The sequence below is a fragment of the Lycium barbarum genome, chromosome 7, assembly GCF_019175385.1.
Source record: "Lycium barbarum isolate Lr01 chromosome 7, ASM1917538v2, whole genome shotgun sequence".
Taxonomy (NCBI): domain Eukaryota; kingdom Viridiplantae; phylum Streptophyta; class Magnoliopsida; order Solanales; family Solanaceae; genus Lycium; species Lycium barbarum.
The window spans coordinates 63,381,025-63,453,113 of NC_083343.1; the positions used below are offsets into that span (position 1 = coordinate 63,381,025).

The following is a 72,089-nucleotide window of genomic DNA, read 5'->3' on the forward strand; positions in this document are numbered from 1 at the left end:
GAGAAAAACAATTACGACTTGTGTGTTATAAGGACATAAATTTAATTTTTGTGAATATGGCTATGTGGTTGTGAAATCTTTAATGCTAAGACCTCGGGGAAGGCCGAGGATAAAAATTGGAATTTTGGAAATTAGTTTCGGGAATTACAAATCGGGACTTTTCAAGAAGTGGGCCCAAGAAATAAAAAGATTACAATTGAAGCCCAAGCAAGAGAAGGGGGCCCGCCAAGCCCATTTTTAAAAGGGTCATGTGCTATGCACATGACCCCAAATGGATATATACTAGGGAGCCTTAGCAATTCAAGAACAAAAAAAATCAAAGAACTCACAAAAAGGGGGTTTCGGCCGAAGTGCAAAGGAAAAGAAAGAAAATAATTCCAAGCTTCTTTGTGATCCAAAAATCTTGTTCTTCTCATAGTTGTGAAGTGCTCAAGACCCTCTTCAACGGGGTATAATTAGTTTGGCACAAGAACTACGTTTGCGACAAGTCGGAAAATCAAGAAAAGGTAAGAATTTTTCCCCTCTAATGTTATAGAATTGATATGAATGTGTTAAGGATTGGAAATAGACGAGAATCCCGTGATTTTGATATAAATAGAAAGCCGTGGGTGTGTGTGTATAGTGTGTATTGGCCGTGAGCCATAGAGAGGAAATTGATGTGAATTGATCTTGGTTAAGTTGGTATAATGTGTTGTTGTGACCTTTATGTCGTAAAAGATTAATTGATAAATGGAATTGGCGTTGAAAAGTGATTTTGGATATTATCGGAAAGTGTATACCCTTGGTATCATTATGTATATCATTGTATATTTAGGGTGCTAGAGACTTTAGATATGAACTTATAATGATGTTAATGAATTCGGAATGAAACGACGTGAGTTAGAATGTTCGTCGTGAACTTTTGATTGTTTTGAAGAATTATGGAACATAATGGATTTTGGTGTAATTTCGGGTATGGCTTGTATTGTAGTTAGGTTGTGATTATATAAGTTTGAATGTGGAAATGAATACAATTATGTAGATGTAGAATTGGAGTTTTGAAAGTTTGAATGGAAGTTGCCAACTTAGATAACAAAGTGGAATTTTGAAGCTAGAATGGCTTGATTGTTGTTTGTGTTGTTTGTTGATGTGTGGGCTGTTGTTGTTGTTGTATTTTGAGCCGAGCTACGCCTCGGGGATGTTAGATTTATAGGGGAAATGCTGCCAAAATTTCGGTAGGCAAATATGGAGTTAAAGGCATTTTTTGAGCCTAAGAATCTCAATTGGTAACTTTGACCATTTGCAGATTTTTGAAGAAACGGGGCGGGACTTTTGGAAGGGCTTACGACGTCTGTGAGGTATGTAAAGCTTCCCAATTCTTTATTTGGCATATCTTAGTGTATTAGTTGAATATGAGACCTTCCGGAGCATTTCTGCTCCTCGAAACCCGATCCACAGGAAAGTTACTATTCATTCAATTCGATTGAAGCCTAAAGGCTCCCTTTTGGCTAGAATGCCATTATTCGTCCGAAACCTATCGAAATGTGGTCGGGTAACCTAGAAATGATTATGTATGACCTTTGGCATATTACTGCTCGAAAAAGAATATGTTCGCCACCTCACTTCGACTCGAGGTGGGTCCGCTACCCCAAAATGCCCGATTTGCCCTTCGGGCCATCTTTGAGAATAGAGTTGAACGTACCACTTCTGATCTTTGGAACATCCTTCCACGGGGTATGTTTGGACTATTCGATGCACTAATCCAGGTTTTGAACTATATGGACCATTTTGGAATCGTTTTGCAAAATGAAACCTTATGTCGACTAAGTATTCGACTATTTTGTAATAGGATATGATTTATGAGTTTACTTTGTTTTGAAACACTATTTTGAAATACGATTTGCATTTGGTTGCTCACGACTCCGCTCGTGCCTTATTATACTTCGTTCACCGGTTCCCGGGCCGGTTTTGATTCGTGCGTTTTATGACAATTCGGCCGTATGCTGTGTTACGGTTCCCAAGGCTTCGCCATAGGGCCGGGTTCCGTTTGGAGTTATGCTGTGATATGGCTCGGGATGCGATACGCTCACCGATGATTATGATTATGTTCGGGGATGTACGGAGATTTGAAACCTTCTGGTGTTATGCTGTGTGTGGTGCGAGCGTCGGAGTGGCGACCACGTTCTTAAGCGTTTGCATGATTTTATTTGCATAAAATATATGTATATGATTCCGATACAGATTTTGACATACCAGTTTGTACCCCACTTTGACATTTGATTTGCTTTCGGTTTTGACCTATAATTCTGTACTCCGTGCTTTACATACTCAGTACATATTTCGTACTGACCCCCTTTCTTCGGGGGCTGCGTTTTATGCCCGCAGGTGCGGATATCGGTGATCCTCCGCAGTAGGCTTCACTTCTTGCTATTCCGGAGTTCTCCTATTTGATCCGGAGTCCACTTTTGGTACAGACTCTTTTTGCTTTGTATATACTTTGTATATTTGACAGTTTGGGTATGGCGGGGCCCTGTCTCGCCTTATGTTATGTTTTGAGTTCGTAGAGGCCTGTAGTCATCTTTGTGGGGCGAGGGTCCTATGTGTTTATGGTCTGATTTTGCTATCGGGTCTTAAAGCGGTCTGTTTGATATGATGGCCCCACATGGCCCTTTTGTATATATTTGTATTTTGACCGGCGATGTCTATTCCGCCGCTTTGTTTGAGTTTGATTTGATATGACCGCTTAAGACATATTTTCGATATAAATTATGTTTGATATAACTTCCTGAAAATTTTGAAATAAGTTCGGATTCGGAAATGAATATGCGATTTGGTCTGGGTACCCAGGTAGGGTGCCAGTCGCGGCCCACGGGGCTGGGTCGTGACAAATATAAAGATGGGGGCTCAACGTCTGGTAACAACAAAGTGGGATGGGCCTTTCTTTTATACCAAGTTAAAGAAATGGTCATTGGGTCTAACTCAACCCCAAAAGTTAGCTCGTGAGCAAAGAATTTCCCAAACCATATAAGGAGACCAATTAACCTCATCCCACCTGATGTGGGACTCAACAACTTCAATAACAAGAGGCACCATTTTCTCTAAGGGTACCAAAGTGAAGAAAATCATTGTTGGTTCCAAGGTCATTTTTTTTACTTCACTTCAGTAAGTAAACACAAACATAGTAGACTTGGGCACATTTTCTAGCATATAATACCTAGAGAATTTATGAGACTAGAAAGGACATAAAATTCAGTGATTTGACAATTAATTCTGGCTCTCTCATCCCCTTACTCCTTCAAAAGTTCCTTTAACACCTTTGAAATACAATTGTATTCTTAAATAATGCAAATAACTTAATTAGATAACAGTACATGAGCAGATTATCCTAGCCACACCATCTCCTTGACCATCTATTTACCAATCAATGTAAATTAACCAAGATGCATTCTCCAAGAGTCAAATATCTCAAAAGCTAAATTCTATAAGCTTTAAATGACATAATTGTCTTGTTCGATTAAAAAAATGACATCATTGTCTTAGTTATGTTAACATGAGTACTTGACCTGGAAAGTCCTCGAAATTTCCTTAGCTTAACATTTCACCAATTGAAGTTGACATTTCTACGTGGGAAAATTCTCTCTGCTCTCTCCTATTTCTTCCCACAACAGTAACAAGGCTACTCTGACCTGACTAATGAGTTTTTCCGGCCAGTGGCCACCGGAGGTCGCCCCAGGTAAGTCGGCAGCAACTCTCTCTCCTCTTCTCTCTTTATCTCTCTCTCATTCTCCTTTTTCTCTCTTTCCTTTTCTCCCGATGCACTACTTCTTCTCTTCTTTCTCTCTTCCTCTACTTCTTTCCACAACCACCGCAGACCTGTACCACCACTGTTAGGGTTTGTGTGGTATCTCTCTTCCTCCCTAGCCTTCTCTTTTCTTTTCCCTTTTTTTTTGGTTTTCTTGTGGTCCCGCAATACAGGTGGAAACTGAGCAGCAGGCATTCGCCGGGAATAGTAATTTTTGGTGAATAGTAATTCTGGCACGATGACTAGAAACAGTGTTTCGGCAGCAGCAGAAGCACTACTTAGTAACTAATTCAGGTTCTGTCCAGCCTAGAGTTGGTACCTCCGGCTACAGTTAGTTAATTTTTCTAGTGTTCCGTCATTTTAGCGAATTTATTCCATTATTGCTACCCCTATCGTTCTATTTTCTGCTTGTATAGTGTTGGTGCCACTTTAGCTCGACCTTTATTATAGTGGCTGCGGTGGATGATGGTAGGGTAAGGCCATGTCCTCGGGAGGGAGGAGGGGTGGGAGGTAGGAAGAGGGTTAAGGGCAGAAAGGGAGCCGCTAGGCTGAGAATTGGGTCCTGGAACATTGGCACCCTGACGGGGAAGTTTATAGAGCTAGCGAAGATTCTTGAGAAGAAGAAGATCGACATAACATGTGTCCAAGAGTATAGATGAGTGGGAGATAGGGCTCGGGGTGTACATGGGTTTAAGTTGTGGTTCTCAAGAGGCCCGAAGGGTAAGAACAGAGTCGGCATTCTGGTTGACAGAGAGCTCCGTGATCTGGTGGTAGGGGTCAGGAGGGTGAGTGGTAGGCTGATGACTATTAAGATAGTAGTTGGAGGGCATACTTTAAACGTGGTTAGTGCTTACGCACAGCAGGCGGGCTAGGATGAGGAGATCAAAAGGCTATTCTGGGAGGATTTGGATGAGGTTGTGTGGGGTTTTCCGCACTCAGAGAAGTTGTTTCTTGGTAGTGATTTCAATGGCACATCAGGATGTTGGCTAGGGGATAAGATGATGTGCATGGAGACTTCGGGTTTGGGGGATAGGAACGAGGGAGGTACTGCGCTGTTGGATTTCGCGAGAGCTTTCGATTTGGTGATAGCGAACTCTAGTTTCCAGAAGAGAGAAGAGCACTTGGTCACCTTTCGGAGTACGAGGGCCAAGACACAAATTGATTACCTACTCTCCCGAAAGTGCGGTAGACGTTTATACACGAACTGCAAGGTTATCCCAAGCGAGAACCTCACGACCCAACATAGGCTCTTGGTTATGGATTTGGAGATAAAAAGGAAGAGAAGAAAGAGGGTTGTATTGGGTCAGCCAAAGATTAGGCGGTACGCTTTGAACAAGGACAATGCCCAGGAGCTGGGGTAGCGGTTGAGGGCGTTGAGAGCCTGGAGGAGTAGCGGGGATGGGAGTACTATGTGTACTACGATGGCTGCTAACATCAGGAAAGCGGCAAGAGAGGTGCTAGGGGTCTCAAAGGGTTACTCTAGCAGATACAAGGTAAATTGGAAGCTAAGAAAGCAGCGTATCTAAAGCTAGTAGAGAGCACAGACGAAGATAAGAAGAGGACTAATAGGGAGCAGTATAAGAAGGCAAGGAAAAAGGAGAAGTTAGCAGTTATGGCTGCTAAGACTGCTACTTTTGGACGCTTGTATGAATAATTAGGGGGGAAAAAGAGGGGATAAGAATTTGTACAGGCTAGCCAAAGCGGAGGAGTGGAAGGCTCGGGACCTGGATCGAGTGAAGTGTATCAAAGACGAGGGAGGGGAAATTTTGGTGGAGGATGCCCTTATTAGACGAAGATGGCATTCCTACTTTCATAAACTCTTGAACGAAGTGAGGGACCGGAACATCGTTTTAGGTGAATTGGAACTCTCAGAGAGTCGTTGCAATTTTGGATACTGTAGGCGGGTCAAGGTTGAAGAGGTCGATAGGGTTATGCGGAAGATGAGCAGGGGGAGAGCGACCCGGTCAGATGAAATACCGGTAGATTTTGGAAGAATATGGGTAGGGGAGGCTTGGAGTGGCTTACACGGTTGTTGAATGTTATTTTTAGGATGACGGAGATGACGGAAGAGTGGAGATGGAGCACCATGATCCCATTGTATAAAAACAAGAGGGATATCCAGAACTGCAACAACTATAGGGGCATCAAGTTGTTGAGCCATACGACGAAAGTTTGGGACAGAGTAGTAGAAGCGAGGATGAGGAAGAAAGTATCTATTTTGGAGAACCAGTTTGGATTCATGCCGGGTCGTTCGACTACAGAAGCCATTCACCTTGTGAGGAGGTTGGTAGAGCACAATATAGGGATAAGAAGACTGACTTGCACATAGTGTTTGTTGACCTTGAGAAGGCTTACGACAAAGTCCCAAGAGAGGTGCTGTGGAGATGTCTGGAAGCTAGAGGTGTTCCTGTAGCATAAATTAGAGAGATTAAGGAAATGTATGATGGAGCCAAGACCCTGGTGAGGACGGTTGGAGGTGACTCAGAACACTTTCCAGTCACGATGGGCCTGCACCAGGGGTTTGCGCTTAGCCCGTTTCTGTTTGCTGTGGCAATGGACGCTCTGACAAGCTATATTGAAGGAGAGGTACCGTGGTGCATATTATTTGCAAATGACATTGTGCTTATTGATGAGTCGCGGAGCGGTGTTAACGCGAGACTGGAGGTTTGGCGACAGACTTTAGAGTCGAAGGGTTTCAAGTTGAGAAGGACTAAGACTGAGTACTTAGAGTGCAAGTTCAGTGATTTGAGTCAGGTAAAGGATGAGGACGTCCAGCTAGATACTCAAGTCATCACGAAAAAAGAAAGTTTCAAGTACCTGAGGTCGATCATCCAAGGGACTGGCGAGATTGACGATGATGTCACACATCGTATTGGAGCGGGATGGATGAAATGGAAGCTCGCATCGGGGGTGTTGTGCCATAAGAAGGTGCTGCCTATTCTAAAGGGAAAGTTCTACAAAGCGGTGGTTAGACTGACTATGTTGTATGGGACGGAATGCTAGCCAGTTAAGAAAGCTCATGACCAGAAAATGAAGGTAGCAGAGATGTGGATGCTAAGATGGATGTGCGAGCATACCAGGAGAGATATGATTCAGAATGAAGTGATTCGGGACAAGGTGGGTGTGGCCCCTATGGAGGATAAGATGCGGGAAGGGAGGTTGAGATGGTTCGGCTATGTGCAGCGGAGATGGGTTGATGCGCCAGTGAGGAGGTGTGAGAGGATGGCAGTGGTGTGCTTGAAGAGAGGGAGGGGTAGGCCAAAGAAGGCTTAGAGGGAGGTGATTCTGTAGGATATGACGCTACTTCAGCTTACCGAGGACATGGCTGGTGATAGGAGGGGGTGGAGGTCGCGAGTATCAGGGCAGAGGGCTAGTGGGGGGCCGCAAGTTTTTATTTCTCGCATGAGGAGTATTTTTATCCTGCTTCTATGTGTTGGGTCTTATCTGTCTTTGCTTTTTTTATCATGACTTCCTTGCTCTTGCTATTTCTCATTTTCGCATTGTTTTGATTTGCTTGTCCGTACCTGACTCTTTTCACTTGTTTTCCCTTGTTTTCTTTTGAGCCGAGGGTCTTTCAGAAATAGCCTCCCTACCTTCCAAGGTGAGGGTATGGTCTGCGTACACTTTATCCTCCCCAGACCCCATATTGTGGGATTCAACTGGGTATGTTGTTGTTGATAATATATTTGAATGAACTCCAGACGACACTGCTATTTCATATTCACCAATTAAAAAGTTCATCTCTTTTATTCAAGTAATAACATACTCTTCAATGTTAAGCGAGTGCTTGATAATGGGAAAACTATTAAGTAACAGCTAGTCAAATACTCTTCATAAAAAATAGCTAGTAAAATATCGGATTGACTCTCTTATCGACCAATCAACCGGCTATGCCTCAATCCTAGACTAGCTGAGATCAACTATATGAATTCTGCTTTTATCTATTTTTAGTCTGGTACCTGTCGCATTCTCTTTACACAAAGTTAGCCCTCTTTAGTGATAAAAAAGAAAGGAGGGTAGAGGGAGAGAAAAATTGAGCTTTTTCATGGTTATATAACAACCGAGTGACAACAGGTTTACAACATCATACAATATAATTTTTAAGAACAATGGAAACAAACATGATATCAATGAAAACAATACAATAATGAACCACGGGAAACAACCATCCAAACAGCGGGTAAAGGGTTACCAAGTAAGAGCATAAGATCGCAAGAAGAGGGCTTGTTTGGTTGTCTGGTCGCGACCACGGGGGAGGAGGATTCAAGCGACCAATTGGTATGATGGGGAGATTAATTCACCGGTTAAGTTGGACTGCCGAACGAGGCGAGGTTGGGAAGGAGGCGCGGGTTGAAGGATTTTTGGAATACTTTCGATGTCCCAGACCGGCGGTCTACGACTCTAGTTTATTGTTTTGGTTTCTCATTATTTTCGACCCAAAAAACATTGTTGCTTTGTCGAGTTCTTAACAAAATCATTCCTACTGTTTCACTCAATCTTTAACTTCATCCTTATGATATTCCACTTAACCAAAATCATCCTTTAAATTATAAAAAGTTGACCAAAAACATCCCTATGTTAACTTTTTTATCCATTACGGGCAGAAGTTCTCTTAGTCACGTGACTTTGCCCTCTTTTCTTTCCATATACGTTCTTCCTTCTTCAAAAGAATCCAAAACCTGGTTTATAAGGTCTTCCTCTAGCAAAATCTTATCTTTTCCTCTACCTAGATATACCTTCCTATATCTCTTAGCTTGAGTAACCAGCTTCGCCAGGTAGCTATAAAATGGTCTAATTGTATACATAACAAAATAAGGCTCGACACGTGGCATGATGGGAATGGGACACGTGGTAGTTGGAGTTAAAGCGTTGCTTAGTCATTTTGTTTGGTTGGAACAAGAAGTCCTGAATAAACCCGGAGAAACTCTTTCGGACTAGTTGGTTCGGGTCATTTATGGAAGATGAGCGTCACATGTCCGGTCCAGATTCGTAGCAAACATTACACTTTAGAATTAAAGTAGCATTTACTGTCCATTATTAGGCTAGATTTACAGCTCAAAGCTGATGAATGTCAACTATAAAAGGAGCCTAATAGCTCACTGTAAACATCATCGAAATACACAGTCTACACTAATTTATACAATTCAGTCCTTAAAATTTGCATATTTTTACTATTCTTTTGCCCCATATCAACACCTATTTATCAAAGGCTAAGGCGTGCAAGTGCTCCACCGGAGGAAACTTATCAAAGAATTTTCTCTGAGAATCATACAAGCCCAGACTCAATTATTTCATTTATGATTTATATTGACTTATTGGCTTGATTTTCTTACTTGTTATCAGCTATTTTTTCATTATTTATAACAAATCAATTCACTTATCCTTTAAACCACAAACAAATTTAACTATACACTTTTTAGGGTAAACAGTTTGGTGCCCAGCCCACCGTGGGGCTAAGGATAATTGTGGTATTGTTTTGTTTCTATAATTACCTTACTTATCACTTTCAAATCTTTGCTACTAGGTAATCTGGAATTATGAAAAACACTGGAAATCAAGCTGATGGGGTGTTGAATAATGTCAATGCGCAAGAAAGAGATCCGACAATAGGAGAACTCAGGGCGTGGGATGATCAAACCTAGATTTCCCCTCGTGGATCCAAGCATACAGGAAATGATTTAATTCCTAATGATGACCATCAAGAAGAAGTGGCGGCTGTAAATCCAGGGTTAGAAAAGATCCTGGACTTGCTGAAAAAGCAGCAAAAAGCTATTACTGACTTACAAGCAGGGAGGAATAATGCTGGAACAAACCTACCAAATACGAATGTGGAGCATGGAGAAAGCAGCAGTGATACCTAAGGTGGCAAAACTACGCCGATCGTTATGCAGTACCTGGAGGCCTTTTCCAATCGGCTAGAAAAGAATGAGAAAGAATTAAATAGTCGATTGGATTAGAACAAAAAAGAATTTAAGGCATTCAATTCCCTGATAGATCAGATTCCAAGAGCCCCACCGATACTGAAGGGACCGGATTCGAAGAGATATGTTCAGTTGCCATTCCCGCCAAGCGCAACACCCAAGTTGATCCCGAAAAGGTTTAAAATGTCGGATCTACCCAAATATGATGGGACGGATCCTCAAGAGCATGTGACATCATACACGTGTGCTGTTAAAGGGAATGATATGCAACCAGATGAGATTGAGTCCGTTTTACTCAAGAAATTTGGAGAAACATTGTCTAAAGGAGCAATGACTTTGTATTCATTGCTTCCAGAGCATTTGATTCACTCTTTTGAAATTCTTGCGGATGCTTTTATCAAAGCACATGTTGGGGCAAAGAAGGTGTCAGCGAGGAAAGCGAATATCTTCAAGATTGCCCAAGGCGATGCTGAATTACTCTGTGATTTTTTATATGGTTTGAGAAGGAACGGATGCTGTTACCGGCCGTCCCGGACGAATGGGCAGCTGAGGAATTTACTGATAGAGTTAAACCTTAGAAGTTCAAGAACCTCGTTAAAACTGAAAGAAAACCTATTGGAATTTCCTGCTACAACATGGCATATGCTCATAATAGGTATGAATCAAAAATCTGAATGGAAGATAACCAATTCGAATTACCGGCTGGATCAACTGGCCGAAGTCAAAACCATGATAGGTCAAGAAGGAATACTGATTATAATTTTGGAGGAACTGAGATCGCGAGAACTCCTTTCATCATGAAAAGGACAAAGTTCTTAATAACACGAGAGAAGAGATCGCAGAATTTTGTCCCAGAAGAAGAAATCATATTCACCGATGAAGATGCGGATGGCGTTACTCGTCCACATGATTACGTCTTGGTGATATCTGTTACGATCGTGGATTGCCAAGTTAAACGAATATTGATTGATCCGGGTGGTTCAACAAACATCGTCCGGTGGAAAGTGGTGGACCAATTGTCAATGCTGGACGGACTGGCACCATCTTTTAGGGTGCTTAATGGGTTCAATATGGCAAGTGAGACGGTAAAGGGGGAAATTATATTACTAATTAATGCGGGAGGAATGCTCAAACACACCAAATTCTATGTCATAGATGGTGATATGAGCTACAATGCGATCTTTGGAAGGCCTTGGATATGCAATATGAAGGCAGTATCTTCGACATTGCATTTACTTCTCAAGTTCCCAACACTGGATGGAATTAGAAAAATTCGAGGTGAGAAATCGGTAGCAAAAGAAATGTTCGCTATTAAATCACATGAGAAGGAAGAATTGCCTTTAGCAAATGAGAAAGGGCTTGAAACTGAAGCAAAATAGCAATTACAGCAAGTCGGCTCGGCAACTGCACAGATCGTGGGTTTACGAGAAGGGGAAGTCACTGAGTCGAATGTTGAAGAGCCTAAAGAAATGGAAAATTATGGATTACCGAGGTCGTTCGTAGTCCCGAATGAAGCGGATGCCAAAAAATCCACCAGAGAGGAACTGGAGCAAGTTGTTCTTTTCGATTAGCAGCTGAAAAGGAAGGTATACCTGGGCACCGGGTTATTCCCGGAGCTTAGGCTTGATTTTATAAATTTCATAAAGATAATACCAATTGTTTTGCTTGGTCCCATTTAGACATGACTGGGATTTTGCCGGAAGTAACGACCCACAAACTGATAGCATCCATGGTAGCTCAGAATTATTGAAGGACGTGGATGAAGATTTGGAAGTTCCAAGAAGACCCATGACAAGATCTCAAACGAGGAAATTGCAAGACAAGCTTAATGGGTTGCAATCAACAATTCAAAAGTGTCTTGTGATGGGAGAAGAGCTCCAGCCCAATTCAGATTTTTTCCTCAAGTCTTACACTTATTTGGAGGCCCAAATTAAAGTCCAAAGTGAGATGGAATGAGGCCCAAATCAGCCCCAAAAGAAGAAGTTTCCAGCAGCCCAAAATTAGCCCAAATATTAGTTTCTAGAATAAATATGTAATTGTTGTTTTTATCTATGTTGACTTGCATTGGTCCAAGTGTGGGTAGTCTTCTAGGTTGTTTTAATCTATGTTGACTGCCTTGGTCCAAGTGTGGGAAGTCATCTATGCTTCTAGGGAAGATAATTACCATTTATTTCTATTTTGATTAGCCCCTTCTTTACAACTATATAAAGGGGTGATTGTCATTCATTGTAAATAAGATTTTGAAGAATATATTATATTGAGAGTTCTTTTGAACCTTTGTGGCATTACTTTAGGATTTATCTTTCAACCTAACTAGTTCCTAGTTCAAGGTAGTAAGATAATTTCTTCCTTGATATCTTTGATTTCTTTTTGGTATTCTTTCGAAGGCGGTTAGTTCTAAATACTAATTGTTGTCTTAAGTTACTCACAAAGCGGTCAGGATCCTAATCTACTGTTTTTGATTTGTTATCTCAAGTATAGGCGTTAGATTTCTTCCTATAAATCTATACGTTGTTACTTGGATCTTGTCAAGACTTTAGAACTAACATTCTTGGAAATTCGTGGATTGTTCCTTCGAATTTCCCATATCTTTTATTTTCTAGTTTTTAGATTCTTTTTTATATTTGCTTCCGCACTTCTTATATTTTAATTATAAATTTGGGATCTCCCTAACCTCGTTGTTATCAAGTGGTATCAGAGCGGTTCTATCAAGATTTTGTTCTTGATAATCTTGGGGATTTCTTGAAAAAAAAAAAAGAGCAAAAAAAAAAAAAAGGTACTGTAGCAGTGAACAGTGACGAAAAAAAAAGTTCAGTGTTTGCTTTCAAGAAATTTCTTCCATCTTATTTGTTTTCTAAAGATTAAGATAGAAAACAAGAAGAGGGGATCCTAGATCTTTAAAGATAAGGAGCAATCAATTTTTTTTTCTTACTCCTTTTGTCTTGTTTTTTTTTTCAAAAAAAGTCCTTTTGTTCGAGTCTTGTTTCAACTAAATTCTAATTCTTTCTAGGATTGGTTCTTCACTTTCTTTAGTGCCCCAAAATTCTTTATTTTACTACTAAGGGCTTGATTCTAGTGGGGTTTAATTATAAATCCATAAAGTGTTTTTCCAAAGGTTATTTGAGTGGAAAAAGGCAAGAGTGAGTGAGAACAATTGAGGAAAACAAAAGCCAAACTTTGAGTGATAAACTATTGTTTTTTAGATGACCAATACAGGTGGTAGTGATGATGAAAGGATGGCTGGGCAAGAAGCCGAGATCCGAGGAAGAAATGACTTCATTCTACAAGCTATGCACCAACAATTCGAAAGATGAACCTTGCAATTTCAAGAGATCAAGGATGCCATTGCTGAACAAAATGAGACAATAGCTGAACTTAGGAGGGGAGGTCAACATGTTGTACAACCACAAAATAATCCTAGGCCTCAAAATAGAAGAAATTGCCCCATGGCCCCATTGTAAATCAAGAAAACCCTATAGATGATTTTGTTGATGATCTTGATGTAAATCTAGATAGGGTAGGGAGAGATAGGAGGGGACAACGAGGAAGAGTGGAAGATGATAACATCAATAGCATGAAGATGATAACATCAATAGCATAAATATGAAGATGCCAACTTTCAAGGGAACAAGAGATCCAGACTTGTACCTTGATTGGGAGCGGAAAGTTGAAGCCATTTTTTATTATCACAACTATTCTGAAGCTAAGAAGGTAAAGCTTGCCGTTGTTGAATTTTCTGACTATGCTTCTATTTGGTGGAAAAAGCTTACAAGGGATAGACAACAAGATTGAGAACCACCCATTGCTACTTGGGCTGAGATGAAGAGAGTCATGAAGAAGAGGTTCGTGCCTTCCCACTTTCAAAGAGACCTACAAATGTGTCTTCGAAGATTGGAGCAGGGAACCGTGACTGTTGATGAATACTTCAAAGCTATGGATATGGATATGATCCAAGCTAATTGTATGGAAGATGAAGAGGCCACTATGGCTAGATTTCTTAATGGTTTAAATAAAGAAATAGCTGATGTAGTAGAGATACAACAATATCTAACTTTAGATGAGTTAGTGGATATGGCTGTAAAACTAGAAAAGCAAATTAAAAGAAAGCAGCAAGCTAGCTCGTGGAGGAGTCGGCCAAACACCAATTCAAAGAAGCCATGGCCTAAACAAGATGTGACTTCTAGGCCTCAAGAAGGCAAGGGGAAGGCCAAAGTAGATGACAAGGAGGGAGGTAAAACTTTTAATCCTAAATCACCAAAACCTTCTAGTTCTATTCAATGTTACAAATGTCATGGAAGAGGGCATATGTTGCCTGAATGTCCAAATAGAAGAAATATACTCATGAAAGAAGATGGAGAGTATGATAGTGAAAAAAGTGAGGTAGAGGAAGAAGAGGGAGGTGCGAGTGAAGATGACGTAGAGTTGCCTAATAGTGGTTTTGTTGGGATAGCTAGGAAGATTCTTGATGGAGAAAATGAGAGTAAACAAAGTGAGAAAGAGGAAGAAGAGGGAGGTGTGAGTGAAGATGATGTAGAACTTCCTTTTAATGATGGTTTGGTTGCATTAGTTAGGAGGATTATGGCTATCAATTTGGGAGTCAATAGTGAAGAACAAAGGGAAAATATATTCCATACTAGGTGGGGGATAAGGGGGAGAACTTGTTCTATGATTATCGACAGTGGTAGTTGTGCTAATGTAGTGAGTTCACACTTGGTAGATACTTTAGGGCTTGCATGCATGAAACCCCTAAGCCTTATAGACTCCAATGGTTGAATGATAGTGGTGAATTGAAAGTCAACAAACAATGCATGATTTCATTCAATATTAGCAGGTATGAGGATGATACTCTTTGTGATGTCATTCCTATGCAAGCTTGTCATATCTTGCTTGGTCGTCCATGGAAGTTCGATAGGAATACTTTTCATGATGGAAGGAAGAATAGATATTAACTTGAGCTTAATGGCAAGAAGTATACTCTTGCACCTTTAACACCTTCTCAGGTGTTTGAAGATCAAAAGAGATTGAGGGAATCAATGGGAAAACAAAGGGGACAGAAAAAAGGTGAGCTTGACGGAAAAGAAATGAAAGATGGCCAAGAGAGAGAGAAAGAGGGCAACAACTTAAGCAAAGAGGTAAAAGAGGGTTTGAGTGGAAAAAAAGAAAGTTTTGGTGAGAGGAAAGATGCTAAGGAAAAGAAAAAGGAGAGTCTCTATATAAAAGCCAAAGAGTGTTTGAATGCAAGAAAAGAGGGATTGCCCATAATACTACTTACTTACAAAGAAGTCTTGATTAATTCTGAGCTACTAACTTCTTCTTTGCCAAGTAGTGTTTTTTATCTTTTGCAGGATTTTGATGATATCTTTCCTGAAGATATTCCTAAAGGTCTTCCACCTTTGCGTGGAATTGAACACCAAATTGACTTTGTGCCTGGTGCACAGATTCCAAATAGGCCTGCTTATAGGAGTAATCCTGAAGAGACAAAGGAGTTACAAAGGCAGGTTGAGGAGTTGCTTAAAAAAGGGTTTGTGCGAGAGAGCCTGAGTCCTTGCTCAGTTCCTGTTCTATTAGTGCCCAAAAACGATGGATCTTGGAGGATGTGCGTGGATTGTCGATCTATCAACAAGATTACGGTAAAGTATCATCATCCTATTCCTCGTCTTGATGACATGTTGGATCAATTGCATGGGTCCAAAATCTTTTCTAAAATTGATCTAAAAAGTGGTTACCATCAGATTCGAATGAATCCTGGAGATGAATGGAAAACTGCTTTTAAGACCAAATATGGGCTTTATGAGTGGTTAGTTATGCCTTTTGGCTTGACTAATGCACCCAACACGTTCATGAGATTGATGAATCACGTTTTTAAGGATTTTCATGGAAAGTTTGTGGTGGTTTATTTTGATGATATCTTGATCATTTCTAAAACTCTAGATGAGCATGTAGAACACCTAAAACAAGTTTTTGAAGTTCTTAGAAAACAACAATTGTTTGCTAATCTCAAAAGGTGTGCCTTTTGTGTGGATCGTGTGGTATTCTTGGGTTTTGTGGTCAGTTCTAAGGGAGTTGAGGTTGATGAAGAGGAAATCAAGGCAATTAAAGAGTGGCCTAAACCCAAGAGTGTAACTGAGGTTAGAAGTTTTCATGGGCTTGCTAGTTTTTATAGGAGATTTGTTAGAGATTTTAGTACCATTGCTGCTTCTTTAACTGAAGTTATCAAGAAAGATAAGGTTTTTACATGGGGGAAAGACCAAGATGATGCTTTTAACTTGTTGAAAGAAAAATTAAGTTCTTCTCCTCTTTTGCAATTACCTAATTTTTCTAAGTCTTTTGAAGTTGAATGTGATGCTTCTGGAAAAAGGAATAGGTGCTGTTTTGATGCAGGAGTCCAAGCCTATTGCATACTTTAGTGAAAAGTTGAGTGGAGCTACATTTAACTACTCAACTTATGACAAAGAGCTATATGTTTGGTAAAGGCTTTATGTCACACCCCGACCTCGCTGGGGTGTGATGGGCACCCGACCCTTACTTAGGGCCGAGCGAACCCTCAGACTCTCGCTGCACATAAAATCACGTCAACTCTTTTTTTTTTCTTTAAAACAAATAATAAAGTACATAGCAAAACTTTTCTTTCAGAAATATTCTTTCTCGTGGCTTTCAAGCCGAACAAATTTGTGATCATACAAAATTCATTACGTACACAGACCGACAACCAATACCCACGACACTGTCTACAAAGTCTCTAGTAAGATCCCAAAAGCATAACATACAGAATCTGACTTGGCAGCACTCCGGGAACAAATGGAGCTTGCCATCTGCACTGGAACATCTTCCATCTATCCTCAACTCAACTGGGAGTACTTGTGCGGCATGAAACGCAGCCCCCGAAGAACAGGGGGTCAGTACGGAAATGTACCGAGTATGTAAAGCGAAAATATAACAATATAAGCAAAACCGAGCCAGAAGTATAGAACTAGAACAGGTAGTATCGGATCCGAGTCCGAAACGGAAATACAGAGTGTGTGGCCAGGACCACGATATATATCATAAGCACGGGGTGTAGCCGTCTGAATCGTGATATGAAACAGAGGTACGAAGCCTAACTGGCAGGATCATCGTGCGGATCGGGGCACAGAGTGCGACTGACATTCCCGCAACCGAAGCTAGGGGTGTCGAACTACAGCCGACTGAAGCATAGTCCGGCTCAATCATGCAGAAGCAACACCAACAGAATCATTCTCCGAATCCGCTGTCCAGAAATGTAACAGGCAGAACCATGCATGCAGAATCATAAACTTACACAAGCACAGGTAGTATACATTTACCTCAGGTTTCGGCCCTTTAGTGAGGGGCACAATGGACAGTGCACTGGGGTGTGCACGAATAACCAGGTCGCCACAGGGTCGCCTCTAGTGCACAAGTCATACCCAAGAGGTTCCAACAGGCAAATACGACAGTTAGAATGTCAAAATGCTTTACTTTCTTTTGAAAAACATTTTTGTTTCACACATATAAAAGAATCAACGCACAATTTCCGCGGCCATAAGTCCAGCGGTCGCTACCACTCATACCGCGGCCAAGTACCCAGCGGTCACTATCACACGTACCGCGGCCAAGGGTCCAGCGGTTATAATCACACATACCGCGACCAAAAGTCCAGCGGTTACAATCAGACATACCGCGGTCGAGGGTCCAGCGGTCAGAATCACACATTTGACATACCGCGGTCAAGGGTCCAGCGGTCTATGTCAGGCACAATCACAAGTGCGGCAGACGCGGTCAAGGGTCCAACAGTCAATGCCACACGTCCGGCATGACGCGGTCAAGGGTCCAGCTGTCAATGTCGGACACGCCGCGGTCGAGGGTCCAGCGGCCAATATTACATATGCGCATATTCACATAACCGGCCCGGGACTCGGTGAAACAAAAAACAACCATACAGGATACCAAATCACTACTTCCCAAACATAAATCACACGTGCCAGGATCATGCATCACACAAGATTCAGGTATGCCAAAATCGTATATCAGAAAATACAGAAGATAAGTAGTTTATCCAAATTATCAGGGTAAGGTTTTCAAAACGTTTTAGATGTCAAAAACTTTTTATAACGCTCATGAAGGTGGTCATAACACCTATCGTATAGTAAGCAGCATAATAACCAGGAGTTACCTGCGAACTCCGGACAAGAGTACATTGGCTAAAGCCATACAGCACATATCAGGGTTTCTGTCCCCGCAGTTGGTTCAATAATAATTAAAATCCGTCTCAGGATAGATAAAATATCTCCCGTTTAGTAGTCGGGACAATAGCCATAAGTCCCTAGACTTGTCGCACCGAAGTGAGACAAACAAAACCATAGGAGGGGCGCCGGGGGTAACGGGCCCACCTCGGGTCAAGTCGGGGTGGCGGACATGAATCACGGCCATTAGACTCTACGGAGTCATCCAGGAAAGTTTCGGAGTGATTGGATTACATTTGTGAAAGTTATGGAGGTTTAACCACTTTTTTTCAACAAAAGCACCTTTTGAAGTTCAATTGAATTGAATGAATAGTACCAAGAAATCAATCTCGGTTTCCGATGAGCAGAATTGCCCCCGAGGCTAAAATCTCCACCTAGCACACCTAGGACATGCCAAAGAACAAAGGGGAAGGCTTTACATACCTCGATTGCGCCTTATGCTCGCTTGGCTTCAATTCCAATTTCGTCCAGAATCTACAAATGGTCATGTTTACCAATTGTCAATTTCAAGCTTTTCAAGAATCTAAGCTTAATCACATAATTGCCTACCGAAATTTCGGCAGCATTTCCCCTATAAACTCGCCTATCCGAATTTCCAATTGCTCTCCTGTTGACACAGAAATACCAACAATAACATATGGACACAACCATATCTTCAATTCTTTTATTTCAACAAGAACAACAACATATCAAAACAGCCCCCAACTATAACATAACGATGCCCGAAATTCTAACGAACACTTGCAATACACCAAGCAGCCCGTATGCACTTCTTATACCTTATTCCATGCAATCTTTTCAGCAAATTTCTGAGAAATACAACAGCAGCCACACGACACCACATCATCTATTCATATGCAACTAAACCACATTATTATCTCTATAATCCTTACAACAACCCACAACAATTTTTAACTCCAACTCTAACCTTCAAATTCCTTCATTCTCATCACATAATCTATGATTACAACAACCAAAATATTAATTCAAATCAGTCCATCAATTTCAATTAAAACAGCCCCTAATCAATAAATCTCAACAAAACAACAAACGAGTTTATAATGTTGTTTTCTCCGTTCTAATTCGTTAAAACTCTAAATAAACACTTTAATAACATAAAATGAATCTTATAAATACCTTAGAAGCAGCTCAAACACGAAAATTTCATTCCCCAAGACCAATATTTAGCTCAAATTGAAGGCAACTCAACGTACAATGCTTTTCTCTTCATGAGCTTCGGGATTCGGGGCTCGGATTTTGATCAAAATGACCTTCTTCGCCTTGAAGTTTTCTCTCTCTCTCTCTAATGTTCTTGGAAGATTTTATGTTAAATGAAAAGCCCTCAAATAATTTTTCCTTATATACTTGACGTTAATGGGCCTCATGGGCCGAAATGTGAATGTTTGGATCGGGTCACAATTTTCTGCCCCGCCAGCCCAACTTGCATCGTCCATATCTGCTTATCCAGATATCGTTTTGACGAGCGGTTTGTTGAGTTAGAAACTATACGCGATGAACTTCATTTTAGAATTTTGAAACACCTTAAAACTCCTCATATACTAGGAGATATGCCTCCAAAAATATGGGCTAAAAATCTGGTCCGAGATATTTTCTGAAGTTGTTTGGATTCATTTCGTTCAGCTTCGTTTAACTTCTAATCCTCTTCCGACCCTCATGTAACCTCTTATACATACATATACATACTCATATACGCTCATAACGCGATTTCAAATCCTTTAGGTTACGATGTCACCTCGAGATACTTAAGGCAACCATATATATATAACGATATTCTTACTAACTCGATTAACTTTCCTTGAACTTTCTTAACTCATTCTTTCTTGTCTTAATTAAAATAGCACGGACTCTTACGGGGTATAACACTTTAGCTACATGGCAGCATTATTTGTGGCCTAGAGAGTTTGTGGTTAAGACGGATCATGAATCCTTGAGATATTTGAAGAGCCAAGGTAAGCTTAATCGTAGGCATGCAAAATGGGTTGAATTTATTGAAACTTTTCCATATGTGATTGCTTACAAGCAAGGAAAGGAGAATGTGGTTGCTGATGCACTGTCAAGAAGGTATGTCTTAGTCTCTACTCTAGCTTCTAAGCTGATGGGTTTTGATCAAATCAAGGGCCTTTATGCTAATGATTCTGATTTTGGCAAGGTTTTTGCAGAATGTAAGTTGGGTCCTCATGACCGGTTTAATCTTCAAGATGGATTTCTTTTTAAGGAAAATAAATTGTGTATCCCTAATTGCTCTTTGCATGAATTGTTTGTTAGGGAAGCACATTGTGGTGAACTCATGGGACACTTCGGAGTGCCCAAATCTTTGGATATACTTGTTGAACATTTCTTTTGGCCAGGCATGCGAAAGGATGTTGAGAAAGTGTGCTCTCAATGTCTTGAATGTAAACAAGCCAAATCGAAAGTGTTACCACATGGTCTATATACTCCTTTACCTGTTCCTACTTCCCCTTGGCTTGATATTTCCATGGATTTTGTGTTAGGTTTGCCTAGAACTAAGCATGGTAAGGACAATATATTTGTAGTGGTAGATAGATTTTCAAAAATGGCTCGGTTTATTTCATGTTTGAAGACTAATGATGCATCATATGTGGCTGATTTGTTTGTAAAAGAAGTGGTTAAATTACATGGTATACCTAAAACCATTATTAGTGATAGGGATGCTAAGTTTTTAAGTCACTTTTGGAGGGTTCTTTGGGGAAAGTTGGGAACTAAACTACTATTTTCTACGTCTTGTCACCCGCAAACTGATGGGCAAACAGAAGTAGTTAATAGGACTTTAGGGAATATGTTGAGGGTTGTTCTAAAAGGAAAATTGACATTTTGGGAAGAACATTTGGCCATGGTAGAGTTTGCCTATAATAGAACTGTCCATTCTTCTACAGGTAAGTCTCCTTTTGAAGTTGTTTATGGCTTTAATCCCCTCACCCCCCTTGATTTACTGCCTTTGCCTACTAATAATATTGTTAATCTTGATGGTAGGAAGAAGGCTGAAATGATGAAGAAGATTCATGAACAAACAAATCTTGCAATTGAGCGGAAGAATGAGCAGACTGCCTTAAGGAGAAACATGGGGCGAAAATCTGTTATTTTTAAGCCCGGGGATCAAGTATGGGTGCATTTTAGGAAGGAAAGGTTTCCTGCCAAAAGAAGATCCAAACTAGACCCAATAGGAGATGGTCCATTTGAAGTCCTTGAAAGGATTAGAGACAATGCTTACAAACTTGATCTTCCTAGTGAGTATCAAGTTAGTGCTACTTTCAATGTTTTTGATCTTTCCTTATTTGATGCAGGTTTAAATTCGAGGACGAATTCATCTCAAGAAGAGGGGAATGATAGCATCCATGGTTGCTCAGAATTATTGAAGGACGTGGATGAAGATTTGGAAGTTCCAAGAAGACCCATGACAAGATCTCAATCGAGGAAATTGCAAGACAAGCTTAATGGGCTGCAATCAACAATTCTAAAGTGTCTTGTGATGGAAGAAGAGCTCCAGCCCAATTCAGATTTTTTCCTCAAGTCTTACACTTATTTAGAGGCCCAAATTAAAGTCCAAAGTGAGATGGAATGAGGCCCAAATCAGCCCCAAAAGAAGAAGTTTCCAGCAGCCCAAAATTAGCCCAAATATTAGTTTCTAGAATAAATATTTAATTATTGTTTTTATCTATGTTGACTTGCATTGGTCCAAGTGTGGGTAGTCTTCTAGGTTGTTTTAATCTATGTTGACTGCCTTGGTCCAAGTGTGGGAAGTCATCTATGCTTCTAGGGAAGATAATTCTCATTTATTTCTATTTTGACTAGCTCCTTCTTTACAACTATATAAAGGGGTGATTGACATTCATTGTAAATGAGATTTTGAAGAATATATTATATTGAGAGTTCTTTTGAAACTTTGTGGCATTACTTTAGGATTTATCTTCCAACCTAACTAGTTCCTAGTTCAAGGTAGTAAGATAATTTCTTCCTTGATATATTTGATTTCTTTTTGTTATTCTTTCGAAGGCAACTAAGAATTTGGTTGCTTCTTGTTCCTAAATTTAGAGGTCTTAGTTTTCTATAACTTTGGTTGCTAAATTGAGTCTAAGTTGTGTCAAATTATCTATTTCTTTTATTTCTTGCATTTTCTTGTTGTTTCGTACTTAATCTTGTATCAATCATTCTCCCCATCTTGAAGAGAATTTGTCCTCAAATTTGATGGCTTATCACTTTCCATTACCATAGGAGATAGGTCACAAATGTTGAAGGTGTTATGAACTTGATATTCCGGAGGGAGATCAATTTTGTAGGCATTATCAGTAAGCCTCTCAAGGACTTCAAAGGGACCATCCCCACGCGGCATCAACTTTGACTTCCTCTTGTTTAGGAATCTTTCTTTTCGGAAGTGCACCCACACCCAATCTCCCGGTTCAAGGACCACCCTTTTTCTCCCTTGGTTTGCCCGTTTCGCCACCTTTTGATTCTTCTTTTCAAGTTGGAGCCTTGCCTTTTCATGGATCTTCTTCATAGCTTCGGATCTCTTGTTACCATCTAAACTCAATCCCACATCTTGAGACAAAGGCGTTAGATCCAAGGGGGTTAGGGGGTTAAAACCATACAACACCTCAAAGGGTGACATGCCAATAGTGCTATGAATAACTCTATTATATGCAAATTCTACGAAAGGAAATTGGTCTTCCCAAGAGGCTAGCTTCCCTTTTACCCTGGCCCGAAGCATAGAACCTAAAGTCCTATTGACAACTTCGGTTTGGCCATTTGTTTGTGGGTGGCAAGAGGAGGAAAACAACAACTTCGTTCCAAGCCTACCCCACAATTCTTTACAAAAGTGGCTAAGGAACTTGGGATCCCTATCGCTCACAATTGTCTTGGGAATGCCATGCAGTTTAACCATATTTTCAACAAGCAAGGAAGCAATATGGGGAGCATCATCAACCTTATGGCAAGCAAAGAAATTGGCCATTTTCGAAAAATGATCAACAACAACAAAGATGCTATCTTTCCCCCTTTTTGTCCTAGGCAATCCCATCACAAAGTCCATGGAAATGTCAAACCAAGGTTGTTGAAGGATGGGGAGGGGAGTGTACAAGCCATGGGGTTGAAGCCTACATTTAGCTTTTCGGCATTCAAGGCATTGGCCACAAATTCGGGCCACATCCCGCCGCATGTAGGGCCAATAGAAATGCTCCTCAAGAATCCCCATTGTCTTGTCAATCCCAAAGTGTCCTATTAATCCCCCATTGTGTGCCTCCAAGAGCTCATGGGCACACATAGTCGCTTGTTCTTGAACAAGAAACCATCAAACTTAGAATATGGAGTAGAAGATCTATCCCTAAGCCACCTTTCCCTTTCCCATTCTTCGCATTCTAGAAAGATTTGTGCAAAGACGGGGTCCTCGGGATACAATGTATTCAAGCTCTCAAAACCCATCAATTTGGAAGACAAAGTATTGATCAAAACATGTTTCCTTGATAAGGCATCCGCCACTACGTTATCCTTTCCCTTTTTGTATTGGATTACATAAGGGAAGGATTCAAGGAATTCAACCCATTTGGCATGCCTTTTGTTCAACTTACCTTGGGCCTTAAGATGCTTTAAGGACTCATGGTCGGTCCGAATCACAAACTCTTTAGGCCACTAGTAGTGTTGCCAATTTCCCAAAGCACGAATTAAGGCATACAACTCAAGATCATAGGTAGTATAATTCAAAGTCGCTCCCTTGAGTTTTTCACTAAAATAGGCTATGGGCTTTTGGTCTTGCATTAAAATGGCACCAATACCTACTTTGCTAGCATCACATTCAATTTCAAAGATTTCGTCAAAATTGGGTAATTGCAACAACGGGGCGGAGCTAAGCATTTGGTTTAGAGTTTCAAAAGCACCCCAAGAAAAAGGTTTATCCTTTCGGATTACCTCGGTCAAAGGAGCGTCTATGGGACTAAACCCCTTAAAAAACCGCCTATAAAAACTAGCCAATCCATGAAAACTTCTAATATCACCAATGGATTTAGGAGTTGGCCAATTCTTAATAGCGTCTATTTTGAATTCATCAACCTCAACGCCCCTTGAACTAGGGGTACTTGACATGATTGTTGTCTTTGATTCTCAAGTATTAGTTCATTCTAATTACTCTATTGAGTCTCAGATGATGATTTAGTTTGCATATGGTTGCTCATTATTCTGCTCGTGCATGATTCTCATCTCGTAAGGCACAGGTGCATTGGTATCTTTGATTATCATACTTGCCTCCTGTAATCTTTTATTCAGTTATGATTTTCTTTATTGTATTTCATACTTTATATACTCAGTACATATCTCGTACTGACCCACTGTTTGGAGAGCCCCAAAATATGCAGAAGTCTAGACTATTTTGGTATAGATCTTTTGATGTAGACTTCTGCATATTTTGGGGTACGGCGGGGCCCTGTCCTGTCATATTTCACTTTTATACTCTTAGAGGTCTATAGACATTTGTGGGTTGTACGTAGGTTTTGGTCAGCTATGTTGATATGATTCGTTTTGGGCATCTCCGTATATAATGGCAGCCTTGTCGGGTTGCGTATTATGTTACGTGTTGGTTAGCTGTGACTCCTCAGGAGACAGGTTTATGATGATATGTGACGTTATGAATCTTTCGTTTGTTTTTCAAGTTTCCATATTGTCCTTAGTTTCAGTCTGACTATATCTAGCAGGTTCGTATACGAGTGTCCAGTTCGGGCACTAGTCATGGCCCATGGGGTTGGGTCGTGACAATCTCCTTCCTCACATTCTTCCTCATCCTCACTATAATTGTCTCTCAAAATAGATGCTCTACGATTAGGGCATTCGCTTGCTCTATGACCGAAGCCATGACATTTAAAGCATTGAATAGGAGTTTTCGTACCTCCTTGTTTTGGAGCAAACTTCGGAGGTTTTTGTCAACTTGCTTCTCAACTTGAGAATTCTTCACAAATGGTTTCTTGGCTTCTTGCATGGGGCCCTTATTCTTTTGGCAATTGGAGGAAGAGGCTCCTTGTCCTTTGTTATTGTTCCATGAACTCACATAGCCCCTTGACTTATTGATTTTGTTTTCCTTGAGACCCTCCTCTATTTCAATAGCCGCTTGAAGGGTTTCTTCAATGCTCCTATAGTTGTGGAGTCTCATTTGGGAGACAATATCACTATTTAACCCGGCCCGGAACCGAGTCATACCATTTAACTCATCCTCGTCAAAGTCGATTCTCGTCTTGACAATTTGGAACTCATCTTAATATTCTTCCACGCTCTTTTTGTTTTGCCTTAAAGTTTACACCTTATTGAGTTGTTCTTGTTTGTAGCGTTCGGTGACATACTTACGCCGCATGGCCTCCTTCAATTCATCCCAAGTAGGTGTGGGCGGAAGTCCAATAATTCTTCTTGCTTTCACTTGAGTTTCCCACCATGTGGAGGCATACCCTTCGAATTGAGCAATGGCGTAAAACGCCTTTTTCACCTCGGACATGTCATTCGTCAAGAAGATTCTATCACAGTGCATCACCCAATCAAGGAATGTATCGGGATCACTACTTCCTTGATGGAATTGAGACTCGTGTCTCGCCCTTCCCCATAACCGTGATTCCCATTGAAATCTCCATCGTCGTCATATCCTTGATGGTCAGGACCTTGGTACTACCCTTCACGAGCTTGGTACCCTCTTTGCCTACCCATGTGAGGGTTAGGACCATGCCTTCCACCCTTCCCTCGATAATCTCCTTGTGCTTGCCCTCGTTGCCTCCAACCTTGGTCTCCATATCGTTCGTGCTCGAGTATAGTGTTACACCTCAGAAGTATCCCCGTGAACGTACAACGAATAGACTAACGAAGAATACGAGTATATGATGTTTTAATAAGAAGGGAACGACGTTTGACGACCCTAAGTAAGATTTCAAAGGCAATGGGAACAAGAAATAGGTTATGCCCCACAATGACTAATTATAGGTTTTGAAGATGTGAAAGTTACGGATTTGCACTTTGGCCCAGTTAGTCGTAAAATGAAATACGGACCGTAAAGTGGTATACCGTAAGCCACCATGTCGTATTTCAACTTAAAAAACTTCAACTTTCTGCCAAATGATCAAATGGTTAAATACGACTTGGAATACGGACCGTAAATTGAAATACGGCCCGTAAACCGTGATCGTAAATCACCATGACCTCCAGCATACCTTTCTGGTTTTGATATGCTTAAATACGACCGCGAAATATGGCCCGTAATGATACAATAACGGATACGCGAAAGCAATAAATTAACAAGGAAAGTAAAAAGGATAGAAAGATAGACAACAATAACAGATACGCGAAAGCAATAAATTAACAAGGAAAGTAAAAGGGATAGAAAGATAAACACAAGATTAGAGAGAATTAAGCAACCAAAACTATATTAAAGTCTTGACCTCCTAATTAAACAACTAATTAGCACCTAACTCTTAAGTTGACCTCAAGGGAATTGAATTCCCAAGGAACCAACCTCTCAACAATCAAAGATTCAATAAGAGCCATCCATGGCCTCTCGCACAAGTTTCTCTCTCTAGAGACAACTCTCAAAAATCACTCATAAGTTTATCAATTCATCAAAAATCCCCCCATGAAATAAAAATACTAGCTATTTATACTAATGAAATAAAGAAGACACTATATTATTACAATTATACCCTTAATGAAGTAAGGGCATTGTTTGGATGTCTTCCATGGAAGTGAAACATGAAAAGGCTTGCATTTAAGTACTAGCCCCTTTTGTATGCATAGCCTCCTTCTCCAAATAGCCTCCCAAGCTATCTCCCATATCTTGAAGGCCATCCTATGTGGACCTCCCATGATCTTCAAAGACTCCATCTTCATGAAGCTCGATGGAGTTGGTCTTGTATCATTTGATACAATAACTGATACGCGGAAGCAATAAATTAACAAGGAAAGTAAAAGGGATAGAAAGATAGACACAAGATTATAGAGAATTAAGCAACCAAAACTATATTAAAGTCTTGACTTCCTAATTACACAACTAATTAGCACCTAACTCTTAAGTTGACCTCAAGGGAATTGAATTCCCAAGCAACCAACCTCTCAACAATCAAAGATTCAATAAGAGCCATCCATGGCCTCTCTCACAAGTTTCTCTCTCTAGAGACAACTCTCAAAAATCACTCATAAATTTATCAATTCATCAAAAATCCCCCCATGAAATAAAAATACTAGCTATTTATACTAATGAAATAAAGAAGACACTATATTAGTACAATTATACCCTTAATGAAGTAAGGGCCTTGTTTGGATGTCTTCCATGGAAGTGAAACATGAAAAGGCTTGCATTTAAGTACTAGCCCCTTTTGTATGCATAGCCTCCTTCTCCAAATAGCCTCCCAAGCTATCTCCCATATCTTGAAGGTCATCCTATGTGGACCTCCCATGATCTTCAAAGACCCCATCTTCATGAAGCTCGATGAACTTGGTCTTGTATCATTACCCCCTTCTTGAAAAGGATTCGTCCTCGAATCTAAACCTTGCAAAACCATAAAGGAGACAAACAAAAACCAAGTCCTCAAAGGATGAGGGTTAGTGTTAGGGTGGACTAACCTACCACCATGCCAATTAAGCACAAATTTGTGATATAGCCAAGTATCAACCATTTTCAAGAAACATAAACTCTCAAATAGAGCACTAAGAACTTGGCTAACCCAAAGATTAAGAAATGAGGATATTCTAAAAGAGCGAAGGGTTTCAAGACACCAAGTTGGCAAGACATACAAATGATCCTCAATTGCAAAATGACACCATTCACAGCAAGTTGAGACTTCACCGGGATCAAAAGGAAAAGATACCCACATATCACGAGCAATACAACAACTGAGTACCCCGATAGGACTCCCTCCTCCATAAGATGCACTCCCAAAAAGATCATGAATGTCATAATATGAAAAAAGGTAATAAAGAAAGGTGTCACGCAAAATAAATTCATCTAGGGTGTCCTCAAATGTAGTTTCACTATTAAACTCAAAAGCATGGCCGATTCTACTACTATTCGGAACACCCAAGGAAGAATAAGCAATTTGCAAACAAGTTTCACCTTCCTTTTGAACACTTCCCTTCCCAATAAGTGGGTCACAATTCCTCAAGGGGGATCTCCATCATAGGGAAGAGAGTTATCATCCCATAGTGGATTTTCAAATACCATGTAGTCACCAAAAGTGGCCACGCTTTCAACATTACAAAACATCCCACTAGCTATTTCACTCTCAATAGTCATGTCATCCTCAAATAAAACATTATCCTTTATAAGAGAGTAATCCATGAACAATGAGGAGTAAAAGCATGTCATTTCACTCTCAAAAGAACCAATGTCGTCTTTCAATGCGTTTTTGCTCACATGACTATCTACATGACACACATCACCACTACAAATTGGAGTCTTATCACATGACACTAAAGTACGATCAAGAGACCCGTTTTGACATGAAACAAACAAGGGTGAGATGTCACATTCTTTCAATTGACCAACTATATCAACATTATCACTAACTAGAGGTACATTAAACACATCACAAAGATCCTCAAGTAGTGAATTATCATTACAAGCAAGTTGATCAATACAAGTTTCAACACGAGTTGGTAGTATGTCAAACTCGCAAGAATTACTAACATGATGACCACATGACATTGTACTACCAATCAATTCACAAGTTCCAACACTAGGTGGACACAAATCGATCTTGCAAGAAGAATCAATTTTGTCATCTAAAGGATCAACTAGTGTTTGAGCACCTTCATTCAATAATGCACTATCATTCAAAGCACAAGTGTCCACACTAGGTGGACACAAATCGACCTTACAAGAAGGAACAATTCGTTCATCAATAGGATCAACTAGTGTGGGGACGCTTTCAACAATGGCATTACTAATACACGGCAAAGAAGCATTAGGCTTAACGTAAGGTAAACTAACTTTCATGCTTGACTTGACATTAAAATCACACAAAGATGTAGGAGTATAAGGATAAGTGATCTTACCTTGGTGTTCATGCAAGCTCCTTTGAGCAATGGAAGGAATGGTTGTGGTCGCCGTCCTTGCCTTCAAGCATGGGGTTCTCTCAAAAGAGGTATCCCTCAAAGATTCATTTCTTCTCACATGTGGCTTGGGATATTGGCTTCTCAATATCCTTTTCATGTCCTCCCAAGTCTTGATGGGACTCCTCACTTGTCTCCCACAACATTTCACATACTCCCAATATTTGAAAAGCTTTGAGTCAAAAGTTTGAACGGCTAAGTCCATCTTCATTTCTTGTGAATAGTTGTAGCTAGCGAAGATTTCATCTATTATGGATTCCCATTTCTCATATTTTTCTCCACTAGCGTCCCTAGCCAAGGTAGTCCATTTCACATGGGTATCTCGCACTTTTACACTTGGACTATTCCTAGTAAGTATGCATGGAAAGAGAAATTTTCCTTTCTTGTCCACTACAAATTGATGCCAATCTTGTTCATGTGGGATTCCATGCTTTTGGAACCAAGGGACTCCTAAAACATACATGACAATTATCCATTGGAAGCACATCACACCAAACCTCCTCTTGGTACTCGCCAAGTGAAATGGATACCATCACCCTCCTATCAACCCCATATCCTCCCTCGTCATGGTAAGGATTTCGCCTAATCACACAAGGTAGCCTTAACTCTTCAACCGCACGAGGGGTGATGAAATTGGTGTAACAATCATCATCAAGCACAAGGATTCCCTCTCTACCACAAAGGTTTACCTCGGTCTCCATGAATCGCCTCTTTGGAACCACTTTCTTTAGCATAGGACAACTCCAACTAGTACTCACATTCCCACCCATGCCATTTTGCTTCGGAAAGGAAGTACTACAAGACGTAGCATATGCATGCCCATTAGAAGTCCTTCCATAATCAACTTTAGCACTTTCACTACCTCCATAGACATACCCTGCACGAGTCCTATTTGTATAAGGATTTTCCCCATAAGACCCATAACACACGTGTGAAAGAGAGTCATACCTTGAGTCGTCTTCATCTTCATGATGTATAGCACAAGAATATTCAGCTTCATTATCTTCACCATACGAATCATAACAAGGGTCTTCTTCATCCCCATCTTCCTCATGAGACACATGAGTACCACTCTCTTCACATTCTCCTTCAAAATAGTAATTCTCTCCTCGAACTTCCTCATGATCACTATTCCCCATATAGCCCTCATATTCCCCATCGTCACACCCTTGATAGCTCCTATAGTCCTCCCCTCCTAACTACAACCATCATCATCACAACAATCATAATCGCCACCATATGAATCGGAATCCATGGAGAAGTACTTACCTGCAAAAAAAAACACGTTAGTAGTAAAGAAACCTCACCACACTCTTGCCTTTTACCACTCAAATGCATTGGCCGATGTTGATTCTAGATTGGATTCGATTGCTTGCAAGGTGCACAATTGCTACTTGAGGTCGGAATGAATTCTTGTTAGACTCGAAGAAAAACAGACGACTCAATTCAATCTAACGGACTTGAAGCAAAAACGAAGAAAAGCACAAAAGTTGGCACGAAAGAAATGCGGACACAAGAACTAGCAAACACAAGTAGGAACAACTACTAAATGGCTACTAGTTGAGAGACACAAGAAAATGGAATGCTAAAAAAATCGGGAAATAAATAAAATTCCGGCCCGGGTAGGTGATAATTTGAAACACGGTCTTGAAGCCCCAATAATTTTGTTTTTGTTCCCTACTCAAGGAATGGAAACAATCACTGACAATCAAGGCTCAAGAAATTTTTGAGAAATGAATTGAGATGAAATGAAAATTTGGAATTGAAAATGTACCTCAAATTTACGGATTGGGTTGTGGGATTTATACGGTCCATATATAATTCACGGACCGTAACAGGTGTCCGTAGAATGGGGACAGAAACTCAAAAATTTGGTACCAGATTTACGAACCAAAATCTACGGGTCGTAAAATTTTTACGGTCCGTATTTTCCCACCGTAGATCACTTCCAGAATGTAACCTTTTGGGCCTCCAATTTTACGGACCAAATTATACGGACCGTAAAATTTATACGGTCCGTATGTGGGACCATATAGTTGCTTCAGTGATTTCGTATAGCACGTGATTTCTTGGATCTTGGGCTGGGTTTGTTGACTTTTTTTGACACAATGGACCCACTCAACCTAAGATCATTCCATTTGGGGCTGAAAAACACTTTTCCAAAACTTGGGTATAAACTTTTGGATCTAACTTTCCTTTTGAGTCTTCTTCCCCACTTGAATCTATGAAGATAGCTCAAGAATACATGAATATTCAAATTTCTAGCTACCTTCAAATCAACTCATTTTACCTGCAAATTTCGGATTTAAGCTCCCTTAACCTAGTAGAACAAAGCCCAATGGTTATCAACTACCAATTCGTCACCAATCAAAACCCACCAAGTTGTTCTTCAACTTTTTCTAAAGCTTCAACCCAACAATGGTAGATTCTTCAATATTGACCCGAATGACACAAAATTTGAAGATCTGAAACCCTAACGTACTAAGGAACAAGAATCGAACAACAAAACAACAAAACAAACACAAAATTTTTGGGTTTTTTGGTGGAAAATTTCCAGATATTTTTTTGCAACAAACCCTAGGTTAGATTTGATAGAACAAATCTAATCCAAGCTCTGATACCAATTGATACAATAACGGATACGCGGAAGCAATAAATTAACAAGGAAAGTAAAAGGGATAGAAAGATAGACACAAAATTAGAGAGAATTAAGCAACCAAAACTATATTAAAGTCTTGACCTCCTAATTACATAACTAATTAGCACCTAACTCTTAGGTTGACCTCAAGGGAATTGAATTCCCAAGCAACCAACCTCTCAACAATCAAAGATTCAATAAGAGCCATCCATGGCCTCTCTCACAAGTTTCTCTCTCTAGAGACAACTCTCAAAAATAACTCATAAATTTATCAATTCATCAAAAATCCCCCCGTGAAATAAAAATACTAGCTATTTATACTAATGAAATAAAGAAGGCACTATATTATTACAATTATACCCTTAATGAAGTAAGAGCCTTGTTTGGATGTCTACCATGGAAGTGAAACATGAAAAGGCTTGCATTTAAGTACTAGCCCCTTTTGTATGCATAGCCTCCTTTTCCAAATAACCTCTCAAGCTATCTCCCATATCTTGAAGGCCATCCTATGTGGACCTCCCATGATCTTCAAAGACTCCATCTTCATGAAGCTCGATGGAGTTAGTCTTGTATCACGTAAACTGGAATATGGACCGTAAACTGGGTTTACGACCACTGTGCACTTCAACTACTGTTCATTCTGGATCAGATTTTAAGTCATTAAAAGGAGACCCAAGCTCATTAAATTCATTTCATCTCCACGACACTTCTCTCTAGAGACCTCTAGAATACTCTCCACTCTTCATTACAAGAAAATCAAAGGAAATCCATGATCAATAACACCAAATCCATGAAACAAAGTGTATGAAACCTAGCTAAAGTTCATCTCTCTCAAGAAAACCCAAAGGAAGTGAAGTAGGGTTTTGGTGCTAGAGGAGTAATTCCATTCAAGGCTTGTTCAACCATTATCTAAGGTAAGTTTCATGACTAAACCATGTTGTTTGAGGTACTGGGAGGTTAAGATACTTGAGTTGTAAAAAGACATAGGAAATGGGTCATTCATGAGTGAACAGTGTCATGGTTGGATGGTAGTTGAGTTGAATTATGAATGTTGGAGTGTTGTGATTATGAATACGTTATAAATGACATTTAGACCATGAAATAAGTATTATATATGAGGAAACGCGATAGTAAGCTATAACCATAAATGTGGAGAAATTGAAGAGAAATGGTGGATTGTGGTCAATGTATATGAATGATGATTGTTGATTGCGATATTGTGAATGTTGTTGTGAACGTGTGGGAGTTGATATAGCATATGGGAAAAATAGTATAAACAGAGGAAGTGCTGCCCAATTTTCCTAGAAATAGTCATGCGTTTTTATAGTCGAATTAACTAACGTTAGTACGAATTCTCTTGAAGGTAGAACGTGACATTGAAGGGGAACAAGCGAACGCTAGGCTAATTAAACGACAAAGGTATGTAAGGCTTATCCTTTCCTTCAAAGGCATGAATCTTCTAAGTTTTTCCATGATCCTCCTATATTATGGGGCTAATGAGTCCGTAAATATACTAAACTACATATGAGCATGATAGTGATGATGATGAGTTAAAGTATAGCGACTCGAGAGTTCATGATATTATTGCTCACACTCACCTTATGTATTATTTCCTTCAAGGTGAGGCAGGATACTCGTAAATGTTCATAATATAATCGGGGGTTCAAACCTTATGTCACCCCGATGTAATTATGGTTGTCTTCAAGGTTAATGTATTTTCCTAATGATAAATGTGAAATAATGCTAAGTCATGATATGTCTATAAGATGATTAATGATGCTAGCTTATAATATGCCTATGTTATGTATGAAAATGCCGAGCTATGATAAGATTACGATATGTTCATGAGATGTGTAAAAATGATGGGTTATGATTGAAAATATGACAATATGATTTCACCGCGCCAGAATGGCCGGGCATGTCACCGCTAAGGCGGGCTGCATATGGTTCCACCGTGCTTAGATGGTCGGGCATGTCACCGCTAAGGCCGGCTGCGATGTTACACCGAGCCTAGAGGGCCGGGCATGACCACCACTAGTGGGCGGCATATGATGGTTACCCGGACGCGGGATAACGATGAGGATTGTGATGTGACGAGATATGTGATGTGATGACATATGTACCATGATTATGTAAAATACGATATATGTACGAAATGTATTTGCTTATGACACTCTTGCAGGTTATATCTTTCTCTTATGGCTCACGATCCTCCTATTATATTTATTTCATTCTTGTCTTACATACTCAGTACAACATTCGTACTGACGTCCGTTTTCTTTGGACGCTGTGTTCATGCCCACAGGTAGACAGGGAAGCGAGCTTGAGCCAGACCCCTAGGAGCTGTTAGCCGATTGAAAGCACTCATTTGTTCCGGAGGTGCTTGACTATTCTTTTGTGTATATTTGTATATATTGGGCTCGACAGGGTCCTGTCCCGTCTATGCGTTTTGTACTTCAGAAGAGGCTCGTAGATACACAGTGTGGGTTATGTGGTCTGATAAGGTCACTATGGTATAATTGTATATATTATTTTGATAGCCTAAATGGTTTATGTATATGAAACTATTTATTTTACAAATGAAACATGACTTTCGTATGATTTGAGTAAAAAACCGATGAAAGAGTAGTTAATGAGCATGATGAGTAGTAGAACGAGTGATGCTCGGTGGTTAGCCCCGGGTACCCGTCGCGGCCCCTAGCTGGGTCGTGACAAAAGTGGTATCAGAGCAGTTCAGTCCTAGGAAGTGTCTACGAGCCGTGTCTAGTAGAGTCTTGTTTATGGTGTGTTGCGCGCCACATCAAAAACGAGAGGCTACAGGGCATTTAGGAAAAATGACCATATTTCTTCTCATGAGATCGTGCGGTAGAGCCGTGTATAAGAAGATTTTATCCTTCCTAATAGTGTGTTATGATTTCAGAATGCCGCCAAAGGGAAAAGCTACAGCCGCTCAGAAGGGCAAGACTACGGCAAAGAGGCGGGTAGAAAGAGAGCCTCCGATGAATATAGAAGAAGGCGAATCACATAATGAGGCCTTGTCTAACACTTCTTCTACCCCGCCTAATGTGGAAGAACAAGGAGGAACTCCAGCTCCAATCCCTCCACTGGTTGCTTCGGGTCAACAAGTGACCGAGGCCATTCAGTTATTAACACAATTAGTCGCCGCACAGGCACAACGATAAAATACGAGTTCAAGTTATCGGGAAGCTAGTACTCGAGCCCGTGATTTTATGAGTCTAAATCCTCCGGAATTCTTCGGGTCAAAGCCGGATAAAGACCCGCAAAGTTTCATAGATTCTGTTGAGGACATTGAAGATTGTCCATGCCTCCGAAACTGAATCCGTGGAGTTGGCATCTTATAGACTCCGGGATGTGGCAGTTTTATGGTACAACAACTGGGTATTATCAAGAGGAGAGAATGCGCCTCCTCCGGTTTGGCAAGAATTCGTGGATGCATTTATTCATCACTATTTGCCACCCGAGGTCCGCCGAGCTAGAGCGGATAGATTTCTACATCTGAGGCAAGGAAATATGAGTGCCTGGGAGTATAGCATGCAATTTAATTCCTTGGCTAGATATGCCCCGACTATGGTGGCCGACATGGGAGATCGTGTACATCGATTTGTCAGTGGCTTGGGACCACATTTGTTCAAGGATTGCTTGACGGCCTCTTTGCAAGAAGGGATGGATATTTCCCGAATACACATGCCCAGAACTTAGAGGGACGACAACAACCACAAAGGGGTGATCGCGACGGTGATAGAAGACAAAGCAAAAGGGCGAGATCTATGGGCACAGGCAGTGATTATAGAGGGGGATCGAGGCAGACCCATTCACGACATTCAGGTCAGTCAGTGACTAGTGCGCCTCCACGATTCGCGGATAGGGGATTTGATCGCTCTTTTCCTTCAGGACGGGGTCAGAGTTCGAGAGCTTCGGGTTCTCAGCTTGGGGGTGATTACAGTTGATACAATCCTAAATGGCACAAATGACTCACCTACTCAAACTTCTCCAAGGATTTATGTTGGAAGCGGATTCATGGAGGATGAAGCTTTGGGAGCATTTAAATGGAGTCATTGGAGGGCTTTCAAGCTATGGGAGATAGCATGGGAGAAGAAGTCAAGAGTCCAAGTCCCAAGGCTTGCCTCTTAAAGTAGCTACAATTGCAAGCTTGGGTGATTCAAGGCCGGAAGATGGCTATTTGCGCAAAGGGCTATTTGTGCAAGTGGCTGCTTTGCGCAAGGAGGGTTATGATTGCAAGAAGGCCATGCATGCAAGGTTGATTAGAGGGCCATCTATGCAAGGAGGGACGTGTTTGGCCATTGAAGGCCAATCCTTGAATTGAAGACTACACTAAGAAGACTAGCCAAACAAGGCCCTTACTTTATTAAGGGTAGCATTGTAATTGCCTATTAGTCTTCTTTACTTAGCTTGTATATATAGCTTGTCTTTTATTTCATTTAGGGATTTTGATGAATTGATAAATTTATGAGTGATTTTGAGAGTTGTCTCTAGAGAGAGAAACTTATGAGAGAGAGGCCATGGATGACTCTTGTTGAATCTTTGATTGTTGAGAGGTTGGTTTCTTGGGAATTCAATTCCCTTGAGGTCAACTTAAGAGTTAGGTGCTAATTAGTTGTGTAATTAGGAGGTCAAGACGTTAATATAGTTTTGGTTGCTTAATTCTCTCTAATCTTGTGTCTATCTATCTATCCCTTTTACTTTCCTTGTTAATTTATTGCTTCCGTGTATCCCTTATTGTATCAACAGTCAGAGGAGACCATCAGTTCCACGCTGTAGCCGGTGCCGGAAATTGCACTCAGGGCCATGTCGTCAGGACATGAATGCTTGTTATGTTTGTGGACAGACTGGGCATTTGATGCGAGATTGTCCCTCGCGGTACGGTAGAGGTAGGGTTCAGCCCACAGGTTCAGCAGCTTGTTCTTCCTCAGCGCGCCCGGTAGGGCAGACTCCCCAGATGTTAGCAGGCCGAAGTAGAGGCAGAGGGGCAGCATCTACTTCAGGTGCCACTCAGCCTCGTGTATATGCTTTAGCCGAACGGCAGGATCTTGAGTCCTCTCCGAATGTGGTTACAGGTACATTGTCTATATTTTCCTGTGATGTGTATGCATTGATAGATCTGGGTTCTACATTCTCTTATATTACTCCATATGTTGCTGGTCGTATTGGAGTAAAACCTGAGACAATCAAACCTTTTGAGGTGTCTACTCCGGTTGGTGATCCCGTGATAGCAAAGCAAGTGTATAAAAATTGTGTGATTGTGGTATGTGATCGCCAGACCAAAGCCGATTGGCTTGAGCTGGAAATGATAGATTTTGAGGTGATTATGGGTATGGATTGGTTGGCATCGTGTTATGCTAATGTTGATTGTCGAATGAAAGTGGTTCGATTTCGATTTCCGGGAGAGCCCGTGCTTGAATGGCAGGGTAATATAGCATTTTCGAAAGGTAGGTTTATTTCCTACCTTAAGGGGAGAAAAATGATAGCCAAGGGCTATATTTATCATTTAGTTCGGGTTCATGACACCGAGGCAAAGTCTCCAACTTTCAAATCCGTTCAGGTAGTGAATGAATTCGCAGATGTATTTCCAGACGAACTCCCAGGTCTTCCTCCAGAAAGAGAAATTGATTTTGCTATTGACGTGTTGCTGGACACCAAGCCTATTTCTATTCCTCCTTACCGAATGGCTCCGGCAGAGTTGAAAGATTTGCTCGAGAAGGGGTTTATTAGACCCAGTTCATCACCGTGGGGAGCACCGGTCTTGTTCGTGAGAAAGAAAGACAGATCTTTACCAATGTGTATTGATACAGGCAATTGAACAAAGTGACGATAAAGAACAAATATCCTCTCCCAAGGATTGATGACTTATTCGATCAATTGCAAGGTGCCAAGTGGTTTTCTAAAATAGACTTGAGATCGGGTTATCATCAAGTGAGGGTTAGAGAAGCGGATATTCCCAAAACAGCCTTCAGAACGAGATATGGCCACTATGAATTCCGAGTGATGTCGTTTGGGTTGACTAACGCTCCGGCCGTGTCTATGAATTTGATGAACAACGTACTCAGGCCTCTCTTGGACTTATTTGTGATAGTATTTATTGATGATATTCTGGTGTATTCTCGCACGGAGTCAGAACATGCAGACCATTTGCGAATTGTTCTTAGCATTCTTCGAGCCCGAGAATTGTATGCAAAATTTTCAGAGTGCGAGTTTTGGCTAAATTCTGTGACATTTTTGGGCCACGTTATTTCAGATGATGGCATTCGAGTTGACACTCAGAAAATTGAAGCCGTGAAGACTTGGCCAAGACCTACGACGCCTATAGAAGTTCGTAGTTTCCTGGGTTTGGCAGGTTACTATAGAAGATTCGTAGAGGGCTTCTCATCTATTTCAGCCCCATTGACGAAACTAACCCAGAAGTCAGCCAAATTTCAATGGAATGATGATTGTGAACGTAGCTTCCAATAGCTGAAAGACAGATTGACTTCAGCTCCGGTCTTAATACTTCCAGAAGGACCATAGGGTTATGTTGTGTATTGTGACGCTTTCGGTGTGGGATTAGGATGCGTATTGATGCAGCATGGTAGAGTTGTTGCATATGTTTCGAGACAATTGCAGAAACATGAAAAGAACTATCCAACTCATGACCTCGAATTAGCTGCGGTTATTCATGCCCTAAAAATGTGGAGACATTACTTGTATGGTGTGCGTGTTGAAATTTACACCGATCACAAAAGTCTTCAGTACATTTTCAAGCAGAAGGAGTTGAACCTGCGACAAAGGCGGTGGGTGGAATTGTTGAAAGATTATGATGTTAACATTTTGTACCACCCTGGAAAAGCAAATGTAGTAGCCGATGCGCTTAGCCGCCGATCAATAGGCAGTTTATGTGAAGTCCCTCCGGAAAAGAAAGAGATGGTTCATGAGCTCCGCCAACTAGCTAATCTTGGAGTACGTGTAATCAATTCGGGTAATGTGGGGATTAGTATCAATGATCCCACAATTTCGTCCTTGGACATGGAAGTGAAAGAACGGCAATGTGAAGATCCTCAATTATGTCGTTACAGAGACACATCCTATGGGAAAGAGAATTCTTCATTCGAAGTGTCTATGGATGGAGTTCTTAGATACCGAGGTAGGCTATGTGTGCCGAAGGTGGCATAATTATGCCGACGAATTCTAGAAGAAGCACATTGTTCTCGGTATTCTATTCACCCAGGTACCACCAAAATGTATCATGATCTTAAGTTAATATATTGGTGGGATGGCATGAAGAGAGACATAGCCGAATTTGTAGCATAGTGTCCAAATTGCCAACAAGTAAAAGTTGAACATCAAAAGCCCGGAGGATTATTGCAATCAATGGAGTCCCTACTTGGAAATGGGAAGTAATCAACATGGATTTTATTGTGGGGTTACCTCGTTCCCGTGGCAAGTATGATTCCATATGGGTGATCGTGGATAGGTTGACGAAAGCAGCCCATTTTCTTCCGGAAATTGTGCGACTTCATGGTATTCCATTATCTATTATTACAGATAGAGGAGCACAGTTTACATCCAAGTTTTGGAAGTCCTTCCAAGAAGGTCTAGGCACTCAAGTGAAGCTTAGCACGACATTTCTTCCGCAGACCGACGGACAAGCCGAGCGTACTATTCAGACTTTGGAAGATATGCTACGAGCATGTGTGCTAGATTTCGGTGGTAGTTGGGATGATCATTTACTGCTAATTGATTTTTCATACAATAATAGTTACCATTCCAGCATTCAAATGGCTCCATATGAAGCTTTGTATGGAAAAAAATGAAGATCCCTAATCGGATGGTTTGAAATAGGAGAAATACAGCTAGTAGGCCCCGAATTGATTCAACAAGCGGTGGAAAAAGTTAAGGTGATCCGAGATCGATTATTGACAGCCCAAAGTCGCCAAAAGTTAAGATGCAGACAATCGCCGACGAGACTTGGAATTTTAGGTTGATGATTAGGTATTTTTGAAAGTGTCGCCAATGAAAGGGGTGATGAGATTTGGCAAGAGAGGGAAGCTAAGTCCTAGATACATTGGACCCTATAAAATTATCCGCAAGATGGGTCATGTAGCCTATGAATTGGACTTGCCCTCGGAGCTTGAATCAGTCCATCCTGTCTTCCATGTTTCAATGCTCCGCAAGTGTGTTGGAGATCCCACAGAGGTTGTCCCGATAGATGATGTGCAAGTGACAGAAACGCTAACCTATGAAGAAGTGCCTATTACTATCCTAGACAGGCAAGTGCGAAGACTTCAAAATAAAGAGGTAGCTTCAGTCAAAGTCTTGTGGCGAAACAATAACCGGGAAGAAATGACTTGGGAAGCGGAAGAGAGTATGAAGTCCAAGTACCCGCACTTATTCCAACCCCCAGAAGAGACTCAAGATGGAACACCAACAATATAAGGTAAGTATACAAAAAATGAAGTGTAATAACATCTTTCCTTCTATCTTAGATCGTGCGATAGAGCCAGAGTCTAGGAAAGATCGCTTCTGACCTCTTTTCCTGTAGGTAGGTGCAGACTGGCGAGAGATGAAGATATCAGCTTCAGATAGTGGGGGTGCTAAAAAGGCTCCTAGAGTAGATTCAGGACCACAGGCTCCAGGACCGAGCAGGAGGAGCCTCAGTTATTCCATTGAGACTGATCCCTCGGAGGACCCAACGACGATTCTTCCACAGTTTTTGACACCCAGGGAGGAGGACCCCCCAAGGGACAGTTATGACACCTATCCGTCTGAGTATTCGTCTGGGACACCAGAGAAGGAGGTCCCTGAGGCCGTACCAGTTGCTCCTATGGCAGAGCACTACGTTAGACCAGCTACCCCGGTAAGTGTTACGGATTACTCCAGCCCCCTATCCTGGCCGTCGGTAAACCAGGAGTTGCCCGGTTATCTACATTCCTCGGACTCAGATAAGAGAGATGAGGAAGGCCAGACGAGCAGATGGTGGGTGAGGAGGAGCACATTTCACCTTATAGTCCAGATCAGACTAGAGACCGATCAACTACAGGTATATGAGACTTTGTTGAAATTTCCTATGTATGTGCATTTGCTATAGATTATTACCTAATAGCGGCGAGCAGAAATCAAAGGGGCCGACAACCAAGTATTTATAAGTAACGGCGACCAAGGTGTTTTCGTCACCATGGGAATTTTGAAATCTAGGATGGAAAGTAGTCATACGTACAGGTGAAAGTTGGATATTGAGGATTGAAAAAGGCCAAGGTAGTAATTATGTAGTCAGAAGAATAAGAGATCCTTTCTAATTCGGAGGGAGATGCGTTACGAGAATGTTTTGGAATCTGTTAGGATGTTAACTAGCTCGAGATTAGGTGATGAAGGTCATGCAGTAAGGTGGGTACAATTATATCAGCACTAGCACACCGAATTTTATTAGAGTTTCAAGGTTAAGCGTGCTAGGCTGAGAGAAATACTAGGATGCGTAACCTTCCTGCGAAGTGTATTAGAAATCTTACGAAGTCAGACATAAGAGGCAGATGGGAAATTAGAGTAGCCTAAGGGGGAATTGGAGTATGCGGAGTGCTTGGGAGCTCTAAAAGATCATTAAGAATTAGGCGGACTAGATCGGCAAAGAGAAGGAAGGTGCATCACAGTTTTAGGATCAGGATAGGTTTAAAAAAGTATTCGGATGTACTTGTGAGCAAGGCGTTAGAAAACATATGCGTGTGCATATGATATCTCATATGTGGTTGTACCAACGGGTATGTGTATCCCCGCAACCGACATTGTAGCATATGGAAGCCATTAATCGAACAAGGTAACGAAGTTCAAGTGGCGATAATGGTACGAATGTTACAAGGTAAGTTAATGTTATTCTTACTGCAGGTTAGAGTTGAAAAGTCCTAATGCAATAACATCGGGGAAAGGAAGAAAGTGAGTATATATATGTCACAACCCAACCCCATGGGTCATGACTAGTGCCCGAGTTGGACACTCGTATACGAACCTGTTAAATATAGTCAACTGAAACTAAGGACGGAATGGAAACATATAAAAGCAACTATAGGTTCACAATGCCCTACATCATCATAAACCTGTCTCTTGAGGAGTCACAGTTGATCAAAGTATAACACAATACGCAAGCCGACAAGGCTGCCACTATATACGGGAATATCTAAAACAAACCATATCGACACAGCTGACCAAAATCTATATGCAACCCACATATGTCTACAGACCTCTAAGAGTATAAGAATGAAATATGACGGGACAGGGCCCCGTCGTACCTCTGTATATACATAAGTCTACATCAAAAGATCTGTACCAAAATAATCTAGGTTCCGGAACAATGGAGCTCTCCAGATCGCTAAGCAAAAGTCCTAAGCTGGAGGGTCACCAAACGGAGTGTCTGTACCTGCGGGCATGAAACGCAGCCCCCCGAAGAAAGGGGTCAGTACGAGATATGTATTGAGTATATAAAGCATGAAATACAATAAGAAAATCATAACTGAATAGAAGATTGCAGGAGGCAAGTATGATAATCAAAGATACCAATGCACCTGTGCCTTACTAGATGAGAATCATGCATATCTATATCATATACCATATCCGGCCCATTATGGGACTCGGTGAATAAAGTCATCATATACCATACCGACCCATCATGGGACTCGGTGCCATAATCATATCATCATATATATATATACATATGTACCCGGCCCTCTAGTGAGGGACTCGGTGAACAATGCAGTGAAACTGTGCACGAAAACATACCCGGCCCGGGACTCGGTGAAAGATATATTAACAGCATGCATGAGTAGGTAGTGAGCAACCATATGCAAACTAAATCATCATCTGAGACTCAATAGAATAAGTAGAATGAACTAATACTTGAGTATCAAAGACAACAGCCATGTCAAGTACCCCTCAAATATCAAATAGAACTTCAAGAATCATAGACACGTATCACGACAATGTGAAATAGGTTCTGGATATCAAGAACATTAGCCATCCTAGTGTCTCTAAGAATAGGAGTTTCTTTGGAGCTTATACATTCGTCGTCTATTTGTCTCACATAGATCATGCCAAAAAGAAAGAAGGGATAGCTTTATGTACCTTGTCCGCCTCTTAAGCTAATCCACACCTAAGTCTCGGGCTTCCCAAGATCTACAACAACGTCAGTAGATACCAAACATTAGCTAACAGTACTTAGGAATCCAACCCTAAGCTAGCACGCCATTTATAGAAATTCGGACAACATTTCCTTTATATATTCGACAAACCCCGAGAATTCAACTTGGCCAAATCCTCAACAACAACACCAACAACCATATAATTAAGCCATTTCTTAAGGGTCCCCATCATCAACAACTCAAGAACATGATCAATACAACCCCTATATACACAATATAACATTATGTCGTATAACTTCCCCTTCTTCATAAACATATAAAACGCCAATCAAAACTACAACAACAATATAATAAAATATGTTCCAACAATTCTAGCCATAATTAGCTCAAGAACACCTTCAAAATAGTCCACAATTCTACCAAGTTCTTAAAATAAATTCAAACCTTTTCTTTCACACTTGCTTCACCAAATAACTAGCTAGGACTCGTTCAAAATCGAATACATGAAGATGAATCATATTCTTACCTTATATGCTAGGAACCACTCTTCTTCCACCTTACTGCACTTTGAAGAAATCTCTGATTTGCTAGGATCCGAAGTAACCCGATGTTAGAATCATGCTACCGACGATCGAAAACATATATGTGTGTGTATTGTTGCTGCTTGTTAATGTGACTTGCTGCTCATTATTTTCCACGTTAATTTCCCCACCTCAACACAAAAGATTTTATAATTACAAGTGAGAGCTCAAATTCCTTGCCGCATAGACTATTAACGTTCCAGCCAAGGGATTTAGTCCCATTTACTCTTTTCTAATTCACTTAAAGGCAAAATAAAATAATCCCTCTTAATGGCCCATCCGAAAATGTAACATAGTAAGGAAATAAATGTGTTATATCCTGTATTTTCGAACGTCGAATTATTTGTAAGCTGAGGTGGGGCCCACATGTCAAGATTTTTTTTGGGGCATGTGACAAGTTATATGAATCGTATATGTAAAGTGAAACACAACTCGTGAAGGGCCCTGGGGCCAAATGAAAGTGGAAGCCCTCCAAACGAATATTTTTAAGAAAACGTTTTCGGATGACCTGACTTGGAGGGGCAAAAACGGCATTCTAAGTTTATAATTTGGGAAAACTCGCAGCAATAAAAGTTGTAGATAATTGAAATATATTTCCAACGGTAGGTCGTGGGACTATAGGTGACATCGGGATAAGGAGATATGAACGTTTTAAGGAAGAAAGGTCAAGCTGGGCAGTGAAATGGGCCCAACCCGATTCCAATTCGGGTCAGGCCCATTACCCACGCTTTTTAATAGAAGAAATCAGTTTCTCTCCCTCATTTTCAGATCAAGAAGACCTGGAAAAATCTAGAAAAAAAGAGAGAGGAGAGCCTAGAGAAAAAAAAACCAGTTTTTGACCAAAATCGGAGCCGCGAATCCCGAAGCCCATGAAGATAAAAGTGTTCTACGTCACGTTGCCTTCGGTTTGAGCTAAAAATCAACTAAAAATAAGAGGGTGGACGTGGTGTTTGTGCACTTAAGGTATGAATAAGGCTCTTTTTCATTGTTAACAAGTTTATTTAGAGTTTTAACGGATTAGAACGAAGAAAATAGCGTGATAAATTCGTTTGTTGGTATGGTTGAATTGTAGAATGGGGTTTGAAGAAAATTTTAGATGAAAACAAATGTATCTAACTTGTAGAATGTGGAGGATGTTGTTGTTGATGTTGTTAGTGTTAATTTTGACCTCTTTGCGGAAATAAAATTATTAAATAGTTATATCGCGAATTGGTTGGTTGGGAAAATTTGAAAAATAATGTGCGGGCTGTTTTATGGAATATGTTGGTGTTGGAAATGATGTTAATATATTTGGTATTGTTGTTGATGTGTTGGTTGCTGAATTGTAATTCTGGGCTGGGCATATGTACAGGGGAGGTGCTGCCCAAATTTCTATAGACAAATAGTGAATTAAAGAATGCTATAAGTCTACTATTGACAATTGGTAACAATGACCATTTGTAGATTTCAGGCGAAACGGGAATTGAATCTGAACGAGCGTAGAGCGCAACTAAGGTATGTAAAGTCTCTCCCTTCATTCCTTGGCATGTTCTAAACATAAGAGGCTCGAACGCGAGCCTTAGATACGACCATGCTCCGAGAAATTAGAGATTGAAATTGGCTCCAAATCGTTCAGTAAGATTGAACTAGTTTGTTTCATAAATTGTCGCCAAAGAGACCTATATGTATGTAACTTTCACAAATAAAGTCGGAATGCCCTAAAACTCTCATGGATGACTCCATAAGACCTATGATCCATAATTTACGTACGTCACCTCGGTTCAGCCCAAGATGGGCCCACAAAACCTGATATTTTCTGTATGAATCTAATTAACTCATTTCTGTCCGAAACTCACAGGTAACTTTTGGTTATTGTTCTGTCTGCCATATGATAAGTGTTATGACGATATTTATGAGTCTTATAGTATATCTTGACGTCTGGACATCTTATTCTGATGAAATCTGTCGTGCCATCCCAAATGACATATATGTATATATGATATCTGTATCTGTATATGCTTATGACTCTGGATGCATGATTCTGTCTGTTACACTTCTGTATGTCTGATCTGGATTATGACTCCGTCTGTTACACTTCCGGAAATCTGAGTCGAACTATGACTCCGTCTGTTACACTTCTGCATGTCTGGTTTGGAATATGACTCTGTCTGTTACACTTCTGGAAATCTAATTCGGATAATGATCTTGTCTGTTTCACTTCTGTATGTCTGAATCAAACTATAATTCAGTCTGTTACACTTCTGTACCTCTGACTCTGATTACAATTATGTCAGCCACATTCTGTGCCCTGATCCGTATGATGATTTTGCCAGCTTTACTCTGTACCTCTAGTTCACAATAAGACTCTGTCGGCTACACCCCGTACTTACGATACATATTGTGGTTATGTCCATGCACTCTGTATTTCTGTTTCGGATTCGGGTTCGACTATGTCTGCTATATCTCTGTACTTCTGGTTCGGACTATGATTATGTTTGTTATATTTCCGCTTTACATACTCGGTACATTTTCCGTACTGACCCCCTGTTCTTCGGGGGCTGCTCTACATGCCCGCAGGTACAGACGCACCTTTTGATACGCCGCCACCTTAGGATACCTGTTCCGCTACTTGGGAATTGCTCCCCTTGATCCGGAGCTTATACTTTTGGTATATATCTTTTGCTGTTGTATATTCTGTACATATGTTTATCTGGGGTACGGTGGGGCCCTGTCCCGTCATATGATTCTGTCGGTCTGTTTAGAGGTCTGTGGACATGTTTGTGGGTTGGGGTCTTTCTGTATGAATATGTGTATATGTTGTGTGTGGGCGATCCCATTCGCCGCGGCGGCCGGTCCGCATATGTTTAAATGTTGCCTTGTTGGCCCTGTGTGGCCCCTGTTGGTATTTTCTGTGTGCAGGGTTATATTGGATAGTCCGTAAAACAAAGGAAACTCTGCCGAAATTTTTCTGTAAATTATCAAAAATTGAAATATAGCCTTGTCGGCTTCTGCTACATACTTGAATGCGTTTAATAAAAATTTGAGATAACATTTGATAGGTGTGCTTGGGTGCCCAGATCGGGCACTAGTCACGACCTACGGGGTTGGGTCGTGACAGAAGTGGTATCAGAGCGGTCCGTCCTCGGAGTGTCCACAGACCGTGTCTAGTAGAGCCTTGTTTATCGGTGTGTTGTGCACCACATCTATAAACAGGAGGCTACAGGGCATTTAGGATGTTACCCTTTCTTTGGATCTTAGATCGTGCGATAGAGCTGTGCTATTAGGATAACTCTTTTCTGATCGGTTGTTGTATTTTTCAGCGATGCCTCCAAAGAGGGCAACGGCCGCCCAGAAGGGCAAGCCTACAGTGGCAGGTGAGACCAGCCGAGCTCAGGTGTTTACTAGGGCTCGTGCCCAGATTGAGCCAAATGTTGTGCCTTCGACGTCCAGTTCTGTTACGCCACCAGTATCGGAGGGATTTGGAGCAGCCACGACTGCAGCACAGGGGGCGGCTCCACCGCCAGCTCCAGCAGCACCAGTACCTGTACCTCCAGCCCCTCAGCCAGGGGCGGATGATGGGACCCTGCGAGAGGCAGTCCAGTTATTGACTCAATTGGTAGCAGGGCAGGTTTACAGACAGGGAGCAGGGGATGATTGCGTAGACAGGCGCGATAGCCAGAGGGCCCGTGATTTTATGCTTTGTCGCCCACCAGAGTTTTCTGGGTCAAAGCCCGCAGAAGACCCTCAGGAGTTCATCCGACAAGTGCAGCGTACCCTGCGATTGATTAGTGCCTCCGAGACAGAGTCGGTTGAGTTGGCGTCGTACCGGTTGCACGATGTAGTAGCAAATTGGTACGAGTCTTGGATGTTGTCCAGAGGCGAGGGTGCCCCTCCAGCCGTATGGGGAGAGTTTACAGAGGCCTTCCTTGTCACGACCCAGCCCCGTGGGCCGCGACTGGCACCCTACTTGGGTACCCAGACCAAATTACATATTCATTGCCAAATCCAAACTTATTTCAGAATTTCATAAAAGTCATATCAAACATAGTTTATATCAAAATATGTCTTAAGCGGTCGCACAAATCAAAATGTCATATCGGATCCAAACTGAGCGGCGGAATAGACATCGCCGGTCAAAAATGCAAATATAAGCATAAGGGCCATTCAGGGCCATAAAAACAAACGGACCGCTTTAAGACCAGAAAAACAAAATCAAACGAACAAATATAGGACCCTCGCCCCACATATATGACTACAGGCCTCTACGAACTCAAAACAAAGACATATGGCGAGACAGGTCCCCGCCGTACCCAAATAGTCAAAAGTACAGAATATACATAGCAAAAGGGAGTCTGTACCAAAAGTGGACTCCGAGTCAAGAAGGAGTACTCCGAAGTAGCAAAGAGTGAAGCCTACAGTGGAGGATCACCAATATCTGCACCTGCGGGCATGAAACGCAGCCCCCGAAGAAAGGGGGTCAGTACGAAATATGTACTGAGTATGTAAAGCACGGAGTACAGAAATATGGGCCAAAACCGAAAGCAAATCAGATGACAAAGTGGAGTACAAATCAGTATGTCAAAATCCGTATCAAAATCATATACGTATACATAATGCAAACGAAATCATGCAAACGCTTAAGAACGTGGTCGCCACTCCGACGCTGGCGCCACACACAGCATAACACCAGAAGGTTTCAAATCTCCGTACATCCCCGAACACAAACACAACATAGGTGAGCGTATCGCATCACGAGCCATATCACAGCATAACTCCAAACGGAACCCGGCCCTATGGCGAGGCCTCGGGAACCGGAACACAGCATACGGCCGAATTATTATAAGGCGCACGAATCATAACCGGCCCGGGAACCGGTGAACGAAGTCATAGTAAGGCACGAGCGGAGTTGTGAGCAAACAAATGCAAAATATATTTCAAAATAGCCCTTCAAAACATAATGATTTCATAAGTCATTTCTTAGTACAAAATAATCGAAAACTTAGTCGATACGAAGATTCATTTCACAAAATGCTTCCAAAATGGTACGTATGGCTCAGAACGTAACTTAGCATATCATAATATTCAAAAGATATCTCCTAGGAGGAAATTCCAAAACCGAAGGTTTCATATCAAACTTTATTCAAAAGGAGAGCCCAATAGGACAAATAGGGCGTCTTGGGGTTAGCGGGCCCACCTCGGGTCGAATCGAGGCGGCGAACATAATTTACGAACATTTAGGGGCCAAAAGTTCATACATAGTCATTTCAAAGTGACCCGATCACATTTCGATAGGTTTCGGACATTTGGTTGCATTCTAGCCAAAATAGAGCCTTTAGGCTTCAATTGAATTGAATGAATAGTAACTTTTCTGTGGATCGGGTTTCGAGGAGCAGAATTTCTCCGGAAGTTTCGATATTCACCTAACATACTAAGATATGCCAAACGAAGAAGTGGGGAGCTTTACATACCTTATAGACGTCTTATGCTCTCCTTAAAATCAACTCCCGTTTCGTCCGAAATCTGCAAATGGTCAAAGTTACCAATTTGAGTTTCTTAGGCTTAAAGTTCCCATTAACTTGATTTTTGTCTACCGAAATTTTGCCAGCATTTCCCCTATAAATCTAACACCCCCGAGACTTAGCTCGGCTCAAAATACATCAACAACAACAGCCCACACATCATCAAACAACACAAATCATATTCAAACCATACTAACTTCAAAATTCTACCTTATTACATAAGTTGGCAACTTTTCATTCAAGCTTCAAAATTCCAAATCTATATCCACAATATTGTATTTATTCAATCATTCAAGATTATTCAACCACATCTCAAATAGGTTCCAAACCATATACAAACTTCCCAAAGTTCATTATTTTCCATACTTTACTCAAAACGTCAAAAATTTACGACGAACATTCTAACTTTCATTGTTTCATTCCGAATTCATTAACATCAACCATAAGTCATATTTAGGGCCTTTAGTATCATAAATATACAATGATATACACAAATATACCAAAGGTATATACTTTCCGATAATGTTCCGAAATCCTTTTCCAACGCCAATTCAATTCATTAATCATTCATTTACGACATAAAGGTCACAACGACGCACTAAACAAACTAAACAAGATCAAATTCACATTCTTTCTCCCTCCTAGGGCTCACGGCCAAACACACCCTTCTCACACATACACGCCATGCACAAACACAACACCATTCCATAATCTTCATGCAACATCAATCACTATAACATATAAACCCATTTCATAACATAAAAACATAGATTTCTCACCTTTTTCTTGAAAATCCGACTTGCCGCAAACGTGGTTCTTGTGCCAAACTAATTATACCCCGTTGAAGAGGGTCTTGAGTACTTCACAACTATGTAGAAACTTGGATTTTTTGGACCTCAAACAAGGCTAGCACAATTTTCTTTTTCTCTCTTTCTTAGTCTCGGCCGAAGCCCTCTTTTGTGGTGCTCTTGAATTTTGTTCTTTGTTCTTGATAATTCTAAGTGTAAGATGATATATATCCATATTATTGGTCATGTGCCTAGCACATGACATTAAAAGGATGGGTTTGGGCCATTGCTATGGCCGGCCACCCTCAATACTTTGGGCCTCAATTTTGTGTCATATTTTCTTGGCCCAATTCATAAAAAGTCCCGTTTTGTAATTCCCGAAACTAATTTTCGAAATTCCAAATTTACCCTCGGCCTTCCCCGATGTCTTAACATTAATGATTCCATAACCAACATAGTCATATTCACTAAAATCAAAATATTTCCTTATAACACACAAATCTTAATTATTTCTCGATTTCCAATTATACAAAAACACGGAGCAGCCAACGGTCGACGTCGTCTATCTAACGGTCGACGTCGTCTATCTGCATAAGCTTTCTGTCGACTCTGAGCAGCCAATAATCGTTCTCGAATAAGCTTTACCTTATCTACAGCTTCCTGGATCACATCTGGCCCAATCAACTTAGTTTCGCCCACGTCAAACCAACCAATAGGAGATCTGCATTTCCTGCCATACAGGGCTTCATACGGTGCCATCTGAATGCTGGAGTGATAACTATTATTATAGGCAAACTCAATAAGCGGCAAATGATCATCCCAGCTGCCTCTGAAATCAATAACGCAGGCCCGCAACATATCTTTGAGCGTCTGAATAGTGCGCTCGGCCTGCCCGTCGGACTGAGGGTGAAAAGCTGTACTATGGCTCACCTGAGTCCCTAATCCCTCCTGAAATGACCTCCAGAAATTAACTGTAAACTGGGCACCTCGGTCAGTTATAATAGATATAGGGACTCCGTGAAGTCTGACTACCTCTCTGATATACCATCTGGCATAGTCCTCAGCCGAATAAGTAGTCCGAATAGGAAGGAAATGGGCTGATTTTGTCAGCCTGTCAACAATAACCCAGATAGAGTCGTACCTGCGTGGAGTGCGCGGTAACCCAACAACGAAATCCATATTAATCATCTCCCATTTCCAGGCTGGAATTTCCATCTCCTGTAATAATCCACCGGGCTTCTGATGCTCGATCTTAACTTGCTGGCAGTTCGGGCACTGACTAACAAACTCAGCAATATCTTTCTTCATGCCGTCCCACCAATACAAACACCTGAGATCCCGATACATTTTAGTGGAACCAGGATGAACAGAATACCGTGCATTATGGGCCTCGCCCATAATCTGCCGCCGTAAGCCCGCAACGTCCGGTACACAGAATCTGCCGTCATATAATAATACTCCTTCAGGCGAGATCTCAAACTGAGTCTTTGCTTTATTAAGGGCCACATCTCTGTACTGAATCAAAAGAGGATCTTCAAACTGGCGCTGCTTTACCTCCTGAACAATAGATGATTCAGCAACTGGACGAACAGAAATCCCAGAATCTCCAGAATCTACCAAACGAACTCCGAGGCTGGCCAGCTGATGAATATCACGAACCAACTCTCTCTTATCAGATGGAACATCAGCCAGACTGCCTACGGACTTGCGGCTAAGCGCATCAGCTACCACATTGGCTTTCCCCGGATGGTACAGAATATCAACGTCGTAATCCTTTAGTAGCTCAAGCCATCTCCGCTGCCGAAGATTTAGTTCCTTCTGCTTAAAAATATACTGAAGACTCTTGTGGTCCGTATAAATATCAACATGGACCCCATATAAATAGTGCCGCCAAATCTTCAAAGCATGAATCACCGCGGCCAACTCAAGATCATGAGTGGGATAGTTCTTCTCGTACGGTCTGAGCTGCCGGGAAGCATAGGCTATAACTCGACCGTGCTGCATCAATACACATCCTATCCCAATACCAGAGGCGTCACAATAGACAACATACCCGTCAGATCCCTCTGGAAGAGCCAAAACCGGTGCTGTAATCAATCTCTCCTTCAGCATCTGAAAGCTGCGCTCGTAGGCATCTGTCCACTGGAATTTTGCTGCTTTCTGGGTAAGCCTCGTCAGTGGTACTGCAATAGAAGAAAAATCCTCCACGAACCTGCGATAATATCCGGCCAATCCCAGAAAATTGCGCACCTCTGTCAGTGTAGTAGGCCTGGGCCAATTCTGTACAGCCTCAATCTTCTGCGTATCGACCCGAATACCGTCTGCACCGACAATATGGCCCAAGAATGCCACAGAAGTCAACCAGAATTCACATTTGGAGAATTTAGCATATAACTTCTGCTGACGGAGAATACCAAGCACCGTCCTCAAATGATCTGAATGATCCTCGGCTGATCGCGAGTAAATCAGAATGTCATCAATAAACACAATAACAAACATGTCCAGAAAAGGCTGAAATACCTGATTCATCAGATCCATAAATACCGCTGGAGCATTAGTTAGCCCGAAAGACATAACTCTGAACTCATAGTGCCCGTACCGGGTCCTGAAAGCAGTCTTCGGGATATCTGACTCCCGTACTCGCACCTGATGGTAACCTGAGCGCAGATCTATCTTTGAAAAACGTTTAGCACCCTGCAGCTGATCAAACAAATCATCAATCCGGGGGAGGGGATATTTATTCTTTATAGTCACCTTATTTAGCTGCCGGTAGTCGATACACATCCGCAGTGACCCATCTTTCTTTCTAACAAACAATACCGGCGCTCCCCAGGGTGATGTGCTGGGTCTGATAAAGCCCTTATCCAACAGATCTTTCAGTTGTTCCTTCAACTATTTCAACTCAGCCGGTGCCATCCTGTACGGGGGAATAGATATAGGCTGCGTATCCGGCATCAACTCTATAGTAAAATCAATTTCCCGCTCAGGCGGAAGGCCAGGAAGCTCATCAGGAAATACATCTGGAAACTCACTGACAACCGGAACAGACTGAAGGGTAGGTATCTCCGCTGCAGTATCGTGCACACGAACCAAATGATAGATATAACCCTTTTGGATCATCTTCTTAGCCTTCAGGTATGAAATAAACTTACCCCTCGGCGATGCAGTATATCCAAACCACTCTATAACTGATTCCCCTGGAAACTGAAAACGGACTACCTTTTTCTGGCAGTCGACATTAGCATAACAGGAAGACAACCAGTCCATACCCATAATGACGTCAAACTCAAGCATGTCTAACTCTATCAAATCAGCCTTAGTGCTACGATCATAAATGGTCACAGAACAATCCCTATAGATCTGTCTTGCTATAACAAAATCCCCAACTGGCGTAGCTACCTCAAATGGCTCTATAGGCTCAGACACTATCCCAATTTTACTAGCAACGAGCAGGGAAATATATGATAAAGTAGAACCAGGGTCAATCAATGCATATACAGATCTGGAGAAAACCAGTAATTTACCTGTGACGACGTTTGGCGAAGCCTCCTGATCCTGGCGGCTGGCCAAAGCATATATGCGGTTCGAGGGACTGCTAGAACCTGAAACACCACCGCGGCCTCGACCGCGTCCCGCCGGTGTCGGCGCACCTCGCCCTGCAGGGCGTGCAACAGATGGGGCAGATGATGAACCGGTGGCTGACCCTGTCGGCTGAGCCACACTACCAGAACCGCTGGCCAACGGACAATCTCTCATAAAATGGCCCTGACCACCACACGAAAAACAAGCTCCAGTGGCTCGATAGCACTCCCCAGGATGAGACTTCCCGCAATGAGAACAACGGGGCCTGGGTGGTCTGGCCTGGCTGGGGCCTCTGGATACCTGTGAACCTGCCGCTCTGGAGTTCTGACCGGCCCCAGACGGTCCCGCACTATCGAATCTCCGGCTGCCTGACTGAGTACTCCGGCCGGACGGAAGAAAACTGTCTATCTGACTGCTGCTGCTGAGGCTGTCCGCCTCGAGAATCTCCAGAATAGCCTGCGGGCCTAGCCCTCTTGGGCGGCCTCCTATCTCGATCTCTGCCAGAAGTATCAGACCTGCGACGGTCCTCCATACCCATCGCATAAGCCTTAAGTCGGGCAATATCCATATCTGACTGTAATGACACTGCCATACAACCATCAATCAAATACCGATCCAATCCCATAACATATCTGTGCATCCGATCGGACATATCTGCTACAACGGCCGGTGCATATTGGGCCAGAGAATCAAACTCAAGATTATACTCGCGAACACTCCGACCCCTCTGCTGCAGACGTAAGAATCGATCAGCCCGCGCCCGCCGTAACTCTGGGGGCAGAAAGTGGCGGGTGAAAGCAGTCACAAACTGATCCCAAGTGGCTGGAGGGGCACCCTCTCCCCTAGACAACTCCCAAGTCTCGTACCAATGGGTGGCAACATCTCGAAGTCTGTGCGAAGCCAGCTCGACCGACTCGGTCTCTGAAGCCCTGACCAAGTCCAGTGAGCGTCGCATCCCCCGAATAAAGTCATGGGGGTCCTCGTCGGGCTTAGACCCGAAAAACTCTGGAGGGCCACATAATAGAAACTCCCGAACTCTCAGGCTGTCCTGCCTGTCATCGTCATCATCGTCCCTCCGCCCGCGTCTGCGAGCCTGACCTGCTACTAGTGTAGTCAACAACTGTACAGCCTCCCTCAGGGTCCTATCCTCCGCCCCTGGCTGAGGAGCTGGAGTCTCAGGAGCGGGTACACGGACCTCTGGAGCTGCTGAAGGTCCTGCTCCAGGCTGTACTAGTGGGGGTGTAGCAGACCCCTCAGAACGAGGCACAACCTCGGGCAAATCATAGACACGAGCCCGTGTAGCGCGCTGTGCCTGACTAGTCTCTCCCATCCTCGCTTTGCCCTTCTGGGCCGCCGTTGCCTTCTTCGGAGGCATCACTGCAAACACAATAGCGAGTCAAATCAAAATCACCCTAACAGCACAGCTCTATCGCACGATCTAAGATTCCAAAGAAAGTAACATCCTAAATGCCCTGTAGCTTCCTGTTTATAGATGCGGTGCACAACACATCGATAAACAAGACTCTACGAGACACGGCCTGTAGACATTCCGAGGACAGACTGCTTTGATACCACTTTTGTCACGACCCAGCCCCGTGGGCCGCGACTGGCACCCTACTTGGGTACCCAGACCAAATTACATATTCATTGCCAAATCCAAACTTATTTCAGAATTTCATAAAAGTCATATCAAACATAGTTTATATCAAAATATGTCTTAAGCGGTCGCACAAATCAAAATGTCATATCGGATCCAAACTGAGCGGCGGAATAGACATCGCCGGTCAAAAATGCAAATATAAGCATAAGGGCCATTCAGGGCCATCAAAACAAACGAACCGCTTTAAGACCAGAAAAACAAAATCAAACGAACATATATAGGACCCTCGCCCCACATATATGACTACAGGCCTCTACGAACTCAAAACAAAGACATATGGCGAGACAGGTCCCCGCCGTACCCAAATAGTCAAAAGTACAGAATATACATAGCAAAAGGGAGTCTGTACCAAAAGTGGACTCCGAGTCAAGAAGGAGTACTCCGAAGTAGCAAAGAGTGAAGCCTACAGTGGAGGATCACCAATATCTGCACCTGCGGGCATGAAACGCAGCCCCCGAAGAAAGGGGGTCAGTACGAAATATGTACTGAGTATGTAAAGCACGGAGTACAGAAATATGGGCCAAAACCGAAAGCAAATCAGATGACAAAGTGGAGTACAAATCAGTATGTCAAAATCCGTATCAAAATCATATACGTATACATAATGCAAACGAAATCATGCAAACGCTTAAGAACGTGGTCGCCACTCCGACGCTGGCGCCACACACAGCATAACACCAGAAGGTTTCAAATCTCCGTACATCCCCGAACACAAACACAACATAGGTGAGCGTATCGCATCACGAGCCATATCACAGCATAACTCCAAACGGAACCCGGCCCTATGGCGAGGCCTCGGGAACCGGAACACAACATACGGCCGACTTATTATAAGGCGCACGAATCATAACCGGCCCGGGAACCGGAGAACGAAGTCATAGTAAGGCACGAGCGGAGTTGTGAGCAAACAAATGCAAAATATATTTCAAAATAGCCCTTCAAAACACAATGATTTCATAAGTCATTTCTTAGTACAAAATAATCGAATACTTAGTCGATACGAAGATTCATTTCACAAAATGCTTCCAAAATGGTACGTATGGCTCAGAACGTAACTTAGCATATCATAATATTCAAAACATATCTCCTAGGAGGAAATTCCAAAACCGAAGGTTTCATATCAAACTTTATTCAAAAGGAGAGCCCAATAGGACAAATAGGGTGTCTCGGGGTTAGCGGGCCCACCTCGGGTCGAATCGAGGCGGCGAACATAATTTACGAACATTTAGGGGCCAAAAGTTCATACATAGTCATTTCAAAGTGACCCGATCACATTTCGATAGGTTTCGGACATTTGGTCACATTCTAGCCAAAATAGAGCCTTTAGGCTTCAATTGAATTGAATGAATAGTAACTTTTCTGTGGATCGGGTTTCGAGGAGCAGAATTTCTCCGGAAGTTTCGATATTCACCTAACATACTAAGATATGCCAAACGAAGAAGTGGGGAGCTTTACATACCTTATAGACGTCTTATGCTCTCCTTAAAATCAACTCCCGTTTCGTCCGAAATCTGCAAATGGTCAAAGTTACCAATTTGAGTTTCTTAGGCTTAAAGTTCCCATTAACTTGATTTTTGTCTACCGAAATTTCGGCAGCATTTCCCCTATTAATCTAACACCCCCGAGACTTAGCTCGGCTCAAAATACATCAACAACAACAGCCCACACATCATCAAACAACACAAATCATATTCAAACCATACTAACTTCAAAATTCTACCTTATTACATAAGTTGGCAACTTTTCATTCAAGCTTCAAAATTCCAAATCTATATCCACATTATTGTATTTATTCAATCATTCAAGATTATTCAATCACATCTCAAATAGGTTCCAAACCATATACAAACTTCCCAAAGTTCATTACTTTCCATACTTTACTCAAAACGTCAAATATTTACGACGAACATTCTAACTTTAATTGTTTCATTCCGAATTCATTAACATCAACCATAAGTCATATTTAGGGCCTTTAGTATCATAAATATACAATGATATACACAAATATACCAAAGGTATATACTTTCCGATAATGTTCCGAAATCCTTTTCCAACGCCAATTCAATTCATTAATCATTCATTTACGACATAAAGGTCACAACGACGCACTAAACAAACTAAACAAGATCAAATTCACATTCTTTCTCCCTCCTAGGGCTCACGGCCAAACACACCTTCTCACACACACACGCCATGCACAAACACAACACCATTCCATAATCTTCATGCAACATCAATCACTATAACATATAAACCCATTTCATAACATAAAAACATAGATTTCTCACCTTTTTCTTGAAAATCTGACTTGCCGCAAACGTGGTTCTTGTGCCAAACTAATTATACCCCGTTGAAGAGGGTCTTGAGTACTTCACAACTATGTAGAAACTAGGATTTTTTGGACCTCAAACAAGGCTAGCACAATTTTCTTTTTCTCTCTTTCTTAGTCTCGGCCGAAGCCCTCTTTTGTGGTGCTCTTGAATTTTGTTCTTTGTTCTTGATAATTCTAAGTGTAAGATGATATATATCCATATTATTGGTCATGTGCCTAGCACATGACTTTAAAAGGATGGGTTTGGGCCATTGCTATGGCCGGCCACCCTCAATACTTTGGGCCTCAATTTTGTGTCATATTTACTTGGCCCAATTCATAAAAAGTCCCGTTTTGTAATTCCCGAAACTAATTTCCGAAATTCCAAATTTACCCTCGGCCTTCCCCGATGTCTTAACATTAATGATTCCATAACCAACATAGTCATATTCACTAAAATCAAAATATTTCCTTATAACACACAAATCTTAATAATTTCTCGATTTCCAATTATACAAAAACACGGAACATAACATTCCTGGCCCACTTTTTACCTTCGGAGGTGAGGCAGGCCAGAGTAGACAGATTCCTGCTATTGAGACAAAGGGGCAGGAGCGTCAGAGAGTGTAGCCTGGAGTTCGATTCGCTGGCCAGATATGCGCCCGCTTATGTCGCTGATATGACTGATCGGGTGCACCGGTATGTGATAGGGCTAGATGATTATTTGGTTGACAGCTGCACGGTGATGGCGGCCCAGACAGGGATGGACATTGCCCGTATACAGGCCCACGCCCAGAGCATGGAGGACCGGCGCAGAGGACGCCAGCCGGATAGTGATCATGATAGGAGACGACCCAAAAGGGCCAGATTCGCGGGATATTCCGGAGATTCCCGAGGCGGATGGCCTCAGCAGCAGCAGTCCAGTAAATCCCTCCCTCCGTCAGGCCGGGGTACGCAGTCCTCCGGTAGACGTTTCGATGGCGCAGGTCCGTCTGGGGCCGGCCAGACTTCTAGAGTGCCAGGCTTGCAGATGAGTAGGGGTTCTGAGCAGTCTAGGCCACCTATGCCCCGATGTACTTGTTGTGGGAGGTCCCATCCGGGAGAGTGTTATCGCGCTACGGGCGCCTGCTATCATTGTGGCAGTCAAGATCATATGGTGAGAGAGTGCCCGTATAAGGGTGGTTCAGGTTCAGCCCAGCCTACTGGGTCAGTTGTTGGCTCATCTTCTCCTTCAGTAGCCATGCGCCCCACGGGGCGAGATATGCAGGCACCAGTGAGTCGTGGCAGAGGTCGCGGCGAAGCTTCCAGTTCTGGCGGTCCCTTGAACCGTGTATATGCTTTGACCGGCCGGCAGGACCCTGGAGCGTCAACAAGTGCAGACCCAGGTATATTATTACTCTTTCCTTGAGATATATGTATATGGATAAATCTATACTCTGTTATATTACGTGATCTCCTTCTTCTGGGTATTAGTAAAAATAAGGTAATTTTCAACCAAATAGAACCATTTGAGACAGCTATAAACATACAGATGGGAATGGACATTGAGGATTCAGAAGGGCAAAATGATAATTGTATGGTTTAAACCAGGGTGGGACCCGCTACGAAATCTTTTCGAAAATTTACTAAGACCCCGATCGGCCATAAATTACGTGACAAAGGTCGTGTGGGGCGATCGACACAATTATATTAGCATTAACGCATCAAAACGCATGAAAGTTTCGAGGTTAAGCGTGCTGGGGCCAGAGCAATTCTGGGATGGGTGACCCCCTGGGAAGGATACAAAAATTTTCACAAGTGTAAGTATAAGATATAAATGGAAATATAGGGTAACCCAAAGGAAATTAGAATACGTAGAAGGGGTCTGATCCTAGTCATAATTCTATCTGTTATGCGTTTGCGCCTCTAACTTTGATGAGGCTCTGTCTATTATGCCTCTGTACTTCTGAATCTGATTACGTTTCTGTCTGATATGTCTCTGTACGTTCGACTCTGATTACGAATCTGTCTGATACATCTCTGTACGTCTAACTCTGATCACGGATCTGCCTGACATACTTCCATACGTCTAACTCTGACTACGGATCTGTCCGACATAGTTCAGTACATCTGACTCTGATTACGGATTTGTCCGATATGCTTCTGTGCATCTAGCTCTAGTTATGGATATGTTTGATATGATGTGGGAGTATGATAACGTTGTTGTTAGAACCGGTATTTTTGTACAGTGGAATAATCTGGATTTATTATGATAAGTTAAGGACAAAAAACAAAAATATTATTTCGGGATACAAAGTCGGGATTCTTGACCTTGATTTTATTTTGAGATATAAGTTATATATGAAATTATTGGCATTGAAAACCTAGGGAAAATTGGGACCACAATTCATAAAATTGGAATTTAAAATGTGGTGCCAAAAATGCCATGGGGGCCGTGTGAATTAAAAAGGGGTCCCACACATTGTGTGACCAATTTTAATTGGTCCAACACATTGTGTGGACCCAAGGCAATGCGGATATTTTGTGAACCACTTAAAAGATGAAGACCAAGTCTTCATTCCTCATTTATTCACTTCATCACTTAGCACAAAACAAGAAAATAGAGAGTTCCCAACCCCCACTGTTTTCGGCCCAACCTTAGGAAAACCAAATCAAATTCTAGCTTTCCAAAAATTATTTCCTTGGTGTTAACCCACTATATTGAGGTCCCTAAGTAGCGTGGAAGAGTTGTTCGGGTTATCCAACCATTAGTTGTACCCATTTGCAAACCCTAACTATTTGGTGGATTGAAGAAGAAAGGTATGTTTTGCTCTTGTTTTTGTGTTGTGAACATTTATTCATGTTATGGTATGTTAATAGGGATGGAAATCATGAAATATAGTATGATTGGAAGTGGGTTGTGTGATGGGTGTTCTAGCCGTGTATATGGGTGTGACAAATGGAATTGATGAATTAATTCTATATTATGTTAGATTGGTATCGAGTGGGGAAAAGAATAAAAATCATCGATACATGTATATGTGTAGTGTAGCCGTGTTTATAGCCTCCAAATTGTAGCAAAGAAGGAATAAATCTCGCTTAGCGTCGTAATGGTTATGGTGATGACTTGTAGGTTAGAAATGAGAATTTAATGTCCCAAATTGACATAGTAAGCGTTGCGGACTGATTTGGAGAACTTTGTGCATTGAATAAAATTTGTATATATAAGAATCATTAACATGTGTATGTGTGTGGCGCGGGCGAATGTGAGTTTTATAATGTGTCGAAGATCGTAATACTATCGCTTAGTATTTTAGTTATCGTCGAAACGAATTCTAGTTGGAAATAAGTGTTTAAGTGGCTCAAGATTGATGTTGAGAAATTGTGGGCTGTTTTGAGGCTAGTTGTGCGTTTGACGTAAATTGTATATTTTATGAAAATCATATCGTTATATTGTGGATTGTGGTACAAAACATGACTTGAAAATGAGGAATGGAAAAAGGGGACTGTTTTCGGCCAAACAGTGGAAAACTTTTCGGGTCGTTGGAAATATTATGTGGATTGTTTAGAATGTCCTAGAATATTGTGGTAAAGACTCGGGTGGATAATTAAATGTGTGAGCGATGTGGTGGCTTGAATGTGAGCCGTTGAATTGAATATTTGGAAAGTTGTCGAATGATGAAAAAGAGAGCTATTAATGTTATTTTGTCTTCCGAATTTATTATTGATGTTGTTAGGTTGGTTGTTGTTGTTGTTGTTGATTGATACGGCCGAGTTAAATTCTCGGGGTAGCCTATTTACAGGGGAAATGCTGCCCAAATTTCTGTAGAATTAAGGGCGAAATTGGAATTTAATGCCCAAAGAGTCTTTAGCTAATGTTTGGCATTTTATGGCTTATTTTTAGATCGTGGGCAGCCCGAATCATAGTTTGGACTTAGCTTGAGTTGGATCATATTGGAGAGCGTTTGAGGTATGTAAAGCAACCTTCCTTCTTTTGGCATGCCTTAGTTTCACATAGGCTAGATTAGAGCTTTAAGGGAATTCCAAATTCGAGATCCGAGCATGTTATGATCCATATATATATTCTTTGGCACTCTTATGTATGTTTTTATGAAATATGAACCATGATGTATTTGAAGTAATCGCTTTCCGAAATCCACATAGAAAATGTTCACTTTAAGGAATTTTGTAATCTCTGAATGCCATATTTTTCGCATAGAGGCTCGGATCGCTCCAATAATTTTTATAGGATTTTGCTTGATGTATAATGGGTATGTTTTTCATAGGCGGGCTCAGTTCGGGTCTATACTCGTCCGTGGGTCCCGCGACGCCCTTTATGTAAATTCGACAACTTTGAATCAAAAAGTGATAATTATTATTCCGATTTCGAATATGACTATTTTACTTATACTTCGGATTTATAATAATGATTTTATGCATATGATTCCTCACTACTCCGCTCGTGCCTACTATGATATCGTTCGCCGGTTCCCGGGCCGGTTCTGTTGTCGTGCGCTTTGTGATACATTCCGGTGTTATGCTGTGATTATGGTTCACCGTGCTCCTTGCTCGAGGGCCGGGTTCCACTTATGTTTGGCGTTATGCTGTGTTGTGATGTGTGACGGGGATTCGGAGATTTGAAACTTTCTGGTGTTATGCTGTGTTGTGGCGCCATCGACAGGCGGGCGACCACATTTTCCTGTGCCCTATGCATAATTTATACTTTGGAAATAAACATTTTGATATTTTTTTATATGTATTATTTTCTATATATCTGATTCGATTATTGTTCAGATTTATTTCTGTACCTTCTGCTTTGCATACTCAGTACATATTTCGTACTGACCCCCTTCTCCGGGGGCTGCGTTTCATGCCCGCAGGTACGGACGCACAGCCTGGTGATCCACCTGTTTAGGACACCCTTTCTGCTATTCGGAGTGCTCCTCTCTTTCCGGAGCTTATACTTTTGGTATATATATTTTTATTAGTGCATTTGTATATATTCGTTCATGGGTACGGCGGGGCCCTGTCCTGTCATATGATTCTGTCGGTCTGTTTAGAGGTCTGTGGACATGTTTGTGGGTTAGGGTCTTTCTGTATGGATGTATGTACATGTTGTTTGGGCGATCCCATACGCCGAGGCGGCCGGTCCGCATATGTTGTTTGGGCGATCCTATACGCCGAGGCGGCCGGTCCGCATATGTTTATATATTGCTTTGTTAGCCTTGTGTGGCTTTTGTTGGTATTTTCTGCGTGCAGGGTATATTGGATAGTCCGTAAAACAAAGGAAACTCTGCCGAAATTTTTCTGGAAATTACCTAAATTTGAAATAAAGCCTTGTCGGCTTCCGCCATATACTAGAATGAGTTAATAGAATTTGAGATAATATTTGATAGATGGGTTCGGGTGCCCAGATCGGGCACTAGTCACGGCCTACGGGGTTGGGTCGTGACAGTTGTAAGGAACCGAGAAGTGTGACAAGAAGTGAAAGGTGTGATGGCTAGACCGAAAAAGAAAGGACAATAGCATTGTTGAATATAGAAGCGAAAGATATGTTAGAAAAGAAAAAGCAGGAGTCGGGAAATGAATGCCCCCATAAGTGAACTGTTTAAATACAAGTACATAGTTGGTAAGAGGACCTCCCCGAAATATGATGAAACTTCATAAGGACAGTCGAACATTCGAGGACGAATGTTTTAAAGGGGGGGAGGATGTTATATCCTGTATTTTCGAACGTCGGATTATTTGTAAGCTGAGGTGGGGCCCACATGTCAAGATTTTTTTTGGGGCATGTGACAAGTTATATGAATCGTATATGTAAAGTTAAACACAACTCGTGAAGGGCCCTGGGGCCAAATCAAAGTGGAAGCCCTCCAAACGAATATTTTTAAGAAAACGTTTTCGGATGACCTGACTTGGAGGGGCGAAAACGGCATTCTATGTTTAGAATTTGGGAAAACTCCCAGAAATAAAAGTTGTAGATAATTGAAATAGCTTTCCAACGGTAGGTCGTGGGCCTATAGGTGACATCGGGATAAGGGGATATGAACGTGTTAAGGAAGAAAGGTCAAGCTGGGCAGTGAAATGGGCCCAACCCGATTCCAATTCGGGTCAGGCCCATTAACCACGCTTTTTAATAGAAAAAATCAGTTTCTCTCCCTCATTTTCAGATCAAGAAGACCTGGAAAACTCTAGAGAAAAAGAGAGAGGAGAGCCTAGAGAAAAAAAAACCAGTTTTTGACCAAAATCGGAGCCCCGAATTCCGAAGCCCATGAAGATAAAAGTGTTCTACGTCGCGTTGCCTTCGGTTTGAGCTAAAAATCAACTAAAAATAAGAGGGTGGACGTGGTGTTTGTGCACTTAAGGTATGAATAAGACTCTTTTTCATTGTTAACAAGTTTATTTAGAGTTTTAACGGATTAGAACGAAGAAAATAGCGTGATAAATTCGTTTGTTGGTATGGTTGAATTGTAGAATGGGGTTTAAAGAAAATTTTAGATGAAAACAAATGTATCTGACTTGTAGAATGTGGAGGATGTTGTTATTGATGTTGTTAGTGTTAATTTTGACCTCTTTGCGGAAATAAAATTATTAAATAGTTATATCGCGAATTGGTTGGTTGGGAAAATTTGAAAAATAATGTGCGGGCTATTTTATGGCATATGTTGGTGTTGGAAATGATGTTAATATATTTGGTATTGTTGTTGATGTGTTGGTTGCTGAATTGTAATTCTGGGCTGGGCATATGTACAGGGGAGGTGCTGCCCAAATTTCTATAGACAAATAGTGAATTAAAGAATGCTATAAGTCTACTATTGACAATTGGTAACAATGACCATTTGTAGATTTCAGGCGAAACGGGAATTGAATCTGAACGAGCGTAGAGCGCAACTAAGGTATGTAAAGTCTCTCCCTTCATTCCTTGGCATGTTCTAAACATAAGAGGCTCGAACGCGAGCCTTAGATACGACCATGTTCCGAGAAATTAGAGATTGAAATTGGCTCCAAATCGTTCAGTAAGATTGAACTAGTTTTTTTTCATAAATTGTCGCCAAAGCGACCTATATGTATGTAACTTTAACAAATAAAGTCGGAATGCCCTAAAACTCTCATGGATGACTCCATAAGACCTATGATCCATAATTTACGTACGTCACCTCGGTTCAGCCCAAGATGGGCCCACAAAACCTGATATTTTCTGTATGAATCTAATTAACTCATTTCTGTCCGAAACTCACAGGTAACTTTTGGTTATTGTTCTGTCTGCCATATGATAAGTGTTATGACGATATTTATGAGTCTTATAGTATATTTTGACGTCTGGACATCTTATTCTGATGAAATCTGTCGTGCCATCCCAAATGACATATATGTATATTATGAATATTGTCTGATTACTTTGATTTGACCAACCGTTTGGCCTACTCCAGTTCATTGAGTCTGTGTAACGATTTGTATGCATATGGTTTCTCAATAGTCTGTTCGTGGATGCCTCAATGTTTCCTTCACTGCGCCCGGGCCAGGTTCTGTTATTCGTGCACATTCCACTGCATTATTCATCGCGTCCCTCGGTGTGCGGGCCAGGTTCTGTTTACATCTGTATATGATTTGATGTTGTGTTTGTAAGGGGATGGCGGCCAGGATGGCATATGATCTGATCTGTCTGTCCACCGCGTCCCGTACTAAGAGGGCCGGGATCTGTTACCGCGTCCCTCACCAGAGGGTCGGGATCTGATATATATGATATCTGTATCTGTATATCCTTATGACTCTGCATGCATGATTCTGTCTGTTACACTTCTGTATGTCTGATCTGGATTATGACTCCGTCTGTTACACTTCCAAAAATCTGAGTCGAACTATGACTCCGTCTGTTACACTTCTGCATGTCTGGTTTGGAATATGACTCTGTCTGTTACACTTCTGGAAATCTAATTCGGATAATGATCTTGTCTGTTTCACTTATGTATGTCTGACTCAAACTATGATTCAGTCTGTTACACTTCTGTACCTCTGACTCTAATTACAATTATGTCAGCCACTTTCTGTGCCCTGATCCGTATGATGATTTTGCCAGCTATACTCTGTACCTCTAGTTCACAATACGACTCTGTCGGCTACACCCCGTACTTACGATACATATTGTGGTTCTGTCCATGCACTCTGTATTTCTGTTTCGGATTCGGGTTCGACTCTGTCTGCTATATCTCTGTACTTCTGGTTCGGACTATGATTATGTTTGTTATATTTCCGCTTTACATACTCGGTACATTTTCCGTACTGACCCCCTGTTCTTCGGGGGCTGCGCTACATGCCCGCAGGTACAGACGCACCTTTTGATACGCCGCCAGCTTAGGATACCTGTTCCGCTACTTGGGAATTGCTCCCCTTGATCCGGAGCTTATACTTTTGTTATATATGTTTTGCTGTTGTATATTCTGTACATATGTTTATCTGGGGTACGGCGGGGCCCTGTCCCGTCATATGATTCTGTCGGTCTGTTTAGAGGTCTGTGGACATGTTTGTGGGTTGGGGTCTTTCTGTATGAATATGTGTATATGTTGTGTGTGGGCGATCCCATTCGCCGCGGCGGCCGGTCCGCATATGTTTAAATGTTGCCTTGTTGGCCCTGTGTGGCCCCTGTTGGTATTTTCTGTGTGCAGGGTTATATTGGATAGTCCGTAAAACAAAGGAAACTCTGCCGAAATTTTTCTGTAAATTATCAAAAATTGAAATATAGCCTTGTCGGCTTCTGCTACATACTTGAATGCGTTTAATAAAAATTTGAGATAACATTTGATAGGTGTGCTTGGGTGCCCAGATCGGGCACTAGTCACGGCCTACGGGGTTGGGTCGTGACAAAATTATAGGGTCTATTGATACTTTATCACTTTCCATGTGTCATTCATACACATTAAGTGTTGTTGACTCACAATTCAACTTAATCCATCCTTGTTTACTTACTTCCACGTGGAAGAAAATGTCCCACTCATCACTTGCTCTTTAATTTTATTTAATTCTTTATCTCCACTACAATCCAACATTAAACTAATTACACACATAATTAATCTCATGATCTCAATTCACATAAATAATACTAATCTTTAACATACCTCGCATACTCTTTATCATGCTCACTTGATATAACACTAATCTATAGCTTCTTTTGGCATGCACGAAATATTATTCTCAATTACCGTCGTCACACCTGTTAAATTCTAAATTATTTCGGGACTTCATTCCTTGTATACACCGAGTTCTTGATTTTCACGCCTGAATATGACCAAATCCTTCGGGCTCGTGTAAATTTGCTCATGTTTGATGGTTCAATTTCCTAGTCCAAAAATACGAGATATTAGAGCTTTGACCGTATTTCATTCAAATAAATTTTGAACCTCGACGAAACTTATTTTCTTAGATTTGGTTTAACTTCAAATCCTTACGATACATGTGTGCCATCACTTTAATCACCTATAAGCTTGGGGGATAACCTCGTGTCCGTTACTAATATCATTTAACTCGCACACTTTCCAACGCATGAGAATACGGGATGTAACAATATAGGAAGAGAAGAGATTAGAATGTCTTGAGAAAAGTCCAGAGAAGTGAGAAATGAGGGGGAGTGAAGCTTCCAAGGGAAATGATGGTCAAAGCAAGGGACTATTTGGATAAATTTGGGAGTAGGTGTGAGAGAAATAGGGTATGGTAGCACGGACAGGAAACGAACGTACAGAATTAGGAGAACAAATACTGGTAAGTAAGATTGAAGGGAAGTAACCACGAAGAGGAAGGGGAAATGAGGAAGAATGAATAGGTTCGGTAGCAATGTTAGGGGATTCCCAGTTCTTGAGAAGCAATCGAGGAACTAAAGGCACGGCCAATTAGACATAATCACCTTGAGAAGGGAGGAATCCCTCCTAAAAGATGATTTGGACGTAAAACAGACCTGCAACTCAAAAAGGATATTCTATGAACTTTAGGATCAATGTTATAATATAAGGAAAGGAGAAGAGCATTTAGGAGTAAAGTAACTGGAAATCTTTAACCCCGGGGGTACACAGAATGCCTTAACGATTTAGCTTAAGAAACCGATCAATCGTCGAGATAAGAACGAGGATGATGGGATGACACAAGCGATTAAAAAAAATTAATGGCATGGGACAAGAGTTCCGATAAAGGCTGAGAGATTCGGTCATAGAGGGAGTAGAATGAAATGTAAGGAACATTTATGGAAGACAATTCGGCCGTAGCCCCAGAAAGACGGATAAAGGCTCAATGAATGAAGCATGGAGAGAGTGTAAACTATAAAAATTTCGTGCTAAGAGCAAGAAGTGGTAGGACAATAGGAAAACCTGATGTACGGCTGCAACACGAACACATAGTCAGGAAGAATTGCGAGTAAATGAGTTAAACGGGTAGAAGGACTAACATTGGATGGAAAGGCATGGAATAGTGACGGGACGATACGGTATAGGCCTAGATGGAAGGAGAACTTAGAGAAAAAAGAGATTTTCAGTGTAAAAGGGATTCGCACTCGTAACAAAACACCCCAAAGCTTCCTAACCCAAGAGTAAAGGATAACTAATGGAAATAGGCATTGATTACAAGTAAAGGAAACTATGAGGACTAAAGGAAGGAGAAGGTGTCAATGAAATGGTTAAAGGGAATTATGTGGCCGCCGACAACAAGGAGAAGGTTAGTGAATCAGTAGGCTTGCCCAAGGGAAAACAAATTGAAAGTGTAAGGCAAAATTTATGTAAAAGATGCAATGATGCGATCATGAAACTGAATTTGTATGTGTGTGCACAAGTTGTAGTATCATAAAGAAAGATGAAGACTCGATAAAAGAAGAAAGGAAAAGGTGTACTTTGCAAGGATTTCATGTTAAGGACAAAAGCTGACAGAACACTAGAAGGACTATGAAGCATAGCTGCGATGCAAACTAATAGTTAAGGAGAATTATGGGACAAATGAGCTAAGATAATGGAAGGACGAGTCGTGGGAATAGATGGTGTTGAATATGAACTTTCTATGGTATAGTATAAACATAAATAGGAATTCAAAACCTAGAGCAAGGATAGTTTCAAGGATATTAAGAAGGTAGTCGTGGAGAAAGACTAGGGCTAAAAGAGCGTGGTATAGTCGGACACTCCTTAAGGGGCTTAATGAATTCCGATGTCCCCATTAATTCATTAACCTAGGGGACTACTAGTAATGAGAGGTAGAAGTGATAAGACAATAAAGAATAACAGATTGTATCCGATATGTATAAGCATTTTTGATTTGACACACGAACTCAACTAAAAAAAAGGGAAAACAAGTTAAACCATGCGATGAAGAGAACTCCGGCATTATATAGAGTAGAGGAGTTGAAGGGTTGCTAAGGTCGGACAGGTTACTAGTCAGAGGTTACAGTATATGAAAACATCCTTTAAAAAAAGGAGGGGGGGGGGGGGGAGAACAAATTCAGTTTTAAGATGAGCTACAATATTCCGAAGCTCAAGAAAAGGGAAATTGTATATACATCAAGGAGATAGTGAGACTTCATGAGGTTCCCACATCTATTATATTGGACAGAGGAGCTCAGTTTACAGCTAACTTCTGGAGATCATTCCAGAAGGGGTTGGGGACACAGACGAGTCTTAGCACAGCATTTCACCCTTAGACTGAAGGACAGGCTGAGTGTACTATTCAGACTCTAAAAGATATGTTGCGAGCCTGTATTATTGACTTCAGAGGTAACTGGGACAATCATTTGCCACTTATTGAGTTTTCTTATAATAATAGCTACCATTCTAGTATTCAGATGTCACCGTACGAGGCCTTATATGGGAGGAAGTGCAGGTCACCTATCGGTTGATTCGATGTTGGCGAGACTAAGTTAATAGGCCCAGACATGAGTCAACAAGCTGTTGATAAGGTAAAGCTTATTCAGGAGAGATTATTGGCGGCCCAGAGTCGACAGAAGTCATATGCAGATAATCGACGTCGAGACTTAGAGGTTCAGATTGGTGATTGGGTGTTCCTGAAGGTATCACCCATGAAGGGTGTGATGAGATTCGGCAAGAAGGGGAAGCTTAGCCCGAGATACATTGGGCCTTATCAGATTATTCATAGGATAGGCAAGGTTGCCTATGAGTTGGACCTACCATCTGATTTGGAAGCGGTACATCCAGTCTTTCATGTATTAATGTTGCGTAAATGTATTGGTGACCCTTCTAGAGTATTCCCTGTAGATGATGTCCAGGTAATAGAGAAGTTGTCTTATGAGGAGAACCCTATAGCTATACTTGATCGCCATGTTAGAAAGTTACGTACTAAGGATGTGGCTTTCGTCAAAGTATTGTGGCGAAATAATAATAGGGAAGAGGTGACCTGGGAAGCCGAAGACAAGATGAAGAATAAGTATCCTTACTTGTTCCCTATGCCTGCAGGTAATTTAATTCCTTACTTGACTATATTGATTAGTAGATAAGACTTTATGTTATTGTGGCCCTGTGAGGCGTCTGTGGGTTGCTGAATGCAAGTTGGTAGGTATAGCGATAAAGGATACTTTGCCGAAATTTTTATAAGACCCTATAGAACTAGTTTAACATTCGAGGACATTGTTCCAAAGAGGGGAAGAATGTTACATCCCGTACTTCTGTATGTTGGATTATTCGTAAGTTAACCGACATAAGCTCTGAGGACAAGATTATTTTGAGGTTATAAGTATTTATGTTGTTACACCCTGTAAGTGTCCGTGCTACTTGACTTAAGACAAATTGAACGAGTTAAGAAAGTTCAAGGGAAGTTAATCGAGTTAGTAAGAATATCGTTATATATATATGGTTGCTTTAAGTATCCCGAGGTGACATGGCAACCTAAAGGATTTGAAATCGTGTCATGAGTACGTATACGAGGTAATTTGAGTGCCCTTTTAAAGTATTTGAGATTATTAGTAATGATATAGAAGATGGACAAAAGATATGAATCTACTTTTGCGATTGGAGTTTCATCGAAGCTTTGTGAGTTCTCTAGCTATGTTTAAGGTTATTGTGATTTTCCGAACCCTTAGAGGTGTATGGATTGTTATGGATGTATATGAGTATGTATATATATGTATAAGAGGTTACATGAGGGTTGGAAGAGGATTAGAAGTTAAACGAAATGAATCGGAACAACTTCAGTAAAATCTCGAACCAGATTTTTAGCCCATATTGTTGGAGGCATATCTCCTAGTATACGAGGAGTCTTAAGGTGTTTCAAACGCCTAAAATGAAGTTTTTCGAGTCTAGTTTCCAAAAAAACAAACCTCTAGTCAAAATGATGTCGGGATAAGGGGTTATGGACGATGCAAGCTGGGCTGGCGGGGCAGCAAGTTGAGACCCGAGCCAAACATTTGCATTTCGGCCCATGAGTATATTTCGGCCCATTAACATTAATATATATGGAAATTTCATTTCAGGGCTGTTCATTTGCATCTAGGAGCTTCCAAAACATTAAAGAGAGAGGGAGAGAACTTCTAGGCTAAGAAAGCCATTTTGATCAAAATCCGAGCCCCGAATCCCGAAGCTCATGAAGAGAAAAGCGTTGTACGTCGCGTTGCCTTCAGTTTGAGCTAAAAATCAGCCAAAAAGAAGAGTATTGACGTGGTTGCTGCATACTTAAGGTAATATTAAGGTCCCCTTTTCATTGTTAATAAGTTTATTTAGAGTTTAAACGGATTAGAACGGGGAAAATAGCGTTATAAACTCGTTTGTTGTTTTGTTGAGATTTATGGATCGGGGGCTGTTTTAGTTGAATTAAATGGATGGGATTAGCTGAGTTATAATGTATATTAATGGTTGGTATTGTTGTTGATGTTGTTGATGATTCAATTGAATTGGATTTTCGGGATTGTCCAGTTTATAGAGGAAATGCTGCCCAAATTTCATTAAGTTCCGTTCGTATAAAAATTAGATAGTAAGTGGTGTAAATGGTATAATCGTGATATTATCGTCGTGATTGTAGACATACGGACTCAAGGAGTAGACGTTGGGTGATTAGGTAGATTGTCAGGTATGTAAAGCTATCCCTTCTTTCTTTTTTGGCATGGTCTATATGAGACAAACAGACGACGAACGTATAAATTCCAAAGAAGCTCCTATTCTTAGAGATACTAGAATGGCTAATGTTCTTGATTTCCAGAAGCTATTTCATTATGTCCTGATACGTGTCTATGATTCCTGAAGTCCTATTTTGATATAATCCATAGTGACATTCGAGGGTGCTCCCAAATTATTCAAGGAGTTCAGAAATAATTTTATGAGTCTCACTTGCATTATGACTCCAATGAATTCTAGTTCTCAGTGGTACTTGACGTGACTGTTGTCTTGATTCTCAAGTGTTAGTTCATTCTAATTATTCTATTGAGTCTCAGATGATGATTTAGTTGCATATGGTTGCTCATGATATTCTGCTCGTGCATGCCGTTAATATATCATTCACCGAGTCCCTGGCCGGGTATGTATTCGGGCATAGTTTAATTGCATTGTTCACCGAGTCCCTCACTAGAGGGCCGAGTACGGTATATATATGATTATTTCACCGAGACCTTCACTAGAGGGCCGGGTACGGTATATATATGATTATTTCACCGAGACCTTCACTAGAGGGTCGGGTATGGTATATATATGATTATTTCACCGAGACCTTCACTAGAGGGCCGGGTACGGTATATATGTATATGACTTCATTCACCGGGTCCCATAACGGGCCGGGTATGGTATATGTTATAGATATGCATGATTCTCATCTCGTAGGGCACAGGTGCATTGGTATCTTTGATTATTATACTTGCCTCCTGTAATCTTTTATTCAGTCATGATCTTCCTTATTGTATTTCATGCTTTAT

The 72,089-nt window shown here is 41.4% G+C and overlaps 1 long non-coding RNA gene and 1 pseudogene across 1 annotated transcript; both read left to right on the plus strand.

Moving 5' to 3' along the window:
* The first annotated feature begins 13,305 nt into the window (after window positions 1-13,305).
* LOC132601509 (uncharacterized) lies at window positions 13,306-21,982 on the plus strand (annotated as a pseudogene).
* Window positions 21,983-59,828: 37,846 nt separating this feature from the next.
* On the plus strand, window positions 59,829-62,661 carry LOC132602287 (uncharacterized). Its single transcript, XR_009567713.1, has 3 exons — window positions 59,829-60,034; window positions 61,119-61,184; window positions 62,095-62,661. It is a non-coding gene; the product is annotated as an uncharacterized LOC132602287 (long non-coding RNA).
* The last annotated feature ends 9,428 nt before the right edge of the window (window positions 62,662-72,089 follow it).